Here is a 71,127-nt window from a genome sequence, read left to right as displayed (position 1 = left end):
CCAAGCTTTAATAAATAGTACAAATAAAAGCCATCAATCGAAAATTAACAAGAAAGCGTGAAACGAATGGAGGGTATGGAGGTAAGCTACTGATTGCACTTATTACGGTTAGGGGAATCACGTTCCAAGTCTTATCTTCGGAACTTGAACTGAACAGCTGTTCCTGGAATAATGCAAGCATCATCTATTTGCAAGTCACATTATCGACTGCTACTAATTGGCTAGAAACTACACAACGTGGGTCCCGTAAAGTCGCAGAGGTACATACATAATGATTATTGATCGATCCAGTGAACTTTAATTGCAAGGATAGAAAGCACCCAGACCTAAAAGTGTAATCAATTCCTCCATTAAGAGCCTATGCACAGCATACATACGTATACATATGTATTCTTTATTTATTTATTGGTTTTGTCCGTTATCCTAGTCCTACAAAATAGACTTCTTTTTAAGGCACTAGTCACAAAAGTTTAATATGAATTTGTATTTATAGTAGTAGATCCTTTGTACTCTCTTTACCTACGCTCCCGTGCGGACAGCACTATTTTGGAGGAGAGCTTGCCCATCCCGAGACAGCATTCATTGCAACAGCCATACATACATACATACATACATACATACATATGTACATGCATGAGTTAACATAACATAACCCTTGACCGTGAATATTTGTTATAAAAATGATTGCGCCTGTATTAAACACACAACCAAATGCTTCCCCACCGAAGTTTCCACTGTCACATAATGGAAACGTGTGCATCCGCAAGAGATTCCATCAGGTATGCCAAGTGCTATAGCACGTGGTAAAAACGTACATACATATGGTTTTCGGTGGATCATAAGAGGATTATGGGACAATAGCACCCCTCTACCACCGCGGGGCTCCACCAATGATTGACCTGTTTTCTCTCATCGCCGTTAACCCAATCCGAATGTCTCCGCCCACCGCCCACCGCCGACCTACACCGCGCACACAATGCAACAACGTGCGTTTTATCCAATGCTATTTCCTTCTGCCAAGGATTTGGCATCAAGTCGCTGAATATTTTGCATGTGGCCCAGCTTCAAGTTACGCCACCATACACATTTCTGCCCCTCCACCCATCATTTCCATCATTCCATTCCACCCAAGTTTACTCACACACACACGCGCACGCAAAGAACACATGCACGCACGCAGACATGTGCGCATGCAGAGAATTTGCCGTACACTCTCTATTCCTCCGCATGCTTTCGTTTTATTTGGCTTTTTATTATTATTCGGAGATGGTTTTGTTGCTGTTTTTGGCTTTTAGCTTTATTTATGTATTTCGACTTGGCTGACACGTTGGTTTCGTGTGTCGATGTATTCCCTCGCACACACTCTCGACAGAGGGGCACTCATCAGTCGAGTCGTAGTCAAGCAATGCGGCAGCCCACACACGGTCTGTCATACATGTCTCACCGTCTCACCATTTCTTCTCTTCTGGATTCCCTTCTCCTAGGCCAAGCATTTCTCCCCTGTCACACTCGTCTCACCGACCCACCATCTCCACTGTCCTGTGTGTCGTACCGTCACCCTTGTCATGCACGGCACACAATCTCATTGTCACCACTGTCATGCACGACCCACCGTCTCACCTTTTATTTCTGTCTGTACGTCTCACCATCTCCTCTGGACAGACATATATATATGTGTGTATGTATGTGCATACATACATATGTCAAGCCATCTACCCTGTCATGCACATCTTGGCGACTCCACTCCACTCCCCTTTCCATTGTCAAGCAAGTCTCACCATCTCTTCTACTATCTGTCTCTTTTGCGCTTATGTATGCATATATGTATGTACATTCATATGTATGTATGTAGTTTCGTCTGCTGTGTGGAAGTTGAATGTGCCGGTTCTGTTCTTGTTGTTGCTGTTGCTGTTGACGTTGGTCGTGTCATGTTGATTTGTGTGGCTCACTCGTCGTCTCACCCGGCCGACCAAACGACAGACAGAGCGACGGTCGGTCTGCCCCGCTGCCATCAACGATAGTTATTCGGGTCTCCACTTCTACTTCTATACACTCACACACACACACATACTCTTCCACTTCTGCTTCATCTCACTTCCAGCTCTTCTTCTTCGCTGGCATGCAAACACAAAACACACACACACACACTCTCCTTCACTTGCTTTTGCTTCTTCTACTCTTCTACTTCTTCTCGCATACACACTTCTGCTTCGTCTTCTCTCATACACACACATACACTTCCTTTTCTTCTTCTTCTCACACACAGTCGCAAACGTACAGACACACGCAAACAACATTCAAGACAATGCGCAGTAGATAACAGCCCCAGACCCGGCCCCGCCTCTCCCGACTCAGGCTCTCTCGCTCGATCTTTGTCTGACTCTCCCTCTATCGCACTGGCAGATATACTTATATGTACATACATATGTATGCATATGTGTGTGCTTATGCTGACAGCTGCTTTGTGTGTCAAATTGTAGCGAAAAAAAAAATAAATTGTGCACAGCGTGTGTGTGTGTCGGAAAAAGAAGGAGTAAGCTGAACAGAAGCACATAGCACAGTTGCGAATTTGTCAACACGTTACGCTCACGTTTTCCGCAGAAAAATAAAAAACAAGTTGTAAACATTTGAAGTGAATACAAATCCCAATTGAGCGATTTCATTACTTTTCTACTGTTCTTTTGTATATACAATTTCTATGGACACAGTAATAAAATCTGAAATATTTCTTGATACTTTGCGAAATTTCTTCGTCGCATATGCATGGACGCACCAAATTCGCCATTGGGTTTGCCTCTGCGCCAATCTCCGCTCAGTCGTCGCGCTGTTGCTGTGCAGCGCTGCGCTGCGCAAAAACTACGCGCTGCGCTCTCTGGCCGGCCGTCGCTCTCACCCGACGACCGACAGCCGACAGTCACTCTCACCGAGTGACGGACTGACGTTCTTACTGACGCAGTGTTTGTTTTTGTGTCTGCCGGCGTCGTCGCCTCGCCTGGCTCGTTACGTTTCGCTGCCGACTGCGCGGTTTCCATTAGCAGAGGCAACGTTGCCAATTTTCACACAAAGTGAACTGAACTGCTTTTCTGCCTCTGCCTCTGCCTCAGCCACCGACACTGCTATGGCTGTTCGTAGCGAGTGTGTGCTCGTGTGCGTGTGCTTTATTTCAGAAATTTCCATTTAATTTTTTTATTTAGGTTTCTTTTTTCGTCTTCTTTTTGTTTCTGTTGGTTTGTTTTTTTTTTTTTGCAAAGTTTCAAATACCCTTACAGAGAGAGGATCTGATAATTAAAACCAATGATTTCAACTTAAGAGGGAATCGAATTCTTTGACCAACATTAAAACGTGCTTGCATATACAGATAGATAGGATTGTAGATCGATCCCTTACGTGTTTTCATACCTTACTTCTTTTGGTCTTTTCTTCTTGTTAGGAACAAATGATTGCCAAGGGTATCAAATGCTTCGCCTCTCGTATCTTCGACCTCTTCTTTCGTGTTTTTATGACTCTGGCTCTGTTTGTGTGTATGTATGCGCAGTATTTATGTACACACATCTGTACGTATGTATGTATGTAAATATGAATGTGTGTATGTTTATGGGTATATAATTTTCGTGTGTATTTTAGTTACACTTTCAGCTGCCGCTGTTGTTGTTGGTTTTTGGTTTTCCTTTTGCTTTGCTCGTACATACGTCACATCCCGGGGGGTTTGAGTGGGTGAGCGAGATAGAAAGAGCCGCCCCCACTTCCCGTGTAGGTTTGATTCCTACCCCACCTCTCGTGCCTGACCAGAGGTATGCTTTCGACGACCCGACCCGACCGCTCGCCGCATAGGCCTGCAAAAATTGGCAGCAGAGCAGATCCCTCTCTCTCTCTCTCTCTGTCTCTCTCTCTTTCACATTCCCATTCGTATATCCACAGGTGTCGTCGTCGCCGCTGCAGCGACGTCGGCTTCGGCCTCCACTGTGGCTGTGGCGCTGGCTTTGACGCCAGCCAGAGCCCCCATCCGTCAAGTTCAGATCTCGAAAAACTTCACACCTTTGTGCAAATGATTTCGGGCCGCGCTCTTAGGACTGCCGTCGCCGTCGCCCGACGCCCGTCGCCCGTCGCCCGTTGCCGTTACCGTTGCCCCCGCGAATGCGACAAAAAGCTAACCTCAAAATGGTGAAGCCGCACGTTGGGGCGCAACGGCCGCCTGTTGAACGTGACTCAGACACGCGGACGCGACAGCAGCAGCGAGGGTCTGGGTCTCGTCTCTCGCAATTTTTGTTTCAACTTTACGCAAGTGCAGGAGGCAACCCCTGGCACCCTCTCCCCTCCCCCTCGATTTGGCCCCACAAGCCGCGCTTAATGACAAAGTTATACGAAGAGCTTTGCTTTCGTTTTTATTTATATCCATAGCAATAGCCATGCTCATGAAAGGAAAAGCGGAAGGAACCGTTACGAATGGAAGGGCTTGCAGAAATTACAACTAATCTAATCCGCGTATCTGTCACTCTGAAACCCCTATGAAAAAAATACTTTCAAGTATTCCAAGAATGAAATGAGAATCTACTAGAAAGAGCAGCAACATTTGAGATTATGAATCTTCGAATCCTTCAAGTATCCTACACTTTAAGATATTAATTCTCATATTCGCCCATTAATTCAATGACTGAAAACCCTGAAATGAGAGCCTGCACGCCAAGGACTATAATAGTTCATGAACTCAAGTCTCTGAAATGCGAACCCATTGGTTTATCCCTTTGATTTCAGATCACTTGAAGACTTTTATAAATTGCGACCCAATAGAAATAGAAACTATAGCATAGGATACTATTTTTTCCGTTTAAAGATCTACAAAATGCTATTTGTACGCCATAAATTTATTGAAAATCTAATGTACACAACTCGTATGTAATATTTAAGATATGTTCGTATGTTTCCAGAACGCAGAATGCTTGGGGAGTTGGAAACACCCTCTGGAGAGACGACACACACACACAACCGTGCACTCAAACAAATTTTGCTCCCTACACTTGACCTTGTTTTGCCATTTCGTACTCACAGCCACACAGGAACAGGCACAGGCACACACACAGTGGGATTGGAATGGATTATTGTGGTTTTGGCAGGGGGTTCCGTTCCACATGGGTTTTGGGTAAGAATTAGACTGCTCTAGGGGCTGCACCAGGCGGGGTGTAACTTTTTGTGGCATGTCAAAAGCAGAACTAAGACTCTGTCCAGTCCCGTCCCCCCATTCCCAGTGACAGCAAGCACAAAAAACAGATGCATACATATGTACATATGTATTATATGTAGATACATACATGTATATAGGATTGAGAAAGAGTGATGGAAGGCCCTACAACAGGCCTGTAAATTGACTAAACATTTTGCTTGTTTGTCGTCTCCAACTAGAAATAACATCTATAAGAATGAAAATCTAATCTCTGGGACACACCCAAAGCCTAGATACCCTTCTCAGATCGATCAAATCTTTATCTATAGTCTACAGTTTTAGAGTTTTAATTTTTAGTAGTTTTTTCATACCAAAAAAGTGTGTTTTACGTGGAATCATAACTGTATCGATGGTTTAATTATGGACAAAAATGATGGGAAGTGAACTGCAGCCGGGTTCGGTTGTCATGCGGCAGCGCCTCTCGGTCGCTTCGTTTTTCCCTAGAAAAAGCTTCGGTTCGATAGGTATCGCTTGCGCCGCTTGATAGATATGGACATTATACTTGATGTCTTGGAAATAATATAGATTTCGGGCTCTTAAAGTTTTCTTTTGTGTGATATAGGAGTCCGATAATGGACATTTTATTTTTGAACTTTGCATAAGGACCCTTGCGGGAGCAATTTCAAACAAAAAGAAAAGAGCAACAAAAAAGACAACCGAACGGCTATGAAATGAGTGAGAAGCAACGAGCGATAAAGATGTGGAATGACAAGGCAAAGGAAAGGGAAAAGATCCAAAGGCCACCAGCAGTAAAAATTCAGAGCAAGGCAAAAATAATGCTGGAAGGACAGGGACAGGGACAGGAACGCGGGGGATAACGGAGGGACGGAGGATAGGGGATAGGCGACCTCCCCCCACACTATGGGGCAACAATGTTATTAATGACCTGCTGCTGGATGGAAGGGGGTGGAGTGGAGTGGAGCTGCAGCATCGCCAACAGTAAAACTTAACAGAGAAGTGACGGAGGATGAGGATGAAAATTAAAGACCATGACAGCAGAAAGAGCAGAACAGAACAGAACAGAAACAACAACAGATCAGGAGAGTGAGTGTGCGAGTGCCACATGTGGCAGGCAAAACAGATTGGCAGAAATAAAAGCGAAAACAAAGAATCCCAAATGCAAGAAACTGTAATCCTAGGGGAATGTGCGGCCGCACCTCTTCCAAATAACTTCTCAAATTCGTTGGAGTACAGTGAAATGTCGCTGGATGGGACTTTGTTTTTTCGAAGCTTTTTTTATATTCAATCTAGAGACATGTATGTATGTATGATCGCTCTTTCTACTGTCGGAACTACAGATGGTGTGTTTCATAATTTTGTGCACTTTTCCCCCCCCATACAAATTCCTGTAATATCAGCTTAAAGCAGAACAGAGACAAAAACAAAGGTGTAGCGGCCAAACGAATCCAACGAACCATTCCATTCTGATCAAGTTCCACAAACTGAAATATACCCGTATTTCGGGCTGACTCAGACTCAGATCTGTCTCCCCTAAGACACACACCCCACCCCTTTCCGTTCACCCACCTTGCGCGCTGATACCCAAAACGAATAACGAAAAAGCACACGAAAAACAAAGAAGCAAAAGCAAAAGAAACACGACCTAACCAAACCAAACCAAGACCCCAGCGATAATAGAGCAATGTAAAGGGTTCGTCTTTGTGCGGGGCACGGGGTCGGGTCTCGTCGCTGCTGCCAGCATAACGGACCCCGAAACGGCAATGGCAATGCCAACAAATTAAAGTTACTAAAGCAAAGGGAAAACAGAACAAAACAACAACAACAACAAACCAGATGAGGATGCCAGCTCCTTGAGGGGTCGTCGACGCTTGATATACCCTTGGATATCAGTGTTCCCGTATATCATCCGACTGTTATCAAATTCGCCTCGGCACTGGCTTGTAAAATTATATGTATTTTCTCTTAAATATCTTGTGAAATACAAAAGCCCTCAAAGCTGTTCTCTTCAGGTTATGTTTTTAAATTTTAATATAGCACACTGAAAATGAGCATACTCTCATCTGCTAAAGAGTATCAAGCGAGAAGAGAATTTCTGGCACAGCGAGGAAACGCGAATCTGCAGTCAAAGGGGGGAGAAAGAGACACAAAACCGGGCTCAGCAAGCAGTGTGCTCTGCTCTGCCTTTGCCTCTGCCGCTGACTGTGCCAACTGGCGACGACGCGACAGCAGCAAAAACAGAAAAAACGGCAAAGAAAGCAAACGCAAGGAAAAAGAATCGCAGTCGTCGGCAGCAGAATAGACAGGGAGCGGGAGAGCCCAAGGAGGAACCGCTCACTCAAATTGAAAATGAATAAAAACCGGTTCTGGTTATACAGTTCTTTTGCAGTTCACTTCTCTTTCGCCCGTCGCCGTTGCCGTTGCCGTCTCCATTGCCCTTGTCTATGTCTATGTCTCGCCCTCTCACTCGCTCCCTTTCGCGACTTTGCTTTGCCGTTTCCAGTTTGGCTGAACCTTTTGGTTTCCCTGCCGCCAGAAGAGAATGGCAGGCGACAAAAACGTCGCTTGCGCACAGTCAAGGTGGGCGCGGATTTGATACATTTCTTTACGTCAGCAGGTAGTCGGATAATGTCATTTGGATAATGCATAATTTATTATCTGTATGTATACATATGTTACAACTATTTATCAAAGCCAGATTGTTAGCGCCACTTTTGTCGGTTCTTCTTCCTGGCACTCTCTTTGTCATCTTATGCTGCCGCTGCCACACCTCTAATTGGCAGCACTGCCTCCTCCACCGGCCACGAGTGACCGACACCACCTGTCTTAGGGCGATGCAGCACCGTCCTTGACATTGGGCACAAATCGTGCCCGCATTGAGAGTTGATTCATTCGCCCGTAGACGAGGACCTCGCTGATGATCCGCTCGGCGAAGAGCCGCTGGTCCGGACGCATGTTCCGGAAGTGGGCCGCCATCCGCTTCCCGATCAGCACGCATTCGCTCTCCGCATGATCGTAGCTGCTCTCCACGCGGCGCTGCTTCGCGCTGCTCGGCTCTCCGTCCACGAACTGAAAGTACTCGTCATCGTGGCTCGTGCTGCTGCGTCGACGCACGGGGCGCCCAGCCCGCTCCAGCATCCCTCCGGCCGGCAGTGGGTGTCTCCCGGAACCAGAACCAGCTCCATGTCGGTGCTTTGGCGGACAGGAGGAGTATAATCCATTTGCATTCGATGTCATCGATTGCGGTGACAGGGTCTGGTAGTCACGGCTATGGCTTTGGCTATGCTCCTCTGTTTTGAGGGTCGACGGTACCCGCATGATGGGCGTCTGGTCGGCGGCTATCATTTCTTGCCCTTGGTCTGGTTCCGGTTCGAGGTCGCCCAAGGCATCCGTTTCGGTGTCAAAGGCCTCGGCAAACATGTCTTCATCCTGCAAGCGAGATCCAAAAGAGAAAAGGGAAACAGAATACTTTAATTTTAGTACAGTTGCCGCCACAGAGGTATAAAACTGGACTACAGAACTACAGAATTACAGAACCCATCTTCACCTTTTCCTCCGTGACATAGCGATAGTGTTCAATTTCCGACTCATCGATGAAATCGGCTTGCATTTCTTGCATTGACAAGGATATGATATCCTCCAGGTCAGGCTCTGGTGCTAGTCCTTGTTCCGTCTCCAGCGACTTGAGTTGCGGTAAATCGCCATCCAGCCCCATCTCCAACTGCAGCTCCCCCGTCTCAAACTCGCACAGAAAGTCGAGCTCCTTGAAGTACCACAGTGTGGGCACATAATTGTTATCCGAGGAGTACACCTTGCGCAGCTCACGCCGGTACGAGGTGCGAAAGTTGTTGATCTTCCGCTTGAGCGTGTGTATGTTGGCGGTGGGATCGATGCTGCGCATGCAATCGAGCAGCCGCTGATAGGACTGCTCCCTCAGCAAGCGATTCCGATAGCCCTTGCTCTTCGTCATCCATAGCTGGGGCATGCCACGGTAGAGCCGGAAGAACTTTTGCCAATGCTCCATGTCCAATATCGTGCTTCTGCTGCTGTTGTGCTGCATGTCGGCGTCGTCGTCCGCTTCCTCTTGCTGTCGTACGACTGTCGTACAACGAAGCCGCGTTGCTGTCAAACTTGTGTGAGAAGCACCGTCATCGCCCATAACCCCTCCCCATACCCATTCCACTTCACTACCGTCCTCAGTAGCGCTACTCACATTTATGCTCGTTTCGTCGAGGCTATCGTCCATGTGGTGGCCGTCGTTGTTGTTGGCCCGCGGCGGCGAGCCAATATTTAGTACGGGCTTCAGGAATTCCATTTGATTGAACCACCAGAGCCGTGGGCGATAGTTGTATTTGGAGGACTGCACCTTTTTGAGCTCCCTGCGATAGCAGCAGCGCAGCGAATTGATCTTCCGCTTGACATCCTGCACAGTGCAGTCCCCGTTGATGCGACGCAGTATCTTGAGCAGCTCCTTGTAGCCGGGCTCCTTTTTCGTCTTGGACAAGTAGTCGCTGCTGCTGCTGTCCCACAGGGCCGCAAAGTGGCGATAGCAGCTGATGAACTCCTCCATTACCTCCTTCTCATCGTACAAAATGCCCGTAGACGCTGAGGTATTGTTTATCATTTCGCTGCTGCTGGCCCCCGGACTGAGCATTGCTGCGACGGTTTCGGTTTCGTTGCTCGCCGACAACTGATGCGGCATGACTGCGAATGAGAAGGAATGGTGTCATGCACTGTGTATTCGCCGCCATTTGCCGATTTGCTCTGCTGTTCTGTCATCCTGCTGCTGTAGCGCCCTTGGTCCCCGGCTGTAACTGTAACTCAATTCTGTCTATTCTTTGGCTAACATTTGCTTGCTCTTAATTCCATTTTTCGTTTTAAATTTTGTCATTTCTGAACAAGAATAAACCACGGAGGCAAACGGAACGAATGGTGTGCCCTGTTGCCAAACTTCAGTGCCAGCGGCGTCAGTTGGCTTCGAACATGTGCGATGGCTGTCTCTCTCTCTCTCCCTCTCGCCTACTCTTGTTTCGTTTTTGGGTATTTTTTGCACTGAAGTTTGGCAACGTTGCAGCGAGCACGAACACGTTTAGAAATGGTTGCAAGCGAAGCGGCAAAAAGCAATGAGGCCATTCGTCTCTGCCGGCCGGCCCATAGTTTTGTATGATGTACGGCATGTGGTGTGGTGTGGCATTATGGTGGAAGAGGGGGGCAAGGGAAGACAATATTAATAGACATGAAACATTAGCGCATTTTCGCACAGCACAGAATAAAGCGGGCCAGCAATATGTTTGAGCCAACAAGTTCGCTGCAAACATCCAACATGCAACTGATTTGAGATCAAACCCAAGCCCAGGCGCAGGCCTCTGCCGTGCCGTGCCGTGCCGTGCCGTTGTCTCCCCCACCAACCTCTTCGCAACATGTGTTTCACTTTCACTGCAAAAAATACAAATTAGCAAAGGCCAGCCGCAATATTGTGGGAGGGGACTGTAAATGATTGAGAAGTGATAAAACCCCATCCCTAAGCTTTAGCTATCATCCCCTTCACCGTTTATTAATTTCTTCTATTACATTCTTTCATACTATAATATTAAAAGACGCCAGTGTGTAGTGTCCAACATCGAACAACCATCCGTACCGTTAGAGCCACACAGCCACGTTGGGTTGTCTTCGAACTCAGACGAAATAGAAAACGATAGAAACCGATAGACTAGCGATACACTAGAACTTTTATGATGAATCATCTTCCCTATAGGAGATAATAATAGAGGAAAACATGCCCCGATTTAGTCGATGTACAGGGTTTCACATCAAAGTTAAAAACATTTTTTGTCAGTTGGTTAAATTATTTAACCTTTAGCAAATTTAGAAAATAGACTTACATATATAGACCCGTTTTTGTTATTGACTTTTGGCGCTAACTATCGATTCGATTTGTATTTAAAGAGAGTCGCAGAAAATTTAAAAGATTGCATTGGTCGTAAAAAAGTCTCTCAAATTGAACGACACCTCTCTTAAAATTTGTGGCTGGGTTCGAAGACACCATCGAACCTTTAGGTGCCTAAGCCTTCCGGCAACATTTTAGGTGCCTTAAGAACATGAGTCGGATGTTCAGCAACATGACTGCGGCCGGCCGGCCACATCTCTTGCGGTTTGATCAAACCGGCTGAACGAGCTCGAACATCCAAATGTGTTATGTGTGGTGGACAGGTATGGACAGCGAGGGTAAAACCCAGCAACATTTTCAGGATAACATAAAAGGCATGGTATGTTAAGGATAAGAGGTGAGCCGAGCTTGCATGCGTTGTATTTCTCTGTGCCGTTTTAACTGTTGTCCATACCTCTTTTGACATTCCCGGCAGTACGTTTGCTAGCAACATGTGAACGGTTTACAGCAACATTCAAGCAGAAGTGGGCAACAGCTATTGAGGCAGCAGCGCCAGCGCCGCTCTCTCTCTCTCTCACCCTGTTTCTCTGTGTGTGGAAATTAATAATAATACTTCAAATAATAAATATAAAATTTAAGGTTTTTTTTATTCAAAGCAAAAGAGAAAAACCAAATCAGCGAAAAGCCGCCGCAAACGGCTTAGAGGCGATCTTTTTTGTGTAAGCCCCCGCCCCCTTTAAGAACCAATGTTCGCACGCAGCAGCAGCAGCGCTAGCGTCGCCGCCGCTGTCGCTGCCGCTGCCGTCGCTGTCGACGTCGTTGACTGTGTCCCGTTCGCCGCTGCCGTGTCGCGTCGCGTCGCGCTCTGTGTTTGAAAGGCCTAAAAAAAACTCGGGTGTGTTCGTTCGGCGGCGCAGAGCAATGTGAAAGAAAATTTTTGTACAACGTTCATTTGTGCTCCAAAAAAAGATAAGAGTCAAAATAAAAGAAGAAAAAAAACGTTGCAAATATACGAAAATTTATCAAGAATCTAAAGATAAGAAGCAACAACAAAAAAAGAGGTAAAAGTGCAGCTCAGAAAAATAAGAAGAAAAAGCGTGCTGCTGCAGCAAAAGCAAAACGCAAAACGGATGAAAAAAAAACCTAGTTAAAGTTTGCTCTGCTCTGCAGCCATCCACCCCCCACCCACCCACACTTTATACCCCTCGCGCACTCGTGCATGTGTGTGTGTGTGTGTGTGTATGTGTGTTTCGTTTGTGTTTGTGTGTGCGTTTGCAAATACAAAAAGCAAGAAAACGAAAAATTCAAAGAAAAAAATTGCGTCGCGCAAAATAATTTTTTTTAGTTTTTTTTTTTTGCCAAAATGCAATCTAATGCTCGCTCGCTCGTTCCCCCTCTCTCGCTCTCTCTTGCAATCTGAAAACCAAAAGATGTTGAAATTTCTATATATCCCCCGCTCGCCGCGCCCTGCCTCGCCTATCTGGTTCTCTCTCTCTCTCTTTCTCTGTCTAACACTGCAACTGTGTGCGTGTATGTGTCTGCGTTCCAATTCTTAAATTTTTTCGTTGATTTTTGATTTTTCGTTGAAATAAAATTGAAAGGAAAGCGCAGCAGACAGTGCAAAGGGGTTTTGGGGGGTAACACAACAAAAGTATATAATTTCTTTTATTTTCTTTTGGGTCCGGACACGCCCCAGAAACAGAGACCGATCCCACGCCCCATCGGAAGGGATTTTAAATCCACACAAACAAAAAAAAGGTGTATCTAATTTTTTTCAAGTATTTTTTTTCTGTTTTTCCCCAACGAAAAAAAAACAAAATTTAATGCAAATTTCGTGCCAAAAATTCGTGAAAATATTGCGAAAATCGTAACAAAAAAAACAATTGAAAGGATTTTTCAATCGTGTGGATTTTTGTCAACGACGCCCAGGGACACACTCGCGCACTGCTTCCTTCAGGACACTCCTCCAGTAACCGTTCCTTTTTTTCTCTTGGTAAGTAAAGAAAACGTTTAAAGAAAACGAAAAAATCCCCAAATTGCACATTTTTGAGGGCTATTGGACCTGGAATTTCTTGGGTACTTTGAGATTTAGAACGACTCATTTCATTCATTTATTGATCTTTTGTATCGCTTAGATCTTTGAAAAATAAAGTTTATCCAAGCTAATGTTGGAAAATAAATTTGTCAGAGCATAATGAATGAAATTTTCTAGGAGAGATGGATTGTAAATTCAGATACATCCGTTGAAACATTCGCCTTTGCAGTTCATGGGGAGATGGGATTGTTTCTCAAGGATATTCTTCATATAATTCCATAAACTGTTATGGAAATTCGATGAAAATCGTGAGGAATATATACAGCTGTAAGGTTCTCTTCCTCGATCCTGAAGGATGAAAGTTGGAATTCTTCAATTGTACTCCACAAACCCCTTTGGGCCCACTCACTCGAAATTTTGTGATTTCAAATCTGATTGCAGATCTTCAGGAATACTCTCCGTATCGTATCTGCAGTTGATTTAAGAGTAAGAGGCTTTCGAGTTCTGTTTTTAGACATCATCCATCCATCCATCCTTCTTGTGGCGGTTTGTCCTTTAAAAAGCGTACGGTATATATTTCTCCTTTGACGTCTAATGCCAGACACTCACACGCACACACACACACGCACACGCACGCGTTGCAAGTGCATATTTCCTTAATCCTTAAGTCGTTAATGGGATTATGAGCCGCGTCGTGTGTTTTTTATGCAACATTAATATGCAAAGCCCCCCCCCACACACATTCTTTGCTTGGGATTTTGATGCAGAATTTTCTATATGTGTGTGTGTGTGGCATTGGAGCATCATCGTATAGTAGGGGGAAGGCAGGGGATCAGGTCATAGGCGGATAGAAGGTTGCCAGGAGGAGGGTAAAGGATATCGTTCCGCTCCTGTGTTCCCGTTGCGGGAGCGTGGAGAAAGGAGCTTCTAGATGGGTGGATGGGTGGTGCAATCATCGGCTCACGCAGGTACCAGTGGTGGGTGGTTCGTGCAATCATCGGCTCACGAAATGTGATAGATGTCATTCGTGGATTCGTGGATGGATAGGGATTCAACGGAGGCGGCCTCAATCGAGGAGCACTTTCCATTGCATTTTCAGTTCGAAAGTGAACTTCAAAGTGTTTGGACGTGGAAAAGTGGAAAAGTTGAAAATCTCTCAATTAACAATAAATTAAAATCACATCCGCATTTGAAAGGACGACCAACAACTGAAAGAAGGACACTTCAACAAGTGCTAAAACATTTTTATGGGTAAAACATAAGATCCCAATTTAAAGCCAAAACGAAGGCCTATACAGATTCCCAACAAATCGATGAAATCGTTTCATTTAGTTAATCCCGTGAGTGTGGGATCCTATTTTGTATCCAAGTTTATCCAAGTGATCCTTTGAATTATATGCAATTCCAAAGTATTTTCGAATAGTTCGAATCATATGTGGTTTCCCATAGGATCTCACAGTAAATCCTGTTTTTCGGATGGGATTCTAAGGATTCCTTGGACTCTTTTCGACTAGATTATTTCGCGATGTTCTTCTGTTATCTTTGAGGATATTTTTAGGGATATTATACGACTAAATCCTCAATCATTGAAATGAATTTAACATCAATTTTGGAATGAAATAGGATACCCTGTGAAATACCCTTGAGATTGGGCGATGGGAGGCCTTCTACATAAATGGGGAACTCTTTCCCCTTTTTCCCCCTGGGATTCTTTAGATTCTCGCTCTTCGAAAGTTCTATTACATTCCATTCCACATTCCATTCCCTACAGAGGAGATGGATCCCAATCTAATTTCCATTTCGCTTTATTTTTTTTTCTGAACTGAACTCGTGCCCCCATCGTGGCGCCAAAAATATCTAGTCCCCCCCTCTCCTCTCCTCTCCTCTGATCTGCTGTGATATTTCAAGTTCTCTTTCGTCTCTCTCTCTCTCTATACAGCATATATTTCCATACATTTTTTGTGCGTTTTTGTTTTTTTTTGAATATTTTTATTTGTATTTATTTAGACCTTCTTTTGGCCCTGCTTTTATCCGTTTCCCGCCGCTAATTAGCATTTAAATTATGCAAATATTACTTTTTCTTCTCTCTCTCTCTCTGACGTTCGTAGTGCCGTTTATTCCCCCCATTTCTTTGTCTCGTATCTTTTTCTATTTGAAAGAAAATATATATTTATATATACGGGTTTACGTGGCCTTTACTTTGGAATAGATCGTATATATCGTAGGGTTTTAATAGAATTATAGTGGAATTATTTTAATTTGATTTCAAAAAGAGTTCTACCGATCCCATACATAATATAATAATATAAAAAATATGATGTAATGAAATTATATTTTGAAATTTCAAATGAGGAAATCAGGGGGTTTTTTGTGGATGTAATGCTCCTGTTGGATCCTGCTTTCAAGCGGATCGGAATCCATGTTCTATACCTGACAAATGGAAGAAGGAAAGTCCGGTCGGGGGAACCCACAGTTTTCCAAAAATCATCGGAATATGTATCTCAATATTTGATAATCTATGGCTCATACGGGCCTATAAATTTTACGGATTACATATAAAATATAATATTTTGAATAGAGTTTTGGTTCCGAAAATACTTTATCCTTATTTAACATCAATTTTCATTGATGTTTCATTCCACTTTTGATTGGGTTTTTCCTAAATGTTTTAAAAATATCCCCGCCCGTTCATTCAGAAATTTTTGATCTTTTAGAAGTAATTTCTGCTGATTATTTTACGGGGTAACCACTAGTCGATAGCCCTTTTGATAAACCTTCTTTTGCCTTTTTACTGGTTTTTTTTTTTCGTTTTTTGTTCTTCTGTTTTTGTGTTTCTTCTTCTTTTGGGCCGCACGTAGAATTTCTTGTTGGACCGGTTCTTTGGCTGGCGGCAGAGGCAGCGGCAGCGGCAGACACACACACATAAGTCGCTCCACTCCACTCCCCTCCCCTCGGCCCCCTCCCCCTCCTCCATCAGCAACGACTGTGTGCTGTGCCCCTGGCCATGGTTTTTTTCTGTTTTTTTCTTTATATTTTATTTATTTGTCTGTTATTTGCCTTTTATTTTGTTGCTTCTGCTGCCGCTGTTGCTGTCTTTCTTTCTTTCTTTCTTTCTGTTGTTGTCGTTGTTTTTTCATTTAAATGCAATCGCAGGCCGCATATTGATTTTTACTTTTCCAGAATAAGGAAAAGGCATAAGAAAACAAGCGTAAAACGTGAACCAAAAAGGCAAAACCAAAATAAGAAATACGCAAAAAAAAAACCCCTCACACACACATTTTACATTTCAGTGAAGTTTGGCAACGTTGCTTCCCGCGCGGCACACAGGAACTGATATTGATTGAAAGAAGGGGCTGTGCAGGATATGGGGACAGGGATAGGGTTAGGGATAGGGATAGGGATGCTGGCGAGGAGAACCTAGCCGAAAACCTTGGAAATTCGAAATTTATAGATAACCAGAAGATTCACCAAAGAACTTGGAAAATGGGAATATTTCATTCCATTTTCGTCAGATCAGAAATGTCCGGACATATGCAGAATATTTCCCCCCAGAAATATTCATGCCAGACTTCTTAAATAATACCTAAATAATAATGGGCCTTCAAGAATTATCACGGAAGATGCTACAGCTATACGGGAAAAATATTCAATGAAAATATGAATATGGATTGAAAACTTCCATTTTTATATTCAATTCTATTTATTGTTAATTTTAATTTGAAATAAATAGATTTAATAAAAATCATTAAAAAACAGACAAAGAGAATTTTAATATTTTTTATTTAACACTTTCATAATATTTGTATATGACAAAAGCTATAAACCTGAAGATCCCTTGCTGGAAAAATGGCAACAATTTTCAATCAAACAAAAAATCTCTCCGTTTCTCTTTGATCTTAAGATAAAATAATGATCTAATAGATACATATGTAGAAATATGGTTGGTTCTCTAAAAAGTATTTCTACAACATTTTATCTCTAAACTGAAGATAAAATAACAAAAAGAAAAGCCCAAACTCAAACCCTACCGCCTTCCTGGGAGCCTTTGTGAGGGGATGGGGAGGGGGTGAGAGGAGTAGCCTTCCTTCCTGCCTTCCAATTAGATTTCCCGAGACAACCACTCCCACTTCTCTAATTGGCTTAAATACCAGCTTCTGTTGCTGCATTTTGTGGCAGTGTCATTTTTGTGCAACAGAAATTGAAAGCATTTCATATTTTGCTGCCACTGTCGGTCCACAAATTGGGTTTTGATTCCTCAATTTTGGAAATGGAATGCAAATTCCAGAGACACCAAAAAGAAAAGAAAGCCCAGAATATCCCTACAGATGATGGGCAGGGGGAGGGAAGGGGTAGAAGGAGGAGCCTAGGCTGTGGCTGTGCCATGGAGCTGTGTGTGTGTGTGGGGGGCAGAAAGGGGAATGGAATGGCATGGAATGGGAATGCCTGAAACTGTCACTTGACATTTTAATGGAATTTTTATGTTTTTGCAAAAGCTGCAGCAGCAGCAGCCGTACGGGGCAGCCGTACGGGGCAGCCGCACGGGGCAGCAGAAACAATGAAAGGAATCCCCGCAGCAGAAAATCAAGTATCAAGTGGGGTCACGACTATGGAGATGCCTCTCATAAATGGATCTTCCTCTTTTTTGTTACCCGATTTTGGATTGTGTTTTATCAGGAAAACTAAGGGATATTCCGTTCCGTCTCGTCTTTTTGGGGATCCTTGAACTTCCACAAAATCTGTTATACATGTTATACCCCCCTGGTACGGTTAATGGGTAACAGAGAGAATGCCACTGAACACGGATGCAGAGAGGGGTGAGGCACAGAAGAGAGAATGAGAGCAAAAGTCACGGTTCGATATTCCATAATAATAATTTCTGTTTATTTTATTTCTTATATAAATAACTTTTTGTAGTCACCGCCGCACCGTCTGAATGTAGATCATTCCTCTCGTCTCTGTTCTTCCCTGACATTCCATTCCGCGCGTTCCCCTGCTCAAAAGCACTTTCTGATGGAGGGAGGTAGAGAGGTAGGGAAGGGGGGAACATGTGAAAGTAATTTCAAAAGCAAATTCTTTGACTTTTTCGGGTCTTATCTGTTGAAAGTTTCTTATCGCCTCGCCCCCTGATACCCTTCTCTCACTATCTCTCTCTCTCTCTCTCTCTCTCTCTCGCTTCCTTCTTCGTATCCGTTGCCGCATACGGAAAGTTCTTGAACCTGAAAACGTTTCTCTACTGAATATATACTCCATACAATACTTTTCCAAGAACTTCAACTTTAATCTGTACAGGAATACATGTATCTTCGATCTATCAGATTCGAATCGAGTGGAAGAACCCTTTGTTTATACATATGTAGTCTGTTTTTTTTTTCCACAATTATTTCTTGGAGTCGAGTCGTAAACAAAATGCGTTTCCAGAGAAATTCCACAGAAACGAAGGGAAAGGAAATTCAATCTCCAGAAGCAGCTCCAGACTGGAATTATTTTTCGATCGAATCAAATATCATCAAACATATTTATTTATTATTTAAACGAAAGACCAGAGAGAGAGACAGCGGCATGTGGCTGTGGCATGTGGCAAGTGCATTCGCAATGGAAATGCAATACTTTTGCAGGGGTTTTAGTTTTCTTCTTTGTTAACGTTTAATTGGTTATACAATACAAATATATAGCCCCCTCTCCGCCCCCCCACTCAATGGGTGGACAGAATGCGGTTTTGTGGTGGAGGGGCTGTAGGGATTGAAGGATTGAACCCAGGCACAAGAGACACACGAGAAGATACATTTTCAGAGTAAAAGCCTCTTCTTTAAGGGTTCCCGGACAGAGAGAGAGAGAGGGAGATGGAACTAGAGATAGAGTATTCATCCCCAAAAAGATTTTCCGTTGCCAAATCTCCCTGAAAACCTCCTTTTTATTCTAGATTCTAGATTTACTAGCGAAATCCTCTGTCGAGAATTTGGAACCCCGCAAAAATCTTCCAAGATTTACGGTACATCTTGGCTTCCACCGAAACGACTTTTGCTTTTACGTACTCGATGTTCGTGTGTGTGTGTGTGTGTGTGTGTTTGCACTACAGTGGAATGCAATTAGTGCAAACCCGCACCCGCCCACCACCCCTTACTTCCAAGGGGCCGGTGGAGGGGCGAGGAGGGATGTAGTGTGGTCTTAGAACCACATGTGCTGCGGTATGTTGTTGCAGAAGCACCAGGCCCAGGCACTGTTGCATATTTTGATGGATGCCTGACCGACCGACCGAAAGGCCAGATGTTGCTTTAGACAGAGAGCGAGAGAGGGAGAGGGCGATGCTGAATGGGGGAGTGCAAGCAAAAACCAAAAACCTACGATACATTTGTTTTTTTTTTTTGTTGTTTTCATCTGGAAAACATGTTTTTCCCGTGCAGTGAAAAGGCAACAAAAACTACAGTAAATAGCCGATAAAGCACACGCACTGGCACACACACACACATCCAGATACTGCATGGGATGGGGGCAGCACTAAATTAAAGCTCAAACGAAAAATCAATACTTTACACAAAAAAAAAGCCAAAAAGCCAACAAAGAATAAGAGCAGCAGAGGCAGGCAGAGCAGAGGCAGAGCAGCAGCACCAGCAGCTGTGAAGCAGAATCAGAATCAGGCCTAACCGACAGCCGCAGTGGCAGAGGCGTAGAAGCTGCAGCAGCGGCTGGGCAGAATCTCAGCAGAGCAACAAAGTCCTCGTCCCGGCGCAGTCGAGAGCCGGTCTTAGCGGGCTCGTGGCAGAGGCTCAGCAGATCAGAGGGAGCGATGCTTTGTGGCGCGGCGCGGCGCTTATCTCAAATAAATTGCTTTCGGCCTACTCGTGATTTTTTTTCTTCCACATTTTTCTCATTTCGTTTTCTTCGTCGCTATGGCTCTTTGTCTCTGTGTGTGTATGTGCGTGTGTATGAACAGTACACATTTCTGGCTCCCACAACGCACCACAGCAGACCCCCCTCCGCCCGCACAGCTGTGTGAACCGCTCCTGACGCCCACACGCACACATGCATACATGTACATGTGTGTGTGTGTATAAAAATCATGCGCCTGCCGCTGCTATTTATACGTTCACGTATGGATATGTGTGTGTTTTATGCTCCACAATTATTATTATTATTATTATTATATCTGTGCCTCTCTCTCACTCGCGTGCATTACGTGTCGGCTCTTCCTCCCTTTTTATCTATAGGTCTCCCACTCTGCATTACCATAACCTCTCTGCTCCTGTACGCTGTACCAGTGCGCTCTCCTCCCTCCCATTCACCCAGCTCTACTTCTCAACGCTCCCACAATGTTGCTGCTGCTTCTTTTGCACCCATACTCCTCCAACCCCAGCCCACAGCACCCCACCCCACCCCACCACACATCCATCCCTTCGTGTGCTGCTGTTCTCCTTTTTCTTCTACCTTTTAAATTTTTTGGGTTTTTTTCTTGTTGTTGTTGTACGTGTTTCACCTTGCGCGCCGTGTTTTATTGCTTTTGCTGCTGCTGCTGCTGCTGCGTTTTACTCGTTCGACTCGTTTCTGCTTTACTCTCGCACACACACACACACACTGGCGCATGAATGACCCTATCTATCTCGCTCTCGCCTGGCTGGGGAATTTTTGTGTGCACGTCACTATGCGCGTTGGTTCGACCGAACGTCAGTCTGTCGTGTCAGACACGATTTGCGTCGTACGGTCGTACGGTCGGTCGGTTGTTCAGTCGCTCGTTTTAGACACGTTGTATGTCGTTCGGTCGCTCTGTCATTCCTTCTGTCGCTTTGTTGTTGTTCGTTTCGTTTTATGACGTTGCCAGTTTTGTGTCTGCGTCCAACCATACATGTATGGCCAGTGTGCGTGTGTGTGTGTGTGTGTATGGTATTCAGTTGCCAACGGCGCTGCCTCTGCTGCCTTCTTGCACTTGCTGTTGCGTCACCCGCACACACTACACACACAAACACAAACACGAACACGAAGCAGAGACCAAACATGAAACGATGTCTGCCCGTTGCCTCCCCACTGCCTGGCCTGGCCTTTGTACATTCATTCATACATATGTATAATAAATGGTGTGTGTATATACATATGTAATGCATGTGTGTGTGGTAGTTCCCGCTTTTGTTGTTTTCTCTCTGCTTCTGGCTGAACCTTAGCAGCGAGTCCCGTCCCAAACCCCCCCCAAACCCCACCAGCCATGCCATGCCAATGCTTGTCCTCTGTCTCACTCTCTCGATGGCACTCCATTACTGCTTTTGCCGTCTTTCTCGCTCGATCTCCCACTGGTGCGCAGCCATCTCCCTCTCTCATTCAGGCTTCGTGGGCATTGCTTTTGTCTTCTGCTTCTTCTTGTTTTGTTGCTGCTTCGAGAGTTGGTTGTTGTTTTGGATACCCTTCCGGTGCGATAGCGAAAGGGTATGACTATTTTGTGGTGGAGTTTGCCAAGGCAGGCAGTTGTAAGATTCTATATTCCATTCTATTTGATGCAGCAAATAATCAGATCACAAAACTTGGAACAAAAACATCACGAAACATCGGAACAATGGTTTCAAGGGTATCAAAGCATCGTGGTGACGTAGCTCTAGTTTTCTTTCCCGTTTTTTTTATGGCATTATTATTATAATGCTGTGGACGCCGGCAGCGCTGCCCCTGTGCTTTGCTTGTTTCTTGTTTCGTGTTTCTTTTTTAGTTTTTTTTGTAAGCCTCTTTTGGTCGTCTGCTGTCGCTGCTGCCTTTTATTGTTGTGTTCGTGTGTGTGTGTGTGTTGTTATTTTTATTAATTTGTTTTGCGCTGCCTTTTGCTCTATGTGAAGTTCGGCAACATCGCCTCTGCTTATTTTTGCTGCTGCTTTAATCTTACGCGTGCTTAAGTTTTTTCCCCTCCCCCTCCGCTTCTCCTTTTTCTTTGCTTTTGCTTGCCAGCTTTATTGCTCACGCTCTCCCTCTCTCTCTCTCTCGTCTTTGTATTGAAAATGGGCAACGTTGCTCTGTGCTGTCTGCTGCTGCTGCCCGCAGCCGCCGCCGCTGCTTCTGTGTATTTTTATTGCCTCCTCTCTCTGCCAACGTCGCTGCCATGCTTGGCTGACTTTTTTCCACTCCATCTCGTTCTTCCCTCCCTCGCCTTCTCTCTCGCTCTTCCACACACCACGTTTCGGTAACGTTTCCTCTGCTGCTATCTCTTCTTCTTTGCTTTTGCTGATTCTTCTACTTTTAGCTTTTATTTTTTTGCTTTTTGCTTGTTTGTGGAATTTCGTGCTTAATTTTCGGTTCGGCTCGTTCTCTCTCTTTCTTTTGTGGGTCTCTATCTCTCTCTCTCGCTCTCTCTCTCTCTCTCTATATGTATTTGTATGTGTGTTTCATGTGTGTGTTTTCGCTTAAATTTAATTCAATTTCTGTTTAATTTTCATAGTGAGAATTTAATTTACTATTTGCTGTTGCCTTTTGTGTTGCTACTTTTGTTGCGTGTTTTTCTCCTCTCTCTCTCTCTCTCTCTCTCTGTCCTCTTCTCTCTTTGTTTTATTTATTTGCGGCTCTGCAGTTTAATTGCTTTCATTAAAAACAAAATACAGTTGCAAAAATGTTGCAGCACTGAAAAACATGTGGTCTATGGCCCATGCGCTGTTGCCGCTTTTCGTGCTCTGCTGCTTCGGCTCCATTTGTGAGTGGTGTGCGGCGTGGTGTCGCGCCGTTGCCAATCTTCATTGCCCGGTACGTTGCCGCTGCCCGTCCATTGAATGCGCGATGCGCAGTTGCCGCTTTTCACTTGCCTATTGAATTGCATGTGTGTGTTTGTGTGTGTGTGTTTGTATTAGTGCCTTAGAAATGCCATCTTCATCGAAATTGATAGATGGATGGATGAGTGGGTGAAAATTATTGATGGCCAAGAGAAGAGAATGCGTCTCTTTCTCTTCTCTGAGGGGTGGGGAGGAGAGCCAATACAGTGGTCGTTCGGTAGCTCGAAAAGAAATGCCAGAAATAGGCAAGATAGCAACCGTTCAAAGCCTGCAAAGAATCTCTAAGAATAAACATCGAAAATCCCTTCTACAGTGAAATATCCGCAGACAGAGCCACTCGAATGTTCTGGTGCCTTAACTTGTATTGAAAATGGAACCGAATTTCACTGTATTCAAAACGAAAGACGACCTTTCAGGGTTAAGGGCTAACATTGTTTATGGGGTGTGGTTAATCCTTATATAATGGTAACATATAGTGCTGATTCGTTCTTAGAGCGGGTAGCAGTAGTTCCAGAGATCACCTTCGGGTCTTATACCCCTTCCACGGGGGGTACAGGTGCATATTTAAATTCTAACCAATTTTGTTACGTACATATGATGGAATGGTTCGAGTGCCGCGACCGCAGTATCTAACCTTCCTGGGACCCTCAAAAAGCCTTCAGAAGCCTTCCTGCACCCCCTTCGAGAGTCCTCCAAACCCCACCACCCTCCTCGGACCCCCCAAAAAACCCAATCAATGACTACAAGATAATGCCCCGACTGCACTTGAGACCAGTCTACAGCAGTCTGGGGGCGACGACATTATCTATTCGATTATTTATGGCCCTTATCGATTTTCTAATCAACATTCTATCGATTGAATGTGTGTTTATTTTTGCATCGAACTAATCTCTCTCTCTATCTCTTTCTATCTGCAGGTCTCTAAAGCGTGGGACAAAGAGGTGGAGCAGGCGGAGGAGGAGGAGGAGCCGTTAACTTGTTTTGTTTTAGTGTTTTGTGTGTGTGTGTGCGCGCGCTGTGTTTGGTTTGGTTTTTTTTTGTTTTGTTTCTTTTTTTGCTCTGTCGATAAGTGTGCGATAACGATTAAAAGAGAAAAGGACAGCAGACAGCAGCGACAGCGACGGCGACGGCAAATACGTAAATGCGTAATGAAAAAGTGTGCAAAAGTTGTTAATTAATGGAAAAATACACATACATACGTGCATGTGTACAAATATAGGGTTTTTAAATCGCAAATACGCAATTTCGTGGCCCGTTCGTGTGGAGGAGATCGTGTGGCGGTATTTCGCGTCGTGTGGAGGATTTATTTACCGTTTTGTGACACGATCGAACACGCATAGTACACACCAACACACACACACACACACACGCACACAAGCGAGAGCATGCATGCATGTCACTCTGCATCACTTTTTTTAAAGCTTGATTATTTGTTAATTTTCCCCCGAATCGAAAAAAGTGTTAAAAATTGGGCCAATAACTGAAATTTCGGACTGTTTGTTTTTCTTTTTTCAAGTGAGAAAACAAAAACGTGTATAAAAGAGCGAAAGAGAGAGAGATAGATAGAGAGAGAGAGAGAGAGATAGGGAAGGAGTAAGAGCGACGTTGCCGCTTTTCACTAATCCCCGTTTTTCATTCCCGTTCCATTGCAGCAGTGTGTGTGTGTAAATAGATAAAAAGCTAAAGCTGAAAAAAGTTCTATAAGAAAGATCTATAAAAATTAAACGGAAATATATTACAAGAATATCCATAAAATAACGAGGAAATCCCTTATTCAAACAAAAGTGTTGGAAAAAGCATAAAACAACAACAAATTGCAACAACAACGGGCGCAAGATGCCTGTGCAATAGCCATGTGCCTAGGCAGATGTTGTTGCCTGTTGCAACAACAAAACAAAAAACAACGACAGCACCAACAACAACAACAACAACAACAAAAGCAACAAAAGAAGCAGCAGCATCAGCAAGACCCGCGATAACACAAACTTCAACAACCACTCCAGTGTTGAAAAACGACAGAGAAAAGAGAAGCAAATCAACACACGCAAAAACCTAACCTCGAAAGTGAAGTTTTTCCAAAAATATATATATTTTTTTGAGAGTGCATTTCTCTGTCTCTGTGTGTGTGAGTGCGTGTGTGCGAGTGGGTTTTGTGTGTGTGTTTGTGTGTGCGGTGCGTCTGTTGGGAGTGTTAGAATGTGGCAATGCAATGCTGTTGAGCAGCTCACAAATAATTACAACACGAAAATCAACAGCAGCAACATCATCAACAACATCAACAACAGCAAGAATACGTTCAACAACACCAAGAAAAGGTTCAACAACACGAAGAAATCGTTCAGCAACTTCAAAAACACCAAGAGTACGTTCAACAACAGCAAGAAGAGCTTGAAAAACACCAATCCCATTTAAGCAGCACAACAACAAGAGTGTTTGAAGCCAAAAAAAAGAGTTCGGCATGAAATGGAAGCAGCTATACGCTCCTCTTCAGTGCAGGTCGGTGCTCCGCCGCCCACAAATAACACCACAAACGGTGCACAGCAGCAGCAGCAGCATCAACAGCAGCAGCAGCAGCAGCAACAACACCAACAGCAACAACAACAACAACACCAGCAACACCAACAACACCAACATCAGCTTCAACAACAGCATCAACAACACCAACAGCAACAGCAGCAGCAACACCAACAACACCAACAGCAGCAGCAACAGCAACACCACCAGCACCAGCAACAGCTTCATCATCATCATCAGCAGCAGCAACAGCAGCAGCAACAACGTGTTGCAAGCAGTAGCCTGCAACACCAGCAACAGCAACATGATAATGGACCAACGTCCCATCATTTGCATCAATCATCAGCCTCCAATCAGCAGCAGCAGCAGCAGCAACAGCAACAAAGTAAAGCAGTGCAACAGCAGCAGCAGCAGCAACACCAACAACACCAAAAGCAGCAACACCAACAGCAACAACAGCAGGCTGCCAATATGTCCGCGTATCAGCAGCGTCTGCCAGCCGGTGCATCACCGATACACAGGTGAGAAGAGAAACTATCATGCAACAATCATGCTGCCCCATTCACCCATGCCCCCCTGCCCCTCCCCATGCATATTCATTCCGTATTTCCGCAGCCAAAGCTCATTTCCTGTTTGCATTGTCGCTGGCTGGCTGGTGGGCCCAGGCCTCGGCCTCTCTCTGGGAGCAGCTTTTGCGATAAGTTGACATTCAGGTGATAAGCCACCCCTAACATTCTCTGTTGCCTGCCTCGAAAATCAGCTGTAGATAAAATAAATTGAAGAAAAAAGAAGAAATGATCTCGAAAGATCTCTAAAAAAGGGATATATATAAGGGAAATATATCAAAAAAATAAAAAGGGGAAAACAAGATAATGAAATGTATCTGGGATATCTTTATGGACTTTATAACCAAAGGAAAAGTAAGAAAGGCACATCCTTTGCCTATGATCTATGAAGAATCTATCGATGAAGATCTGTCGATCTGCAGAGAGTGTTTGTTGTTTCTTTTCAATGATTTTCATGTGATTTGTATTCAACACCAGCCCAGCAGATGGCGCTGTTGTCCAGTGGAGCAGTGGGTGAGTCATTCCATTCCCTGGAAAGAGTGAGAAGAGACCTATAGATAGAGAGATAGATGGATGGATGGCAAAAGATTTGCCATGCGGAAAACGAAGCACAAGCAAAAACAACAACAACAACAAAATGATGGAGGAAGAAGATAAAGAGGAAAGATAATGATGATGAGGCTCATGTTTTTTGGTGTTGTTTGTTTTGCGGTTAGAGTCGAACGGAAAGACGGAAAGAGAGAGTGAGAGAGAGAGAGAGAGAGGGGTGCCATAACACTTGAGAAGACAATCAAAAGACAGAGAGAGAGATGGAGAACATAAAGAGAGACGTACATATGGACGTTCTCTCAAGTGAAAAACACTCGTAATTACACCGTAATTTGACACTATTGACCTGCCACAACGATAACCGTAAGGAATAGGCTGCTGCTGGTGCTGCTGCAACCCCCTTCACAGCGCACGAGAACCATCTTTCGAGCCAGTGCCTCTCCCTCTCTCTAGAGTCTCTCTCCCGTCTTGAATGACAGCAATTAGAGACAGCAAAATGTCCGAGGGGCAACAACAACAGCAACAGCAGATGACCGCAAAACAAGTATCAACAGAAGGAGTGGGACAGAGAGTAAGAAGAAGGGAGAGCGAGGATATGAGTGGTATCCATTACCCATTACACGGCCAAAGGGTATATCCCATTTATTCCTCTATCTGATCAAATATGTTTGTACGTCTCCAAGATCTATCCAAGATCCAATCCAGTACTGTGTGTGTGGAGGAGGTCCTTCATAATATTTCAGTGGAATTCAGAAAAATGGGAACTATTCCTTGTTCAGAGATAGTTTTCAAGCGATATATCGCTCTATAGCTGGACTATAAATATAGTCTAGAAACCTGCTAGATGAAGGTATTTTTTGTATCGTTCTCCAAGTACAGTTTTTTTTTTCTGTTGCAACAATCTCCCTCTCAATCGGAGGTGGATATCCTCATCCTCGTCCCGTCGTTGCTGTTACTCTCCGCCCATCGGTTTCCCCATTCACTTCCTTCCTGTGATTGCTTCATTTTCTGATTTTCTGTTGTCTGTTGTGTGTTTCTTTTCCCTCTCCCCTTCCCCTTCGTATTCGATGACTGGAAAAACAGAGAGAGCTTATCGGAAATGGAGGAAGAGATTTTTTTAGGAAATACCAAGCGAATAAATTCCCCGCAGCTCCTCGATTAATCGATTCATTATCAGATATCTCAATTGATATGGTATTTATCTCTTTCCACTTGTATCCATCCCGTATCCAGATATACAGGGTGCTTCTTTTTCCATACATAAATGCCGCTCCATTGTCCCCATTTCAATTAAGAATTGATTCGAATCGTTCGAATCATTTGCGAAGAGCACAGAATGTTGGAGAGGGAATTCCTTAGACTAATTGAACTTTGATTGCACTCTCTGTGGCTCTCTGTGGCGCTATTCCATTTGGTTTGGTTTGGTTTTGGTATTTTTCATGCCATTGATCGACAGAAATGCGAGTTCCCAGCCCCATATCGTACAGATGTGCATATATTGAGAGCAATTAAAGGTTATTGTTGTAGAAAATGTGAGGAGGCGTCCATCCCATTCCATCTGTTGTTGGGGGCATTGAAAAATGTTTAAAAATAATAAAAAAAATATATATAAATTATTTGTTATTGTTGTTCTTTACGGTTCGTTCCGGTTTGATGAGGGGTTTTCTGGTTTCGGTTTTATTGCAATAAATAGGAACAAAATGGGGGAAGGGAAAGGGAAACTTCAGGAATTCTTGGTGAATATTACAGAAAATATTTTGTTGTAATATTCCGTGACCTATGCCTGCCTGCCCAGAGCTATCGGTGTCGGTCGAATCTGTAATCGGTATCCCCTCAGCCTTACTCTTTTTATTCCCACTCTCTCCATTCTCCACTCTCCAGTCCATACACACTCACTCACTCACTCACTCATATACTCGGTGACTGCAGAGATGCATCCACATTTTTAATCGCTTTCGAACGGTCAAGGTTGCAAAATATTTAATGAGTCGAATGCGACAGCGAGACAGCGTGACAGCGAGAGCGACAGCGACGCTCGCTATCAGCTGTGGCTGCTAGTGCAGAGCGGAGAGGAGAAAGAGCAAAGCATAGAGCGGGGGGGCGGAGCAGAGAAGAGAGTGCAGTGCAGTGCCGAGGAGATGGAAGCAAATCAGTGCTGTCAGCGTCGACAGCGGCGCTGCTGCTGGCGCTGCTTCTGCTGGCGCTGCCTCTGCTGCCTCTGCTGCCTCCGTCATTTATTGTTTATCGACCCCCGGCATTTTCTATATGAACAGTTATTTTATGCCAGCCTGCCAGGGGACTCTCGCGCTCTGGTGACTCTGTCCATGTGTGTGTGTGTGTCACTGTCACATTGATATGCGGGGTATATCCCTCTCCCTCCCACCTCCCACCACCCACTACCACTGTAACTGTAACTGTAACTGTAATTGCACGCCTATCTGGGGTTTTTGTTTCGCCACTGCTCACGCGACAAATGAAAATTAAAACACAGAGCCCCTCCCTCTACTTTGTTTGAACCCCTCAAAAGAGAGGCATCTATAGGAAGCTTTCTAGAGATACATACAAGGGGGGATCGTCGGCAAACTTCCCATAAGCGAACGGACACAGCGGTGATGTGATGGCGAACAGCCCTCTGATTTGAGGAATAAGCTATATATCCTTTTCATAAGCCATATCGGATATACTCTGAATTCTGATGCACTTGGAGGCCCTACTCTTAAATGTCCTGGGTCCCTTTTATAAAATATATGTTTCGATTCTCTTGAGGGGGAAATTAAGGGGGTGGGTTTCCACAGTTGCCCTTGAACCGAGGCAAAGGTCTTTCCGTACTCGTATTTAATGTTGAAATAATTAGAGCCAGACCCAGAGGTTACCAGAATGACAGCGGGACAGGACTTCAGGACTTCAAGTTTTCCCCAAACTTTGACAAAAAAAAAAAAACTCTAAGCAATTATTTGTTTCCTTGAATATCGAAATATGAATAAACTAAACACATGGGAAATTCGACCCTCAAACGGAACAGAACAGAACCGAATACCTCCCCCCCTTTCTACCCCCCCTTTGGCGCTCTCGAATTCGTTCCAAGATAAGTTTTTCCCAATTTTTGGTGTTGCTGCGAAAACTATTTTGTAGTTTTGTAGTTTTGGGGAAACTTTTGCCGAAAGTTCTTGAATTTCTATTTTGAATATTTGAAGGGAACTTTTTATTTTATTTTACTTTTCTTTAATTTTTTTTTGGCCTGAAAACTTTTTGGGAATTGAGAGGAAAATTGATGGAGGAGGGGGCGTAATAAAAATGAAACTTCATTTGAAGATTGTACGAGAGTTTTTAGGGAAGGCTTTGGCTTCGGTTTTCTCGTGGTAGTGGGAGGCGTGGTTGGGGGAGGGGTGGGGTGTCCAATACTCCTCTATTCTTTTCCCTCTTTTTTTTTCTGTGTGTCGCTCTTTCTTCGAACAGGTCGTTCTTCTATGGTCCGAAGACCAACAAACCCGAACCGAATCCAAACCGATCTCGTGATTCGGAGGGAGGGGGATTGGTGCTGCCTCTGCCGCCCCGCGACCTATCCCAACGGTAAAGCGCATTGGGCAAGTGCAGCTATCGACCGCCGCCGCCGCCACTAGGGGGCGCCTGCCGTGGGGAAACAGAAAGCAGAAAAAAAACGCCAATAAAATGCACATACGTAATGAAATATAATTAAAGAAAACGAAAATAACAGAAAAGCGAACCAAACGTGGATGAGCGGCGGGGGTGCGGGCGGGGGAGAGCGAAGAAAAAAAGAGAAAAGCCGCCGTTGCCAGGTCTAATTAACAAACGACGTTGACGCCGGCAGCGGCAGCGGCAGCAGCAGCAGCGTCAACGCCAGCCTCTGCATCGACGTCGCGACGTCCGACGTAGACAATGTCTATTTTTGCAACAATACAATACAAAAAGTGCAGCGGCCCCAAAGGAGAATGCAAAAAGCAATAACAAAAGAGACAGGCAGAGAGATCGAGAGAGGCAGAGGCATGGGCAGTGGGAGAGGGAGAGTGTAAGAGCGGGGCGACGCTCTCGCGAGCCGAGCCGAGCCGGGCCGAGCCGCCTCATTATGAAATCACCTTCAACTGTAGTTTTCTTTTGCACTGCGACGACCCGACAGCTCTATTGCTCTCTTGAGCACTGGCTAAACGAGAGAGAGAGGGAGAGGGAGATCCTCTGAGTGAATGATGAATCGATGGCCCCTGCCCCGTTTAGACAGTGCTTAAGGCCTTTAGAAATCTCAAGCGAGACTTTCACAGGCCGGCCACTAAGAAGGACTACGTGGAACAGTCACGCCCGTCCCTCGAGCCCAAACGGAATACGCATGCAAAGCATGTGGCCGGGGCATGCCGCATTTGTTCATATTCTCACAGCGATTAACGTCCGAGCATCGATTATCCCCGCCCCCCCTGATTATTCACCATTTTCAATGGTGAATAATTAATGCAAAATCCAAGGGAATCCAGCCAGGAACCGATCGAAGCTAATTTCCGTGTATTTTTGGCTCTTCAAAAATATCTATCCCCCCTCCGGTTCTCTCTATGTCGCCCACTTTGGCTCCATTTAGGGCTCCCCTGCGCCTGCTTTCTGTCCCGCTGTCCCTCTGTCCCGCTGTCCCGCTTCTCTTCCGCATTGAGTGGATGTCAAGTCTATTGATTGATAACGCGCGCTCTTCTCTCTCTCTGTGTGTGTGCGTGTTTGACCAATGTCACGTTTCGTTCACACACACACACACACACACACACACACACACACACTCGTTATCAGACACACATGCACAGAGAAGGACAGAAGAGACGGCCTAGATAGCGATAAGTGCTTTTTTTCTGTTTCCTTTTGGTGTTGTATACCCTTCCATCGGGCATATACACGATTTCGATCAGCTGAAAAAAACTTATAGACTTATAGACCACCATTAGATTGTTCCCTCCGCAAATTCGTAGAATTTCCAGAGTAGGAAAATAAGGAATCAACAACCAATTTTGGTTGGATGTTTGAACACCTGGCTCACGCACATCTGAGGGAATAATTTTACGTTTCCGATAGTTTTCTTCAACAGTTCGGAGAACCCAAGACGACCATTCTATTCGCTTTCAAAAAGGTTATTTAAATCTTTGGCATTCGGTTTTCTGTTTCGGTTTCGGTTTCTGTTTCAGTTTCTGTTTCCCTCTCTGTTCTCTGTTCTACTTTCCTTTCGTTTCGTTTCGTTTTATTTTTTATTGCCATGTACATACTATTATTAGTGTTAGTATTTGTTTTAGTTGTAGCTCTTTTCGATTTGTAATTGCCGTTGTTTCTGTGTGTTTTTTGCTTCTTCTTCTTCTGATTAGATTAGCGGCAAACAACAGATTAATTCATGGCACCGTTTTGGCGCGTATGTGGAACGATAGATACGGGGATTGATAGTGGGTGGGGGGAACGTAAGGGAAGAGAGGGTAGTGGTGTGGTGTGGGGTGGGGTGTGACTGTCGTTTGGGGGGTGTTATCATTTATATATACATATATATACGTGGACATGTATATTTTATTTATATATTTTACAACTTTGATTAGATAAGGCTCCTCTACCCCCCGTTCCGTTTCGTTCCGTTCCGTTCCCACTCATTCAGGCATAAACTCATTTATTTTTATGAGTAAATAGACATTCCCCAGTGGGTGGAACGGGGGCTGCGGGGCTGGGGGCTGCGGGGCTGGGGCTCTTTCAATTGTTTATGATGAAACAATTTACATGGGAACCCGAAATGGAATGAAGAGAGTGCCATAAATCGCACCTAATCCAACAACCCAAGCAGGCAAATATCCCCTCAGTTCCCATCGGCCCCCCCACCCGCTCTTTCGGCGGAGGAGGCGGCCGTGTGTGGGGATGAGGCAAAAGTTCAATGCACAGAAAGTTCTGCAGTGGGTCAGAGAGAGGGAGAGAGATCGCCTCCCGCTCTCTGCACACCCAAGCGCTCTCTTGCTCTCTCTTGCTCTCTCTTGCTCGCTCTTCCCCTCTCGTACTCGTACTCGATCGTTCTTATGTCCCCCTCCTCTTGTCTAGGATTCCATTTCGCGATCTTTGCTCATTCCTTTCTCTTCTTTCTCTTCGCCCCACTGTCCTTGCATGGAAAACAGGGCCAGCGGCAGAGGCATCGGCAGAGTGATTTACGGTTAGTGGAGTGTGGAGCCAAGCAGTGGAGTGGCGGCAAAAAACAAACCACTTTCGGCCGTGTCGCATTTCACGTGGCAATCGTCGGAAAATTGCAAACAACATTAAAATTACTGCTCCTCCCCCCGACACCCTGCTACCCCCACCCCTCTCTATTTGGGGGCTCTTCTCTTTCATTATCCCCCACCTCACCCTCGGCTCTAGTCTGCTGTTTTTACAGCTGTTTGTTCTATAACGGTAGTCAGCAATTTGCTTTGTTCTCGTTTTTGGTTTTACATTTCACATTTGCACTCTTAAAAATGTGTGATAATGATGGGGACCGGGGGGGAGGAGGAGAATAGAAAATTACAATAAAAATTTACTCCAATTACAGCCGAGAGAGAGAGAGCGAGAGGGATCGAGAGAGCGTCAGAGTGGGAGAGCCGCCGCAGAGAGCCATTTGTCAGGGTGTATTTTTTATATTTTCTCTCCCTCTCTCTCTCTGTGATCCGCTAGCCAAAGATTGGATGGTGGATGAGAGGCGTCCCCCCCCTTATAAGATGCTAATTTTTACATGGAACTGCGAAAGCACTCGCTGGAGAGAGAGAGGGAGACGGGACGGGGGATAGATGGCGGACCAACGCACACAAAAAGCGATGTGGAAGCGATCCAGTGATGAAGAGTGACAGAAGAGAAAGAGAAGGCCGTACATATTGCACGAGAATGTGAAAGCAGAGAGGGGAAAGAAGGGATAGATGGGGATAGTCCTCCAGGAATATACGATCTATTTGGGTTGCAGTTGGTAGAGGTAGAGGCTTTTGATTGCTTATCGTTTAAAAGCTGGATCCTTAATAATCACAATCAATCTTCCATTAGTAGTAGTAGTCCTTCGAGATTCCTTGAATGCCTTGCCGCTTGTTAAAGCCTTTCCTTGCATTATTCACAGTCTTTTTTTTTAATTGCTTTTGAAAAGTAATTAAAGACGGGAAAAACACTCGCTCGCTATTCTGGTATGTAAATTGCCTTTCAAACACAGTTGTTGTCGAACGAATAGGGCCGAAAGAGCGAACAACTAGGAACTCGAAGAAAAAAGAGAAAGCATTCACGGAGGACAGTCTTCTGTTTGGGACAAGTCCATGTATCCTTTCGCTTATGGGAACTGGCACCTGTACAGGAGACAAGTCGTTGTCCCGAGTCTCCATTTCCGGGCGGAGGAGCGTCCATGGTGCTATTCACTTGCCCTCCACTGTACTGTGAACTGTGTGCATACCCGCCCATCGTCATTATAATAATTTTAGTCATAGTCATAGTCGAAGTCTGGCCCGCTGCTGCTGTTTTGTTGCTGTTTTGTTGTCGATGAATCATTTGATGTTGTTGTTTTGTTATTAAGGTGTTCGGATTGTTGTTTCCCCCCTGCAATGAGTACTTTATTTATAGGCGGTACCCAATAAGTACTCAAAGAAGGGGGTATATTGGATCCGTGTAGGTGTATGCAACAGCCAGATATATTCTCGATCAGCTTCAGAAGCCGAGTCGATAAAGCCATGTCTGATGATCTCAGAAACTGTAAGAGCTAAAACCACTAAAACGGATCTGAAAGGCCTAATTACGAAAAAGAAACTCCTGCCACGCGCTAACACCCTTTCTCGTCCAGTGTGCGTGCGCCCTCTGGCGGAGTGAGCGAGATATACAACGGCCAGATGGCTCTTCGCTAGTGGAAAGAGAAGGGAACATTGTGGAATGTGGATAGTCGAAGTACCTTCGCTGTAGAACATAGCTTGATCCGATCACCGGGTCTTAGTAGAGTACAGGGTATCACAGTGGTCTTTGTTTTGTTCTGTTATTTTTGTTGCTGCTATAATTTAGTATAATTTACTATCGCCTATCGGTGGGAATGTGCTGGACAAACACTCGAATGGGGGAATGGGGAATTGCAAATGCAAATGAGTGTGAGTGTGTGCGGAATGCAATTTTTACCTCATTAATATTCGAGTGGAAGTCCAAACAAATGGACATGGACACACGAACATTTCACAACATCCATTGATTGCAACTGATTTTTAATTTGATTTGATTTGGCCTCCAAAAATACACTTCCAGCAAAGCCCCCCCACCCACCTTGAGTGTCCAGTGTCCAGTGGCAGTGTGGCCTTGCAGGGGAAATCAAGGTCCCTTATAAAGAGCAGCACTTGAAATGCATTCCCTCTTCATTTTCCGTACAGGAAATACCCGATAGATATCTCTTGTTGGACAAGGGGACCCCCCATCGAAAAACGCAACAACAAAAATAACAAAAATTATTATGTCACCAAGGTTTTTCTATTTTTGTCACGATTTTTAGCTGTTTGCGTGTAATTAATTTTTACGCTAATTATTTGGAGACGGAACTTGTTTGTTGCGGGGAAGTTTTCCCCCCAGAAATCTCCATAATTTTGGGATGGATAACTTTTGGTTTGGAACCGTTTTAAAGGGAATCCTTGAGGCTTTTAATATGAATTATCTAGAAGAAGGCTTTTAAGTCTCTTATGAGTGTTTCTTTCTACTCGTTCTTTCTTCTCGTTGGATCTCCTTATGGGCGATAGATCTGTGCTCTAATGGTTTCGCTTTGCCAGAGAACAGCCCTCTTTAAGAGGGTGGCAAGCAATTCAATGAGAGACATCTTCCTTTAATACTTTAACTGTTCTCAAGGGAATAGGGGGGGGCTGGACTTTTTGTGAATTATTCAACAAATTTACGATTCTAACCTTGATTTATCCGAAACGAAACGAAATGAAACGAACCGTACTGAAACCCATTCCATCCCCTGCGAAAGTTTTGAAGTACAGCATTTTCGAGTGGCCTGAAATTGAAAACTCTCAAGAGCTCTCTCTCGCTCTCTCTCTCTCTCGTTGCCTTTTGCCTGAGAAAAAGTTTTACGCGTCGCGAAAACAGCTGATCCACGGGACAAGTGTTTGCTATTCTCTATCCCCTATCCCCTATCCCCTCTCCCTTTTTCTCTATCCTTCTATATTGTATGTCTCTATTTCTCTGTATCTATCTCTCTCCGTTTGTGTCTATCTTTGTGTCCTGCTCCCACAGGAAGCACAAATTAAATTTCCACCGACGCGGGGACATTGCAAATTTAATGGCACACAGACACATCCAGACTGAACGAGAAGGAGAGACAGGGAGACAGAGAGAGAGAGAGAGACATAGAGAAATGGCAAAAGTTTGTTTTTAAACTTCCCTCCCTGTCCCTCTCTATCGCTATCGCTATCGCTATCTCTATCTCTTTCAATGTCCTCGTCATCCGTTGTCCTGGTAAAAAGTTTGTGCGCCTTTTAGGCTGGCTTACAAAATGGAGCGTAGAGTGAAAGATGAAGCGCAAGAGAACGGGAATGTGGAAAGGAACGGAACGGAATGTGTGTGTGTGTGTGCAGAGAATGGGGAAATGAAAGAGCGAGCAGGAAGAGGGGAGTAGCGGAAGGAAATAGGGAATAGGGAACCGAGAGACGACGACGGCATACTAAATGCGGCTGTCTCGGTCTCCCTCCCCCACCTGTCATCCCTTTTCGGCTATAACAAGGCTGTTGCCCCCCTCCCCCCTTCCCTGTCAAGGCCCTTAAGGCAGCGCCCTGCAAAAAGGCCAAAACACACACAACGAAAATCGATAGCAAAAAAAGTTGTGCTTTTTTTCTGCATTGCTGCATTTGAAGAGCGGAGGAGGAAGAGGAAGAAGAGGAAGACGAAGAAGGTGGCAGATAGTGGAGAAAAACATGGAAAGTGTGGGTGTGCGAGGGGGAGGGGGAGGAAGGTGTGACCTGCAGGCAGAGAGACAGAGAGATAAAGATGGAGTAATGTAGAGTGGGGTGCCATGGGAGACTCGACTCGACTCGACTCTTTTTCTCCTTCTTCTTCTTCTGCTGTTTCTGTTCTCTTGCCTCTTCTACTACTTCGTCCTCTGCTGTGCTCTCCTCGTTCTTCTTTCGCTGCTGCAGCTTATTGCTTCTTCTCTTATTCTCTTCTCCTGTTCTCCTGTTCTCCTTCTAATGCTAAAGATTTTCCTTGTATTTCTTCTGCGTCTTCTCTTACACCTCTTTCTGTTTTCTGTTCCTTTCCTTTCATTTCTTTCTTTGTTTTTTGTTGTTATTGTGAGTTCTCTTCTTTCCTCTGCTCCGCTGCTGCTTTTTGTCTGTTTGGTTTTCCTTTTATTTCTTCTATGTCTTTATGTATGCCACACGAACAGACGTGGCAGACACAAGGCGTGGCTGCTATGGGGCATGGGGGCGGGCAGAGAGGCGGACAGAGTGGAGCATGGAACAGAATAGGGAATGGAATGGAATGGAATAGGATGATGCTGAACAAACACACATGTGCTGCCAAATACTTGCATACATATATGTAAAGCGCGTGTGTGTGTGTGTGCTGCTGGGCACATAACGGTACATATGGAGGGAGCCAGCCCCGGCCATTGCTTGCTCGAGTGCTCTCGTGCTCGTTCTTCCTTGTTTGCTCTTCTATTCTCCCTCGCCTACCCTTCTCTTTGGATAACCTTTAAGACAGGACTCCTCTCTCTCTCACTCTCTCTCTCTCTCTTCATCTGCTAAATGTTTTAAACTTGCTTAAACACACACACCCACAGTTACAGTAACTTCAAAAGTATTCTTCAAGTTTTAATTATTTGCGAGCTTAAAGTTCTCGCAGAAGAGTGAGAGAGAGAGAGAGAGACAGAGACAAAGCCGGTGGGAAAGAGGACGAAGAAGAGTAGAATGGATGTTTTCAAGATGTTTATGAAACTCCAAAAGAGTTTCTTTTTATAGCTACAGTAGTCACTCGTTATGGTATTCCTTTGGGATGGGATTATAATCGCACTTTGGCAAGATTTATTCCCCTCTTTCAATGTCCATCCTTATATTACTCTATCCATTGGTATTCTCCCTTCATTTTATTGAGAAATTTAAACTTTTTTTTTTTGCTAATTTGCTAATTTCTTTCTCTCTCTCGTTCCAGGTAAAACATCTACACGAACACTAAGAAGAAGGAGAAGGAAAAAATGATAAAGGGCATATGGGGAAAAGAAGTGATAAGCAAAAGAGAGCTTTAAGAAGCAGTGTGGAGCAAGCAGTAGAATAAGCAGCGTGAAAAGCAGTGGAAGAAGCAGAAGCAGAAGCGGCTTGGGAAATCATTCAAGATGTTTTTGGAACTCCAAAAGCGTTTCTTTTTATAGATACAGTAGTCACTCCTTATGGTATTCCTTTGGGATGGCAACATTTATTCCCTCTTTCAATGTCCATCCTCATATTCCTCTATCCATTGGTATCCTATCCTTTAATTTTATTGAGAAATTTAAACTCTTTTTTTTTGTGCTAATTTATCTCTCTCTCTCTCTCTCTCTCTCGTTCCAGGTAAAACATCTACACGAACACGAAGAAGAAGGCAGAGAAGGAGGAGGAAAAGGAAGAAGCGTTGAAGAAGGCTTTCCCATATGATAAATGGGGAAAAGAAGTGATAAACAAAAGAGAGCTTTAAGAAGCAGTGCGGAGCAAGCAGTAGAATAAGCAGCGCAAGAAGCAGAATGGAAGCAGAAGGAGCAGAAGAGCAAAAGCAAAACCAAAACCAAAAGAAGACTTTTGGAAGAATGTTTTTTGGCCAACTCATTATCCATGACTCAAACGCCGGCTAATGCTTCTGGCCCTGGGCCTGAAGTTGCTTGGTCATTCATGATTGATGATTGGCTCATTTCTATTTTTTGTATCTTCTCTCTGTCTTTCTCGCCGTTTTCGGTGGTTAACCCTAGAAGGTGCTCGGACACCACCTTCTGGCATTTCTAAATGCCACGCATTTGATTTTCAATGCCCACTGCTTGAATGGTATCCCACCAGCGGATTATCCTTTCAGCTGTCCTTCAATGAACGGCTCTAAGCTGTTCAACTCAAATAAAAAATCGATTAACAATTTTGGTTCAGAACTTGATTTTTAGATGCAATTTTGGTGACTGAGATATTTTTGTGACTTCGTTAAAGCACAGATGCGATTGATCAGAGGTGTATTCCTAGTAGTTTTGTCCCTTAATTGTCTCCTGTTTTCGGGGAATCCTGAAATGCTTGTGGACATGAAATCACAGATAATGCAATTGGCATTGAAGTTTGGCAACGTTTTTGCCTTCATAGGGTTAGGGAGAGTCCTCTGTTCCCACCGGGCAAATGGGTGCTCTGCTAGTGAAGTTGGGCAACGTTGCGCGGTCCCCAGTAAACCCACATTTCAACTTAGAGTATATTTCTTGGGCTTATGAATGGTAAGTTGAAAAGTTAAATTTTCAATGAAAACTAATTACAGAGCCATTCGAGGGTTAAAGCACACGCTGGCGGAGTGACAGGGAGAGGGATAGAGGCAAAGCAGGTAACAAAATATGTTTCTAGTGAAGTTTGGCAACATGTTTCGGCCACACCAAGGACACACAGACATTCAAGGGTTAATGGACACACTGACAAGAGCCCCGAAAGAGGGAGACAGAGTCGTAATGTGCCTAGTGTCGTTTCTAAGCTGAGAAGTTTGGCAACGTTGCTGAAGACTGAAGTAATCCTCCCACAGCACACAGCGCACAGCACACCGCACGCACCACACAACCCCCCGCAGTACCCTGCACACAGCGGGTATCTTTAATATTTGATGAATTAATAAGTGAGAGCGAGAACGGCTGACGACTGTCTGTGTGCGTGCGTGTATAATGCGTACATGACGTCGCACTCTGCAAACGGCGACGGCGATGCCGACGCCGACGCTGACGCATGCTGCATGAGGTCGAGACGCTGCGGCGACGACGACGACGGTGTACGGGTCAAACCCGTCGCACGTTAATCACGCTCTCGCTTCAAACGCGTCGTTGCAACGGGCTTCCCCCTCCCAGGGACTGGCTTTAAAACAAAACAAACAGCAACAATGCAAGGCAAAAATTTAAATAATGACGAAAATTGACTGGGAACAACGAACGCTGCTGCCTGCGTCGCTGCCGACGCGCGCAGCGCTCGAACATGCTCGACTGCCAGCATGTGTGCGCCGCAGCATGTCGGAGCAGCCAGCTAGCGGCTCGAAGCAGACATGTTCGAAGCACGAAAACGACAGGGACAGGGACAGCAATGACGCACCTCTCGCTCGCACACAGCTGCAGCGTGTGTGACGCCGGCCGGGGTTTGTGTCCCCAATAAGTGCCGTTCCATTAACGCGCGCGCTAATGCGGCGCTTCACTCAATTTAACCGTTGGATCTGAGAGCGGGCCGTGTTTTCCAAGGGGAAGCGAAGATGCATGCTTAATTCCATAATACGATCATCCTATTATCTTAGATTGCCCCCAGAAACGGGGTCAAGCCTTAGTTTAGGTTATATTTCGCTTGGTATCTCTGCTTCTGAGATCAGAATTTGCTTGCGATCGGGATCGGGTTGGATTGGAGGCTTAGTGGGCTTCTGCTTGACCAGTGTTGCCACTAGGACATCATCACCGCCATGTTACTACGTTCACACGTGATCTGCAATTTGCCATTCCCTGGAAAGGAAAACACAGCTGACTTTCAGTGTTAAAGCACCTGCTTTCAATGGCAATGAACTTTTAATTCGTTGTATTTTGTTGATAAAGTGCATATGGGATACTCGTACAGCGAATCAGCGTCATTCGCTTGAATCTTTGAGACTGTAAGAGCTATCGCGGGCGGAAGCTAGTTCCTGCATTGTCCTAAGAAAACGGAACGCTTTTCGTGGCCAAATGCGGTGGTTTCTTTTTGGCATATCCTTTTGGGTTTTGTCCATATGGGTGATCGGCCTTTCTTGGCGCAGAACCCACTGCTTTGACTGCTGTTTGGTCTCTGGTGTGTTGGGATCCGCAGATCCCATTGATATGCCTATGGCTTCCACAATCTCGGCAGCAGAGACCTTTTTTTTACCTTAGAAATGGATGGTGGAGATGGTTTTTCCGAGAGGATCCCTCCCTTTGTGGGTGAAATGTGTGCAAGCATAAATTTAATAATCTGTTGTTTTTTTCCTCTTCTTTCGCCCCCACTGGTCGTACAGGACCTTGGAGCAGTCGCAGCAGTATGCCAAGAGTCTGGGACACCTGCAGCAACAGTCGCACCACGCCTCCCAGCAGCAACAGCAGCAGCAGCCACCCACATCCCAGCAGCAGCAGCAGATGCACCACCATCAGCAGCAGCAGCAGCAGCAGCAGCAACAACAGCAGCAGCAGCAGCATCACCACCAGCAGCAGCAGCAGTCCTCGCGTACCGCGGCCAGTCCACTGTCGCCGCCCCGTTCGGGTCCGCCCAGTGGGAACAGCAGTGCGGCAGCGGCGGCCGTCAACAATTACACGAAATTTGGCGAGGCGCCGCCCCCGCCCCAGCATCGGTTCATCCCGCAGCCGGCGTTCAGCATCGCCCCGGCGCCCACCTACCGCGAGAATCCCTACACATGCCTCACCCAAATGCAGCAGGCCGCCATGCCGCAGTACCAGCGGCCGGCACGGACGGCGGTGGCGGCAGTGGCTTCCGGCGCTGGGTGCAAGCCGGGTCAGGGTCCAGGTCCAGGACAGGGCTCGAGCAGCGGCTCTAATCCCGGCGGCGGTGGCGGTGGCGGAGTGGTCCAGGTGCCGTCCGGCGGGGTGCTGGTCATGGAGGCCATGTCCCACTATCCCAATCAGCCAGGATCCTCCGTTGGCAGCCAACAGCAGCAACAGCAGCAGCAAGGAGGCAGCGGAGCGGGCGCAGGCGGGGCTGGGAGCGGCGGAGGCAGCATAATGCTGGGAAATCTAGGGCGCATCCTCCTGCCCCACTCTGTGCAGTACACCACCGAATACCTAACCAATGCCACAGCAGCGGCCGGGGCAGCGGTACAGGTGAACCAGCGTCAGCAGCACCAGCAGCAGCAGCAGCCGGAACCCTTTGGGGCAGGAGGCGGAGTTGGCAGCCAACAGCCGTACAAGAAGCAGCGACTGAGCGATGGCAATCCCAGTGGGCTGAACCACCTGCCACCACATCAGCAGCAGCATCAACAGCAGCACCACCAGCAGCAGCAACACCACCAGGCGCAGCAGCAGCACCACCACCAGCAGCAGCAGCAACAACAGCAACAGCAACAGCACCACCACCAGCAACAGCAGCACCAGCAACAGCGTTCCTCGCCAGCGCAGATGCAGGCGCAGATGAACAGCAGCCAGCGGCAGAGCAACCACGAGCTCCACCGTCAAATGGCAGCAGGAGCAGGAGGCAGCGCAGGTGGAGCAGCAGGCGCCGTGATGTCCGGGGGGCCGATGGGCATGCAGCTTAAGGTGGAGACGATACCGCCGCAGATGTCCTCGGCGGCGCCGCACACGCCACGTGTACCGCCCTCGTCCAGCACCACCACGATGGCCACGGGAATGCAGGGCATGGGCATGAGCACGGTGACGGTCTCCACAGCAATGCCGAGCAGCAGCATCAGCAGCAGCATCAGCACCAGCATCAGCAGTGGCAGCAGTAGCCATGCCACAGCAGGAGCCGCAGGACCGTCCACCTCTGCAGCGGCAGCAGCAGCAGCCGCTGCCAGCAGTACTGAGGCCTACCATCCACAGGTGAGTGCGAGAGAGAAAGAGAGAGATTCCCCTCCAGGATACTCAGGATTTATTCCCTTTCTTCCAGGTGGAGGCCATTTCCCCCACGCTGCCCAGCGACAATGCCATCGACGAACGTGGCCGGATCACCGCCAAGGAGGACCTCCTCATGCAGATCCAGAAGGTGGACAACGAGATCAAGTCCGCGGAGACCGGCATGGAGGCGCTGCGGAAGAAGGAGAAGACCCTCATGGAGTGGGCGGCCCATTCCAAGCAGAAGAAGGCGCGATCGTCGCCGCCGCCTGCCGATGCGGCCAGCACTAGTGCTGCTGCTGGAGAAACCACAGCTGCCAACAACAACAACAACAACAGCAGCAACAAGGACAACAACAACAAGGACAAGGACGATGGGGGCGTTGTGGAGGTGGAGGTGGTGGATCTGTCGATGCGCAGCCAAATGCTGGCCGAGAAGATCTATGCGGCGAACCGAGCGATGGCCCAAGATCGACATTCCATGGTGCAGCGGGCCGCCGGATTCTCTTTCGCTCTCGATGCAAGAGAGGCGGCTGCGGAGAGCGGGGAGCAGCAACAGCACAGGCAGCAGCAGCAGCAGCACCAGCCGTATATGCCGCTCTACAATCAACCGCTGGACGTGGAGGCGCTGGCGCTGCTGATAAAGCAGCACCACAGCCACGTGAAGGGGCCCCTCCTGCAGCACATACGAAAGCTAAAGGCCGAGCGATGCCAGCACCAGCAGACGCTGGTCGATAAGTACGCCAAGGATCAGGCGGACTGGCAGCGGCGGTGCGAGCGGGCGGAGGCGAGTGCCAAGCGGAAGGCGCGCGAGGCCAAGAACCGCGAGTTCTTCGAGAAGGTGTTCACGGAGCTGCGGAAGCAGCGGGAGGACAAGGAGCGCTTCAACCGCGTCGGGTCGCGCATCAAGTCGGAGGCGGATCTCGAGGAGATCATGGACGGGCTGCAGGAGCAGGCCCTCGAGGACAAGAAGATGCGCTCCTACGCGGTCATCCCGCCCCTCATGCATGACGCCCGCCAGCGCCACTGCGCGTACCACAACGAGAACGGCCTCATCGAGGACATGTCCACCGTCTACAAGCAGCACAATGCCGTCAATCTGTGGACCGCCGGCGAAAAGGAAACCTTCAAGGAGAAGTATCTGCAGCACCCCAAGAACTTCGGGGTGATCGCCGCCAGCCTCGACCGCAAGTCCCCGCAGGACTGCGTCCGCTACTACTACCTCAGCAAGAAGCAGGAGAACTACAAGCAGCTCCTCCGCAAGTCCCGCCAGCGCACGCGCAGCTCCCGCAACCCGGCCAAGGCCCAGGCCGCCCAGCCCCAGTGCATCATCGACTCGCTGACGACGGGCGTCACCACACGCCTGCAGCGCGAGCAGCAGCAGAAGTCCGGCGGCCGTTCCTCGGCCATTGCGGAGCGCGAGCGCGCCGAACGGGCCGCCGAGCGGGAGCGGGTCGCCGAGAAGGCTGCCGCCGATGCCGCCAAGGCGGCCGAAAGTGCCGCTGAGAAGGCCAGCGCCGTCACCAAGGCGGTCGAGGCCATTGTCGTCAGCGAGAAGGTGGCCAAGGCAGCCGCTGCTGCTGCCGCCGCCGCCGCTGCTGCCGTAACGGCGATGCCTTCAACATCAGCGGCAGCAGCAGCAGCATTGGCAGCCGCCGAAAAGGCGGACTTGGCGGCGAAGGCCACCAGCACCAGCAGCGATAAGAATGCCGCCAAAGCAGCAGCAGCAGCCACCGCATCAGAGATCTCATCGGGCAGCAGCACCACCACCAGCACGAGCACGGGCACGAGCAGCAGCAACAGCAACAGCACCAGCAACAGCAGCAGCAGTGAGGCCAAAGCCAAAGCAGCCACAGAGGGTGCCCCAGCGTCAACAGCAGCAGCAACAGCAGCAGCAGCTGCAGAAGCAGCATCTACATCTTCAGCCACCTCCTCCGCATCATTATCTTCATCAGCGTCAGCCGCAGTCGCAGGCGCAGCCTCAGCGAAGACAGCAAAAGGAGCCACGTCAGGGGCCACTCCTGGAGCTATGGAAACAGTCCCTGCGACCACGTCCACAAGCACAGCCAAGGGCAAGGCGGAGACAGCAGCAGCGTCGGTGGCAGCCGCCTCGTCCAAGGCGAAGGCGGAGGCGGGCACTGGCGCTGGCGCTGGAGGAGCCGCCTCTGATCTGCAGGCCAAGGGAAGCCAGAAGGCGGCCAAGACCGAGGTCTACAATGGTGGGTATTATAGATTATCGATTGATCGATTGTCACAGCCCTATCGAAGAAATATAATAATGAGTATAATGGATTTTAACGGATACTGAAAGATCTTATAATCGATAGATTCATTTTCAATCCGAAACACTGAAATAATTACATGTAAAAGCTCTTTATTATGAAGATTCGTATGGCTAGTCCATCGTTCTAAATCGATATATCGTTGAATGTAATCGATCATTAATCGCTTTCCTTTTCCATTCCATGGAATCATCAGCAACCGGAGAACGCGCCAACAATCCAGCAACAGCAGCCACAGCAGGAGCCACAGGAGCCACAACAGCTGCTGCTGCACCGCCAGTGGGCGTGACATTGAATGGCTTTAAGCCCGGCTACCAGAGCGTAGTGATGGCCAACGTGAAGGCCTCCTCCGCCGGCGGCAGCAGCAGCAGCGAAGAAGCGGCAGCTGGAGGAGGATCCGGAACTGGATCTGGCGCCGGTGTTCCTGGCGTCGCTGGCGTAGCGGCGACGAATGCAACGGGCGGCGATAAAATCGGCGTCAAGCAAACGCCAGCATCGACTGCGGCCAGCGGAAGTTTTGCCCTGCCCCCCAGCTCGACGGCCTCGACGGAGCAGCACACGGGAGTGGGAGTGGGAGCGGGCGTGGGAGTGGGAGTGCCCACATTGACGACGGCCACCACGGCGGGCAACTATCTTGGCCAGAAGCTGAAGGCAGCTCAGGTGGAGGGCCTGGGTGCCGGCAACGATCTGCTCTCCGATGTCAGGTGAGTCGAACGAAGCGAGTGTAGAGTGTAGTTAGGAAACTGAAGCCTAATCCCAATGCATTTTTAGTGATTCCAAGAGAAAGCGCTACAGCGAGATGACAGCCAACGAAGTCCATCATCACCACAGCAACAGCAACAGCAATAGCAACAGCAATAGCAACAGCATTAAGGCCAATGCCAATGCCAATGCGAATGCCAAGGACATCAACAAGATCCCATCCTCATCATCCGCGGCGGCTGGATCGGCGGCAGCAACTGCTGGATCCATGGTCAATTCATCAACGGCCACCTCGACTGCCGGCCTGCTGATCTCCGCCGTCGACTGCATTATGTCCACTTCAGCGTCGAGCGGTGCCCTTACCACGTCGGCCACATCGTCCACATCCGCAACCACATCGATGGCCATGCAGATGGCATCCGCCGACGGCAGTGGCAGTGGGATCGCATCCAACAACTTGGATGGCCTAGCACTGGACGGCAAAGGTAAGTGCGAAAGCGAAATATCTGTGGCCTCGAATGGCCTTCATGGTTTGAGATACCAGGATTCCAATTGGACCTTGAGCCCGCGTTCTTCTTAATATTTTCAAAAGAGATCCTCGGAACGAAGTGTAGTTGAGCCTTCGAGGCTATTCTTAAACCTTCCAACGTCTGACCCCCAGTGTACCTCTCGATATTCTGTCTGTTTGAAGGAGTTTTTTGATCCCCTCGCCCAGGGATGCGCTCTAGTACAGAGATGAGGGGGTTTTCTGTCAGTGCACAGCTTTGAGCTTTCAAAACCATGAAAACGGTGAACATTTCAAGCTTTAAGGATTCTTATAGCAGTTTATTTCTTTTGAGAATTTACAAAGTTCGATGGTCCGATGGCTCTGAGCTTTGAAAGGAAGCGGTGTGAAGCTTTTCGGAAGTTCTGTGAGCTTTAAAGCTCTCTTTAAATATTCTGCCCTGTCCTTGATCCCTGTTTCAACCCTCAACATGGCAGAGCGCTTTCATGGAGAAAGCTGGGCAAAGCTTCGTATTTCTCCCATTTGAGTGGAGCTTTCATCCCTCTCGCGCGTGTTCGAAGCGAGTGTCCGTTATGGGCCGTGGTCCTTGGTTTGCTCTTGCATCAAAAATGCATTTTCTGTCATTGACAACTGCAATGCGTCGTATCCTTTTGTCCTGTTTAATCAAAAGCCTCCCTCCCACCTCCTCCCTCGGCCCATCAGCGCGCTCTCTGCTTCGACCCAATCAAATTTGTCGTGTCTCTCCGTGTCTCAGTTTCAGTCTCAGTCCTGTCTCTGTCTCCATTTCTGTTTGCGTTGTCGATAAATATTTTATCAAAAAGCAAAAAAAAAAGAAAAAAGAGAACCTTGGCTCGGAATTGCCTCAAGTTCCAGGTCCAGGGGCAGGTCCAGGTCCTGGTCCAAAGAGTTAACACAGAAGCAGAAGCAGGAGTAGCAGGAGGGATGAAAAACGAGGATGAGATGGTTGTCTCTCACATTTTTGGTCGCTAGCGGTTTTGTTTGCACCACCCACCGGGCCACCCACTGTGCCACCATCTTCATTATCATCTTTGCGGCCTTGTTGGCTGTCGTCATCTCCCTGGCGAGTTAATTAAACTCAATTAAATTATATTTTTTTCCCGTAAACGTCTTTTTTATTATGCAAGTGATTTAATTTAATTATTAAATTGCGGCAAGGATTGTTTGCTCAGCCCATCTGCCACCCACCGACCCCACTGCCAATCCCCCCCTCCACAGCTACCACACATTTTCCATTCGTGGAGAGAGAGGGCTCTGTCTGCGGAGGGGGGTGAGGGGCTAAGTGGATCACAGGGGTGGCCAAAACTGTGGAAATATGGCTATCGAATGCGATAATCCCTATATATCTAAACGATATCCCCAATCATAACCCAATCATCAATCAACAGTCGATAGCGACTACTAATCACAATATCAACCTTCAAGTCGATAAAACGATTACCGATTATACAATGTATATATACAACAATCGTTTTGGATTAAGTATCACGCTTCTGATCTTTGCTGATCAATCGATTATACAGAAGCTCGACTTCAACGTACGTACATATTTACTATAGCTCTTCGCTAACCTCTTCTGCCACGCCATATCGCCATATCGATAACAATCGATTTTAATTAACGCTTTTTGATCTATATCATCTCCATACCGATTACAAATTGCAAGCGATATCATTCGATTTTGATTAATGTTGTAAGTTTTACACTCGGACTTTCTTCAATGATTGTCGGATCCCATCGTGGACAGATTGGTTTGTAGACAGCATGTACTCTTCTGACTCTGGGATATATCGATTGCTTTATGTGGAATCATCGATTGACGATTAATACCGCATATCTCTCTCTCGTAACTGCTGTTCTTCTCTGTTGTTCCTATGTTCGGATGATATTGGTAGTATTTTGCTTTTATTGAATTGAAATTCTAGAGCGACAAACAAAAAAAACATTCAGCGATTGTGTGTTTGTGTATCTGTGTACAGTTGTATGTGTATGTGTTTGTGTATGTCAGTGTTATAGGGTAGGTGTAGGTGTATTCGTAAATTCGTAGATTTCGTTGCTTTTGATTTTTTTTGGTTAGTTCCACAAGATTCGCTGCATGCCTTACGGCTTCTGCTGATCCTCTGAAGGTTCCTTCGCTGCTGCGACCGTCGTCTCTCTTTTAGAGAGACTGCCGGTGACAGTGGCAGTGCCTGCTCCTGCGGCGGCTCCACTTGAAGAGCTGCTAGTGTTGCTGGTGGCTGCCGCTGCCGCCGCCGCCTCGATCTCATCGGCATGGCACATCTTGCGATGCTTGTGGACAAAGTAGTAGCTGGGGAACTTGCTGCCGCATGTCTTGCAGGGATAGTACTGGACATTCATGTCCAAGGGACGCACCTCGCGCCGCATTAGAGCGCTTGTTGTGGCCGTGGATGTGGCAGCTGCTGCTCCTGCTGCTGTTGCCGTGGCTGCTGCCGTTGCTGTGGCCTCCTGCGACTGACTGTTGTCCTGCCCAGTGTTGCTGGATTCCATGGCCACCATTCCATGGTCTCCGCTGGCCACCAGCTTCTTCTCGGCACTGGCCAGGCTCAGAGGATTCAGGTGCCGCTTGGCGTGCTTTTGGTAGCAGTACTGCGACTTGAACGTGTGCTTGCAGTACACGCACACATACAGCTCCTGGCTGGGGGCTACAGCTCCTCCGATGCTGCTGCTGCTGCTGGCGGTCGTTGCAGAGGAGGAGGCTCCTGCATTCGCCTGCTTTCGGCTGTTGGCTGGTGCTGCTCCCGATCCTCCTGTGGCATCGCCACTGTTCTCGCTTTCCTCCTGGTGCTGCTGCTGGTGCTGCTGCTGCTGGTGGAACTGCTGTCGCTGCTGGCTGCTAATGGCTCTGGCCATCTGCTGGTGAAACGAGTAGCTGACGCTCTGCTGGGTCCGCTGCTGCTCGCATTGCTCCGATCCGGAGCCGTCCAGGGCCTCCGGCTTGTGGCCGTAGGCGGTGTTCAGGATGCGACGGAAACGCACGGGTCCGTCGCAGCTGGCAACGTCGATGATGAACTTGGAGGGCATCGCCGCCGTGGCCGTCTCCAATTGGGCGGCCGGCACCGGGGCCTTGGCCACCTGGAGTCCGCTCGCATTGGTTCTCCTCCCTGGCTTCCCAGAGCGTGTGGAGCGGGATCCCCTTTGCACGACTGCTGCTGGGGGCTCTTTCTTGGTCCTGGTCGGTGCCTGCGGCTTGGGGGTCGGTGTGAGTGTGAGTGTGGGTGTGGGTGTGGGCGGTTTTGCGTCCAGGCGCTCGATGTTAAGGCTGCCCGCACTGCTGCTGGCCAGTGAACTGACGACCGAGACATTGCAGTCCTCGGCCTCCATGTCTTCGATTTCGTTTTCGTTGTCGGTGACAGTGTTGCTGTCGATGAATACCTCGACGTCCTCCTCCTCGTCCTCATCCAAGGCCACGTCCAGTCCGGGATACTCCGGCTCTACTTGCAGCAGGGAAGCGGCACCCGCATAGGCGGGCAGGACGGGAGGAGGATGCGGCGGTGGCGCTGTTGGGGGCGGAGGAGGAGCCAGTGGCAGGGGCACTGGCATGAAGCCAAAGTTCGGGAGCGTGGCCTTGCTCGGAATGGGCCGGATGATCTTGGCGCTAACTGGCGCCGTCGGACATAGCTGTGGGGGGGGATTGCTGCCACTGCCATTCAGATAGCCCTCGGTCTGGGCCCGGGCCAGAAACGATCTACAAAAAAATAAAACAGAGTCCCAAATTGAGCCTAAGAAAAGGGGGAGTACGGTACGGAAGGGTAGAATGGTGGAAGGGAGGTGGCAACCCACCGACAGATCTCCAGAGCTCGGGGCATGTGCAGCACGTGCGTGGCCAGCAGCACAGCAAAGATGTTGTCCACATTCAAGTCTAGGTAGCCCGTGTACATGTACGTGAGGAGCGGGGCAAACTGCTCCGCCGTCACGTTGCCCAAGTAAAGCATTAGCTCTCCTCCCGCGGCTCCTTGGGCGCCTGTGGCTCCTGTGCTGCTGTTGGAGCCCGCTCCTGAGGCGGCGGCACTCTCATCCATGCGGATGGCCGAGCGAAGGTATCCACTGTGCATGCCCAGGACCAGAGCGTGGGCCACAAAGCGCACGTTGCTCGGCGCGGGGCCCACCTCCAGGATGACATCCGGCGGAGTGCTCATAATGCCCCCACCGCTGCCGATTCCGACGGACAGTGGTGCTGCGGCGGCAGCCAACGGTGGCGCAGTGAGGCCGATGCCCCGAGGCGCTGTGCCACTGCTTCCCGTTAACCAATTCGTAAACATGTTACGACAACAACAAAAAGCAACAAATGCACTCAACAAAAATAGATCCCAATTGCCCCAGAATATCCTCCCAGGCGAAGGATAGCAACGCAAGATGATGGGGCTTGTGGAAGAAGCAACAAGCAGCCGCAGCAGCCAGCGAGAGCATCAAAAGAGCGACAAACGACGACGACACCCGGCGACGACCCGTCAAGTGTGCAACCCGGTCAGGACTGATGTCGCCTCGCGGCATGTCTCGGTTATTTATAGCCAGGACATGCAGTCTCGGGGTCGGTCGGGGATGCTACAGCGATGCTTTCGGCTGCTTGGACTTCGGTTTCGGCTTTGCTTTGGTTTGGTTTGGACGTCGGCTTTGGCTTCGTTTTCTGCGGTTGCTAGCAGCGCAGCAGCCAGCAGCCAGCAGGCAGAGTTTTTCCCCCTGTTTGTTGTTGTTGGTCTGTTTAATTGGTTTGTGTTTGTGTGTGTGTGTGTGTGTGTGTGGGATTTTGATTCGGCTTTGTCTGTGTGTGGCAGTGTGGAATTTTTAGCAAATTAACAAATATTTAAGATTACTGCCGTCACCAGCCACCAGCCAACATCGCACCCCGCACTCCACACACACCCACAGCTCTTGGCAGCTTAGGACAGGCGAAAGTCAAAAAGTGTTGCCTGCATTTGGGGGCTGCCGAGGGAGTGGAAAGCCATTGCCTGCTTTTGTGCGGAAGCCACTCGGAAATACGTTGCCTACATTTAAGGGCACACTCCGTTGGCATTTTGCGCGCGGTTCTTTTGAACGGAAAGAGCGGAAAGAGTTTCTCCCCCCTTCTCCCTGTCGTGCATCGTCTTGCATGTGTCATTTGAGTGCTTAACAACTCTTTACATTTGTCCTTCACTCTCTCTTCCTCTGTCATTCTATTCCGCTGTGTGTGTGTTGTGCCGAAAATTTGTTGCCTCTCAATCGACTTAATTGATTTGTGGGCATAACCAATACATATTTACATGCGATGCATGTGCCTGCGCGCGTGTGTGTGTGTCTGTATGTTCTCTTGTTGATTTACCGCTTACTCGTGTTTGGCTGTTTGTGTGTGTGTTTGTGTACTTTGGGGCTACCTTATCTATGGTCTGTCTGTGTGTGTGTGTGCTGTTCTCCCATTCGTATTCTCAATCAGCTATTAGCGTTTACCCTGGACATACCCTGCAGAATGCAAGGGCATGATGACTGCGGGGTTTCCCTCAGTCCCTGGATCCCTCGATCGGAGCTCCTTCCTTTGCAGGGTAGCACTGGCTTCGTGGCCCGCGCACCGTGGCGCCTCTACACTATTTCTCTAAGATTTCAATCAGCATACAAATTCGATACAACTTTTCTTCCTTTTTTCCGTGTCTATGTGTGTGCTTGTGGCTTATTTGGCCATTTGGTTGGCTTTTAATTACCGCTACAGCGAATCGGTTTATTTGTACAACCTCAGCCCCCAAATCAAGGGGGCGGTGGGATAGGGAGAGGGAGAGGTAGAAGCAAAGAAGTGACATTTGTCCCACAGATTCTGGGGGCCCGATATGGATGGATGGATGGCTGTTGTGGCATGGAAATTGGTCAGTTTGTTGGCTTTTGACGAGTATTATGCCCCTTATTGATAGGCTAATTTAATTAAGTTGGCTTTTGTGGAGGCCCAAGGACTGGGGACTGCGGACTGGGGACCGACGACCTCTCGGTATCCGTCTGTCCGTCTCTGTGTCGTATGTCGTCTGTCTTGTCCAATTCGATTTAACTTCAATCAAGCGTTAACAATTTTAATTAAATTATTTCCAAATGTAATTATAAATGTGCGTCATGCATAAATTGTGTTATTAATTTATTTAGCATGCATGCCCCATGCCTCAAGTCCCACCTGCCACCTGCCACCTCCCTGTGCAGCACATGCCACATGCCACACACTGACAACAATTGCAATTACAACCGGAGTCCGGGGTCCGGGGTCTGGGGTCCGGGATCCTGGACCAGACGCTGGGTCGAGGCCAACTTTTTGAATAAATAATCACAACGTAGGCAAAAAATAAATTTCATAAATTGGCAGCCAGCAGCAGCAAAAAAAAAAAAAAAAAACACAACAACGGGACACAGTGAGGGAGAGAGAGAGAGAGAGATAGAGAGAGTGAAAGAGAGACAGATTGACGTCGTCAATCTGGCAACGTTTTAAACGTTGCATTAATCCCCTGTCCAGCATCCTGTTCGAGCCAGGACACGAGAACTGTCTGTCTGCCTGCCTGCCTGACAGTGTGTGTGCGTGTGTGTATTCTTTGTTGGATGTTGTTCTGGTTTCTCGCTCTTTTATAATTGTTGCAACGAGTTGTTGGTGCTCCCATTATGACTGGCCATCATTAGCGATTCTTTCGCGATAACCATAATCGATGCAAGATGTATCGACATATTTGTAGCCTGTTCAATGAATAATCGATATATATCTGTAATCGGTAGTAATTTTAAGGGGGGCAATCTTCTTTCGATCGAGATTCTTATCGATAACCAATTGGCATTTGTATGATATTCGTTTCGTGTCATCGATAACACGTTGCATAACACCTCTGCCTCTCTGCCTTCTGCAGGACAGTGCGACATGGAATTCAATTTGATTAATGAAAGGTTGAACAAAAAAAGGAGTCTACTGCGGAGAGCAGTTGAGTTTACCCTTCCTTCCTCTCCCTCACTCATTCTCTCTTGCTCTTTCACTCTCTCTCTCTGTGTATGTGTGTGTGTGCGTTGGTACACTTTGTGCTGATCTTTGCAGTATAAGTTGATGTGCAAATTGCCTGACAACTGTAAAACCAAACCAAATCGAAGCGGAAACCAGAGGAGGATACCAGACGAACACACACACACACACACACACTCAACTGTCAAGTGAAAGGAAGGAAGTGGAAGTGGCTTTGCACAACCATGCACACGGACATCCACAGACGACACATGCACAGGATTTACAGTTGCTGGTTGGGGAGGTGGGGGGCATGCTTTTGGCCATGATGACAAGCAACTTCTGTTCTGTTGTGCTCCTTTGCTCCTTTTATCCCCCGCCCCCCCCTGCAATTGTGTCGAGCTAAAGCTTATCCCCACTGTGGATTTATTGTGTGCATACGTGTCTCTCCCTCCCCGCCTGTTTCCACGCCTCATCTCTCTTCATGTGTGGAGAGGGAGAGAGAGAGAGAAAGAAAGAGTCAAAAGGGACAAACCTTTTATGACAATTAAAACATAATTGACGGTCAACATTAATAAAACAAACGCACACCGAAAACAACAACAGGAAAAAAGCAAAGAACAGAAACAGCCACAGATGCAGATACACAGATACAGATATACAGATGCAGATACACACAGATACATTTACTGGGCAACGGCAACAGAGAACAAAAGTCATATTAAGGAGACAGACACGAAAGGCTAAAGGGGAATCAACACTGCCAGAAAATGAGCAAGCAGCGCTCGACTTATCCGTTTTCCTATGTACATATATCCAATGTACATTCCTATGTTTAATGTTGAGACTTAATTATCCGTTTTGATTCCGCCTCTAAGAATGCCTTGGAGGGCTCATCTTTGGTTAAGTTTTAGATAATACTCGTACTATGGTCTACTAATCAAATGAAATTCATTGCAATAGAGTTTGGAAATTTTTAAACATAATTCGGGGATTAATTCGCTGCGATCCATATAGATCAAGCATAAAAGTCTTTTTAATACGGCGCATATTTAATCTGCATTGGAAAAACTTTTAAATAAATATAAACGAAGCGTTTTCTGCCTTTTCTATCATCTCGTGCCTCTTGTGATTGAGATTCACGCCACTGCGACATGCTCACACACACAATTTCGTTACAATTTGTTACAATTAATTTAAATATGAAATTCACTCTCGGTGCAATTATAACAGCATAAATATTTGAAGCGAAGCGTTACGGTTGTGGTGTATTCTTTTCTCAGAGATTTTTTCTCTGGGTGTATGCTTCCGAATACATTTTACAAACATGAAAGGTAGTAATCAATCCTCTAGATTAGTGCAGAGTATCTGGTAGTCCTCTATGTGCAGTGGCATTTAATGAGTGTTATCTGAGATACACGTGTACACATATCGTCGTTGTACTCAAGGGACAAGTGCCTTCAGATTCCAATTGAACTTTTCGGAAGGGAAAGGGTACGCCGCACTAATCCGACTCTTCCCTTCAGCATTCAGCATTCAGCAGGTGTGTGTGTGTGTGTGTGTGTTTGTGCGACGGAGAGAGGGAGACTGGGGAACATGGAGGCCTTTTTCCCGTTCGTTAAAAATTCTTTTTGTGTTTTTGTGCCGCAAAAAAAAAACAAAAGCAAAACCAAAACCAAAACAAACAAAATCACTGAAAAACGTGTAACGGTAAACGGAAAGTGCACCCAAAAAAATAACTAAGAGAGAGAGAGAGAGAGAGAAGTGAGCGCCAAAAACTAAATTTGAAAGCTTCATCGGAAGCTGAAGAGTGGGATAGAAAGAGCAGGGGGTACACGTACACGTACCTTGCCCTCTCTCTCCCTCTCTTACTCACTCCGGACTTGAGGCAATTAAATGGGTTGACACTCTCCATACGAGTGTGTGCAGGTGCCTGTGTGTGTGTGGGTTGCTGTTTTTGTTGTTTATTAATTTGTTTATTGGATTTTAAGTGATGGCAGAATAACGTAATAGCATCGTAAGCCTCTCACCTGCTCCCTGCTCCTGGTCCCCCTTCCTCCGCTCTTTAGCGGTCTCCTGTCCTGCCTGTTCCCAGACGTGCTCTCCACCTCCGCTTCCAGCTCCCCATTACCTGTACCTCCTGCTACACCCCTAACACACACACACACACACACACACACACACACACACACATGCCCTCTTCCCCCCTTTTCGCTGCATTATGCTGATGGAAAGTAAACGAAATAAGAAGCAGAACAGCAGAGAAAGAGACAGAGAGAAAGAGAGAGAGAGAGCGTAAATTTGATGGTTTTCCTTTTTTCGGAGGCTGCTGTCAAAAAGCGCACCAAAGTATGCAACGGCGGTGCAAGAGGCTTAACTGTCCGCAGTGCACCAAAGGCTCTGCTCTGCCCCTGCCTCTGCTCTCTGTGCGGCTAGAGGTGGTCCGGGGGAGGGGCAAGGGGTGCTGATGTCACTGTGGTGCTTGTGTTTGGTGGAGGGGAAAAGCTCCCCCACCCCCTTCCGTTTGCTGTTTATGAAATTTTGAACAAAATTGAAATTACGCTAATTGTTTGGACTGTACTCGCGCTTACCCCTTACCTCTAGCGTATCCCCCTCCATTCCCCCTCCCCCTCGGCCCCTGACGAAGCCAAATTGTGGCAAGTGGGAGAGTGTGTGTGTGTGTGTGTGTGTGCGTGGGGGGGCAGCTGCAGGTGCAAAAGCAAAAGCAGAAACAAAAACAATTAGCGAATTTGATGAGCAAATCCCCGTTACACGAACAAGCGCGGCGGCATGGCGGGTGGGAGTGGGGGGGTTGCAGTGCAGCTGCCCCACTCCCTCCGCTTGTTGGTGCAGCTAATTAATAGACTTTTGTCCAGTGTCCAGTGTCCAGTGTCCATGGGTCTCAGGCTCTCCTACGGCGCTCCGTGTAGTCCGTAGTCCGTGCATTCGTTGTTTGTCCATCGCATTAGTCCGCCAATTCGCTGTACCCGTATCCGCCTGCGCCTATGCAATCGTATACCCGTATCCGTATCCCCCCAGTGTCCGGTGTGTGTGTGTGTGTGTGCTTGTCCGTCCGGGTGTCTGTTTGCTAATTAGTAAATCATAATTACTCACTCGCATTTCACGATTTGTAAGCTTTTCGACCAGTCCGAATGCGGACACGGACGTAGGACGCAGGACGCAGGTTCTCCTCCCCTTCGCGAGAGCAGAGCCACGCGCAAACCAGTAACCAACCATTTCCAATCCAATCCATCAGTCCATCCCAAAAAGGGGGCGCCCCATACCCATTGCCAATCGCCCCAGGAGGGGCCTGGGTTCCGCTCAAAAGAGGGCGTAGGAAAGTACAAGTGGGCGAGGCGCCGACAAACTAATTACAAACTTAAACTGCCGAAAACGACTGCGGCCCCACCGAAGCAGAAGGACTGGGAACGGGGGAAACGCAACAAAAAAAGGACCCTAAAAAGCAGCAAAGCAGAAGCCAAAGAGTCAACACACACACACACACACGTGCACTCACGCCCACACAAAGAGAGAGAGCGAGAGAGAGCGAGAGAGAGCGAGTGAAGTGGCATTTGCTTGCTTGCTAATTATGTGTGTGCCTTCCGGCCCTCGCTTTCACTCTCCGCTCCGCTTCGCTCCGACTTGGCTCGCTCTCTTTCTGGCATCTCTCTCTCTCTCTCCGTCCCCCTCTCTGCTGCTGTGCTGCTCTGCTCCTTTGCCGAGGCTTGGCTTTTGCTTACATATGTAATTAAATTGCTCAATTAAAATTGCACACCCTTTTGATTATCGCTGGCGTACAGTTTGTATTCCTTCTGCTGTCTCTATGTATGTGTGTTCCTCTTTCTCTCTCTATCTCTCTGGCTGTCTGCGTGTGTGCGTGTGTGTGTTTGTGTGTAACTTTTATTAATCAGGGAAAATCGTTTCCCAAAAAAAGAAAGAGTTTGCAGGGGCGCACATATCTCACACTCCAATAAGGACTCTGGAATACTCTTTACGTGATTTTGGGTTTAGGTAAAGTTGCTTTCACATCATTCGAATTGCGCTGAGGGATCTCCTAGTTCACAGATCCACATAGATCGCAAGGCTTTTGGGTAGAGTACTCGTAGCTGTGCTCTCCGGTAGCTCTATCCTTCTAGTCGTTCCGCTTATCCCTCGCTGAACACGGAGCACACGTCCCAGGAGCTTAACGGAGGACTTCCACAATCGAGTGAAAGATGAAACCCAAAAAGCCAGTGAAATGACGGCCGCAATTGCCCGAAATATACGGTTTTTTTTTGTTCCTTCAATTTCCTTTTGTGTTGCGCTCCCACGCTGGACCCGCTTGTGGTCCGCTCTCCGGTCTACCCCCTGGAGTCCTGCCGCCGCCGCCGCTGCCTTTGCCGTTAAATCAACACCATTTCGTAAATTAAAAGTGCCAAAGCAAAGCGTTTTCCGCTGTCGCTGCTGCTCGGCAGTCGGCTGTTGGCTGTTGGCTGTCGGCTGTCGGTGCCGTTCATATTAACTGTATTTACAATTATATGGCGCTCACCAGCTTCTTCCTCTCTTTCCCATTCGCCCTCTCTGTCTCTTTGTTGGGCTTGCATCGTATGCGTATGTGTGTGTCTCACTTCTCTCGCCCTCGTCGTCATGGCTGGCATATTTATGCATACTCGTACCATAATTCCCAGCCATTGCTTTCCATCCATCCATCCATCCATCCATCCATCCATCCATCCATCCTGTTCTGTCCTGTTCTGTCCTGTCCGCCCTCTCAATCACATGCTGCTTGCTGCTTGCTGCCATCTCCTTCTGAATTCGCCTGCTCTTTGATGTTTGCACAAGTTGGCAGCATCTTCTGTTGGTTGCTGCCGGTGCCACTGCCACTGCCACTGCTAGCGGGCACTGCTTTCGCTTACGCGCAAGTTCTTCTCTTCTCTGCCAACAACAAATTCCCCATGGTGCTAATTAGCGGTTGTCCTCCGCCCTCCGCCCTCCGTCCTTAGTCCTTCGTCCAGTGCTGCTGCTGCGTCGTACTTTTGTGTGTACGTACAGTCTCGCGTATATTTTTTAATTGGCCGCACGCCAATCGTTCTGTTCCTATTGCTCTCGCTTCTCGCTTCTCGCTTCTCGCTTCTCGCTTCTCGCCTCTCGCTCTGAGTATCAGCTCTCTCTCTCTCTCTCTCTCGCTCTCCTCTTTTTGTAGCCCGTTATCTCTAAATTGATTGTTGTTTTATGGCAGATTTGATTGAATTTCCGCTTTTCGTTTTCCTTTTTAGCGGCTTGTTGTGTGTTGGCTCTTGTTGCCAATGGAATCGAGTGGGAAATCCATGGCGGTAGGTGCTTGTGGCATGTGCCAGCGAATCATAGAGTGCCACAGAGTGCATCCATTTTCCGTATTCCCTTCGTAAAACAACTAGTTCCAATGCAAACGTGTTCTAGTTTAGGTTGTTGCAGCAATCAAAATAATTGGGGGATCGATTAGTGAATTGTTTCTAGTTTCGGCATAGCTCTGTGATCCAGCAACAAAAGCTATCCTTGCAGCTACTTTTATGATATAGCAATTCCATTCGAAGACTTGGAGATATGAGCGATCCTTCCTTTAGGGTTATATAAGGGTTCCAATCATTTGAACCTGCAATGAACCAGTTCCAGATGGAACGAGAGAACTAGCAACCTGTTTCCCTTTGGCCACAATCTTCCTCAACCTTCAACCCTCTTCCTGCTGCTTCTGCTGCTGCTGCTCCTGTTGTTGCTGTTGTTTTCAATTGTCTAATTGAAAGTTAAATAAATTTTTGGTAACTTGTGCAGAAATTTTGTGCTGCTGCAGCAGAGTGCTGCAAGAGGGTCCTGTGGGAATGCGAAGGGGTGGAAGATGCCACAGCAGAGTGAAGGGTGAACAGGAGAGGAGAGGAGAGGAGGGGAGGGGAGGGGCAGAGTCTAGGTTAATTTCTGTCTGTTGATGTTTGTCGGGTGCCAAAACTATTTACCAAATGGTCCGAAATTTAATTGCACAATTACGAGTATTGCATTCTCAGGCTGGGATTATTTCCCAACAAATGCAAATGAGACGAAGGATGAGATGGATGCGATTGATGGGGTGGTTTGAGGTGGGACTTTCGGTCAATTATAATTGGAGTATTACTTATTGGGTCAGAAAGGAACAGTAGAACAGCCTACCACACATTCACATACGTATACATATTCTCTTTCCACCACTCCTATACCCATACCCATTTCCACTCCCACTCCATTTCCTTTTCCCACTCCCCTGGTATCTCCTCCCTTCTCCGTTTCCAGCCCACATCCACATCCCACGCATAGACCGCCTCAATATTTACTCTTTGTACTTGCAAAAGAAATTGTACTAATGGAATTATTTCATTTTGGGGGTGGAGTGCAGGAGGAGCACGCAGAGAGGGCGAGAGTCCAGAAGGAGCAGGCAGTGGGTGGAGGGTAGAGGAAGTGCAGAGAGAGTGGATGGTGGAGGGGGCGGGATCTGAGGGGGGTATGCGTCGCATCGCATCGCATCGCATCGCATCGCGTCTCGTTTTGTTTTGTTTGTCGTTTTGATTTACTTTTGGTTTTTGATTTTTTTCCTTTCTCCTTTTTACGAGTATACCTCGCACTCGCTGGGATGTTCCGTATTCGTATTCGTATTCGTATTCGTATTCGTATTCGTATCCGGACCTCGGAGATTGTAATAGTTAGAGGGCTTATGTTCGGTAGAGACTGATGTCCGATCCGAATATTACAAATATTACAGCATTCACACTTTAAAAGAGGTTTAAAAGGTTCATATATTTGGAAGATGATATTATCTTCTTATATGTACATTTATCAAAAATCATTTCGATCTTAGATCTCCGTATCACTTTTCTCGTTCCATCGATACGATGGAATTCGTAATTTTTACTCTTTTGTATCTGAAAATTTCGGTTGTTTTCTCGCTCACTCTCCATTTGATTGACTGTTCCAAACAATGGGCATCCAATAGTCGAAATGTCATCCAGTCAGTTCGACTTCTTCTTGTGATTTTTCTTTGCATTTGCTGTGCAAATAGCGCAGTGTTCCACCACGTTCCATGTTCCATGTTCCACGTTCGCCTTTCGACGACTTTTCCCCGGTTGCGTTTCATCTTTTCCCCTGTCCCCTTACACCGCACAAATCAAAGCAGAAATGAAGGAAAAAAACAGAGAAAGATGCTGTGGGAAACCCCATAAACCCCACTCTCCCCCGCCGATACCAGCGGAAACCCAAGACCAAGAGCATTCCCTGCTCTGCCACTGCCACTGTCCCTGCCCCAGTCTGTCGCAGCTTCTGTCAGCATCGCCAGCTGAGGAAAACTTTTTTGTTTTCCTTTGGGGCGTTTCAAATAATTTTTTGACTGATTGAATTATTAATAAAATTGATCGAAATGCAAAGAGATTCGAATCGAATCGAGTCGAGCCGCTGACGATGACGATGCTGGTCAACAAAAAGCGGAAAAGCGGAAATTTATATCAAAATTTTAGCTTGTTTCTTTTTTGGTTATTATTTGATTGAATTGCCTTTAAATGGCTGGTTGGGGGCACCACCCAAATAGGTAGGGAATGGAGGCAAGGGCAGTGGAATGGTGCTCCGAAGGAGTGTCCTGCTGTCGTTGTGGTGTTGTAGTTGTGACTATTGTAGGTCACATTTAATTAACACGAATTCTCATTAATATACGTATGCATTAATTACAATTAATTTCCCTCCCCCAAACAGGACTCCCCCTCTCTTTCTCTGGTCAATTGACATCAATTTTATCTGACATTTGACCAGGCGACAAGTGCCTTACACAGTCCCCTTTCACACTCGTTCTGCGAGCTCTGCGGGATTGATTGTAGTCTTTAACTGACTTACTCACAGATAAAAGGAAGCTCTAAATATAACGAAAAAAAACCCCCCAACGATAACACAGTCCTGGAATTAGTTGCAACTGTTTCATCTCAGGCATTAAATGGTGGGAGTTTTCAGCTAACAACTGCTAAAATTGTACCTCGACAAGAAGCAGGGATCGTAAGGACTATAATTTTTATATAAAATAAAAATGAATAGTTCCCCCCAGAAAAAATTCCTAATTAATATATTATAAAATGGACAAAAGAAGAAATCTAAGGTATTACTTGCTTTATCCCGACTGGTGCTGGTGGTAGGGCCAACAGATTGTATTTCGATCCCGAAACAGACCCCAACAGAGGCCCTGGACGCACGGCGGTCAGTCCTGGTATGTCCTGTCCCCATCGTTTCGTGTCCTGTTTCGATTTTTTTCTCTGCTCGGCCATCTCCAAAGTGCATGAAATATTTACAGAATATTTTAAAATCAAAATTAAATAATAAAAAACGAGCTCTGCTGCTCTCCGGCCGAGCCGAACCGAAACGAACCGGATCGCCAAACCCCAAACCGGAACACCCTTCCCCCAGCCCCCTACCAACCCAATCATGCGACCAATAGCCATAGCCTTTTTATTATTAATTAATTTATTTGGTGTTTCTCTTGTTGGTCTTGTTGCATGCCCCACATGCCGCCGATATATGCTGATGTCCTGGCAATTCAATTCAATTTTATTACGAATATTATTTTAATTTTTGGACACCCTGCCGCACAATATCTGTAGTGCATGGGGTATGCACGTGCATCGGTCTCCTCTGTGTTGGGCGTATCCCCTGGGTGAACCATCTACATATACACCCAAACATACCATCTCCATTTGGAGATCCTTTGCGAGGGTATCTTCCAGTCCATGCCAGTCCAGTGGCCAGTCCCCAGCCCAGTCAATCGTAATCGTGTAGTCTTTTTACCCAATTGATTGCTTACATTCCGTTTTTGTTGCTCTCATTTCGATTTACTGCAAAACACTCTTTTTGTTGATCTCTTTTCGGTTCGGTTGGGTTGTGTTACTGTTATTAATATTAAATATTTATTTTGTGATTTTTATTTAATTTGCAATCTATGCTCGACTCGCAGACTCTTAATTGCAATTGGATTGAGGCTCCCGCTACCGCTACCGCTCCAGCTCCTCCTCCTCCTCCTCCTCTCAGTAAAAGTGCAAAAAAAGTGTTGCCTACTTGTTGTTCTCCGTCTTCTCGCTCTCTCCTCAGCCTGCCAGTGTTGCCAACTTTTCTGTAGTTTGGGTTCTTTTCGTTTTTTTTTCTTCGCTAAAATGGAATCGTTTTTCGTGTGGTTTTTCCCCTTTTTGGCCCCTTTTGGCCCCTGCTCTCACCGCTCCGCGCAACAATCAAAATTAAAATGGGTGGCTTATTAAAATTTTAACGCTCAAAAAGCATTTTTACTTGCGTTTATTTTTCGCTTTCTGCTTGGTCAACGAGTGGGGTAGAAGGTGGGGGGTGGAAGGTAGAGAGAAAGAGAGGTCCAGGCCCACTGGGCGGGGAAGGGGGATTGGGGGCTGGCTACTTTGATGTATTTTCATATTCCGCTGAGATTCGCGAGCCACGCAATGAGTGGGAGTGGAGGAGTGGTTCTGGAAAATGGCAGGGAGTGGCAGTGGCAGTGGCAGTGACAGTGGCAGAAGAGCTCTCTCTCTCTCTCCCCCTCTCGCTCCCGCTCCCACTGTTCGTCTGTTTGGTCAGCATTCAGCATTCATCGTTGTATGTCTGACATTTCGAAACGCTGATTGATTTTACTTACAGCCAGAGTCAGAGTCAGAGCCAGTCTTCCATTCCATTCCATTCCTCCCCCAAAGTCCCCTTTTAATTACATTGATTTTCCTTAAATGCCGCAATTGTTCTCATCCTCATCCTCTCGCTCTCTCTCTCTCTCCCTCCCTCTCTCTCTCTCGCTTTATTTGCACATCATTAAAATTGTAAAATTATTACAAGTAAAATGGCAAAACAAAAACTAAGACAAACACAAATCTGCCCGGCACTCAGTCAAGATTGGAGATTTCCTCCACTGATGGCCAGAGATTGTGCCCGTCCTCGCACTCGAAACGAAATGAAACGATAATCAAATTTCGGTGAATCTCACATTAACGAATACCGAATGAAATTGGAGGGAATACGAGCAGCTAGCTAGTACGAGTAATTAGCTCGGTACATCGGTCGGGCAATATCGGAGCTATGGATCTCCATGTTCTATATTCTATAGATAGCTCTGCAGCCTGATAAGTCATATTTGGGATGATATCTTAAGCATTTCCTTTCACATTTCCAAATTGATTGATTCCTTGTAACTTCAGAATGTTGATCGCTTGGATGAATTTTGGATAGTTTTCTTTTCAGCTGAAAATTCTTTCCATTCCAAAGAAGTTGAAATTGTTCCGTTTCATGGTCGTTCCATGGGTCTGCTTCCCACTTGTTTCACTCTTTACATTGCTATGTTTCCCACGTCTTTCACTCATCCCATGGTTGTGTTTCCCTCGTTCCATGGTTCTATTTCCCACTTGTTTCCTTTCCATATGTTCCTCTTTGGAAACACTGCTCGTAGATACGAGTATAATGAAATCTGATTGCTCCGCTCAACACCAGTCTGCGGTGTCTGCAATCCACTCTAGATTTCGCTCCATCCATTCATCCCCATGTGAATCTGTTCATCCTCATCCCTCCTCCATCCCCTGTCCGTTTTCCCCCACTTCGGGCGGGCGTTTTAAAATATTCAATTGGCTGCTGCTGCTGCTCATTATTTGTTAAGTGGCTTAATGAAAGCGTCTCCCACAGCCACTCCCCCAGTGGCACTCCACCCATCGCCCTCTTCTGACCATTTGCCTTTAATTAAATCGTATTTTTTAATGTGTTTGCATAACTTTTGCTTACCCTCCTGCTCCGCTCAGCTCCGCTCACCCACCCACTCACTCACCCACTCTCTCTATCTCTTTTGTTGCAGACAAGCTGGCCAACTGCTTCGTGTGCAAGGCGGAGGCATGTCCAAGGACGCGGCCCCTGAAGAAGGGCCGTGGGCAGCAGTATGGCATACCGGACGAGTCGATACCGGCAGGGGCGCGGGTGTGCAACAGCTGCCAGTGCAAATCGGTGCGGAACCGCTACCCGAGCTGTCCCCTTTCGACGTGCCCTAACCCCAAGGAACGGGCACAGCGGCTGCACAACATACCGACGCGACTGTTCGAGCTGGCGCCCGAGGTGCGCGATCCCGTGATGGCGGAGCTCCAGATACCGCCGCACGCGACGCGCTGCTGCTCCGCCTGCCTCATGCGCATCCGGCGCAAGCTCGACCCTCAGCTGAATCTCACGGACGCTGCCGGCGGCGGGGGCAGCGGCGGCGACGAGACGGACGTCAGCACCTCGTCCTGCGACGAGCGAGAGCCTGGCGGCTCCGACACAGCCTCCGTGGAGAGTCCCGAGAATCTGCAGCGCCACAAGCCCCTGACCCTGACCAAGCAGCAGCAACAGCACCAGCTGGGGATCCAGTTGCCCCAGCCGCCTCCGCCAGTCCCCCAGCAGCATCCGCACCAGCAGCAGCAGCAGCAGCAGCAACACCTGCACCAGCAGAAGCCCTCGCCTGTGGGCGTGGGACTGCGCGGAATTCCCGAGCTGCCGCTAATCATCACCCCCACGCGGATGAGCTCCAAGGCATCGTCGGCGGCGGACAACGAGCGTCTGCTGCCCCCGGCCGCCGGACAGGCGCCCAAGAAGCAGAAGACCAGCGAGGAGTACGACTCTTCGGCCACGGAGACGGCCGACGAGGAGAACGAGAACTCTCCGGCCAACCGCCAGAGCCCCAAGGTGCTCTTCAACGCTGTCCACGCCCACGGTCACGGCCATGTCCACGGACACGTGCACGGACCTGGACACGGCCATCCGCATGCCCACGGGCACGGCCATGGACACGGACACGGACATGGACACGGACACGGTCATGGCAGCAACAATGTAGGCGGACTGCAGCCACCAAACGCCGCAGGAGTGGGAGTGGTGATGGGAGGAGCCGGAATGGGAGGAGTGCCGCCCGGAATGAGTCCCGGAATGGGAGTCGGACAGCAGGGGCAGCAGCAGCAGCAGCAGCAACAGCAGCAACCACAGTCGCAACCGATGAACGGTCCCATCAGCATGCGCCGTGAGGCGGTCAACAATGTGCAGGACTGCGTCTTCTCCGTGATCGAGCGGTCGCTGAAGCACAAGGGACCGGAGCGCAAACAGTCCACGCAGCAGTCCTCCTCTGCCGGAGGAATGCCCCCCAGCCAGGCCGCCTCCCAGCAGCAGCAACAGCAACAGCAGCAACAGCAGCAGCAGCAGCCGCCTCCCTCCCAGCATCCGAACAATCTGGAGCGCAAGGAGCTCACTATTGTCCGGGAGTATCGGCAGGACGGGAATACGGCTATCCTCAAGCAACAGCAGCAGCAGCAGGTGGTGGGTGGACCGCCCAGCGGCCTGCCGCACGGCACCTCCGTGCAGAAGCTGCCGTCGCGTCCAGCGGCCGTGCCACCGCCGTCATCCTCCAGCAGCGGCAACGGAACCAGCAGCAGTAGCGACGGCAACCTGGCCACCCTCTCCGTCGTCAACTCCCATCTGGGGGGAGTCGGTGTGGGCGTGGGTCCGCTAACACATCCCGGACTTATAGGCCATCCCGCCGCCACGTCCGTGGGAGTGGGTGCCAGTGTTGGGGACAAGGCCACCATTACGCCCGTTGTGAAGACCGGAATAGGTGCGGGCTCCTCCAAGGGCGGGCTCCCGTCCAGCCACTCAGCACCGCCGCCACTCGGCACCGAGACGATCATCTACAATGTCCCCACGAGTCACGGACCGCCACCCACCCATCCGCAGCGGGGAGTGCCGCCACCAAGCCAACAGGGGTCGGACTCGGAGCCGCAGACCCTCGACTTGAGCATCAAGAAGCCGCCGAGGGACAGGGATGGCCACTCGCCCCACACGGGACCTGGCGGATCGGGTGGATCTGGTCCCGGGGGATCCGAGCGGCACCATGTGCCACCGCCCTCAATGTCCAGCGCCATGAAGCACATCGTCCGCTCCACGGCCATGTATCGCGGAGAGGCGGTCTCCGTGCCGACGCTGGCGACGGCCGGCTCCTACATGTACCAGCAGCCGCACGGCCCGCTCAAGGTGACGGGCGGACCCGAAGTGGGACCCCTGGCCGGAGCCGGGCCCGGGCCGGGTGGCTCGATCTACGTCCAGCCAGTACCAGTACCTGTACCCATCTCCATTGGCCAGGGCCAGATGCCGCCGCGCTCCAGCCAGCCGCCCCCGGCCCAGCCCCAGCACCAGCCACCGCCCCCGTCGGGCGGACGAGTGTCCTCCAAGGTGCAGCCGAAGCTCAGTCCCCAGCAGGCGCACCATCTGCATCCGGCCCACGCCCAGCACGGCCCCCACCCGTCGCACCATCCGTCACACCCATCGCATCCGTCGCACCCGTCACATCCCTCGCAGCACGCCTCGCCCTCCCAGCAGCAGCAGCAGCAACAGCAGCAGCAGCTGCTGGTGAAGAGCGGCTCCATCACACACGGAACCCCGGCGAATAGCGCCCAGCAGCAGATCATCGTGCACGCGGCCACCTCCTCGTCGATGCTCAGCCCCAAGTTCGAGAGCATGGTGCGCCAGACACCACCCGGAGTCGTGTGTCCGCCGGACAGCGGCAAGCATGGCTCCATCACGCAGGGCACGCCCCTCCATCTGCCGCAGCACCATCTGGAGAGCAAGCGGGCGTACGAATTCTACAAGAGCTCGCAGCGCCACAGTCCCGCCCAGGCGGGACCCGGCTCCGGACCAGGTGGGCCCGTGCCCGGCCAGCTGCCGCCACCACCGCAACAATCCTCGCCCCAGGCACCGCCCCCGCAGGGATATGGCGTCGGGGTGGGTGTCGGCGTGGGCTCTCCCTACGGCCGCTCCCCCTTCGTTGGGGAGCAGGCCCCGGTGCTGAGCACGCGGCAGATCGTGATGCACGACTACATAACCTCGCAGCAGATGCAGGGCCAGCAGCAGCAGCGCAACGTCTCGCGCGGCAGCGCCAGCGACAAGGACAAGGAGTCGCCCTCTCCGCGCAACAGCGTCGGCAGCAGCAGCGGCGGCTTCGCTTACGACAAGGAACCGACGCCACGTGGCCGGCCCGAGTACTCGAGCCGTGCCTCCCCAGCGGACCATGCCAACAGGTGAGTGTCGCAAGCGCCAGTCCAGTCCCAGGAACCGGAATGTGTAACTTATCTCCACCACAATCTCTCCACAGCACACCCAGTCCACATCGTACGCCTCCGCCGCAACGTCAGGGTGTGATACAACGCCACAACACAGGTTCCAAGCCACCCTCGCCCGCTGCTCCGCCGCCGAGCCGCATGCACATCGTGACGCCCTACCAGTATCCACCAGGTGAGATATCGACGCCCTCCGCTCCACAGACCTCACCACCCACGTCCTGGAGCCACAGACTAATCTTTAATCCACTCAACTCCGCAGCTGGCCACGATGCATTGGCCTCGTTTGTAGACGTGGCCGTCCAGCAGCCACAGCTGCCGGTACCGTCGCAGAAGGGCGACAAGTCGCCGGGCGCAGGAGGACCACCAGGTCCAGGGGGTCCCCATGCCGGACCACAGGCCCCGCCGCCGCATGCCGTGGCAGTGTCCCAGGTGCCGCCGGCAGCCCATCATGACATGCGGTACCGCGATATGGCCATACACCAGCAAATGGTGCACCAGCAGCAGCTCGTCCAGCAGCAGCTCGTCCAGCAGCAGCAGCAGTACCGCCAGCACCTGCAGCGCCAGCAGCTGCAGCACAATCATGCCATCGAGCGCGACCGCGAGCTCCTCCAGAACCAGGAGCGCATGCAGCGCGAAAGGGACCGCGAGCGTGAGCGCGAACGGGAGCGGGAACGAGAGCGCGAGCGGGAGAGGGAGCGCGAAAGGGAACGGGACCGTGAGCGGGACCGTGAACGGGAGCGAGAACGAGAGCGTCGCGAGCAGGACAGAGAGCGTCGCGTGGTGGCCGAAGAGCGGGAGCGCCGCATGGAGCGGGACCGCATTTTCGCCGGCGGCGTGGTCACTGCAGCCGGACCCGGTGGCCCCCCACCGCCAGGACACTACATACGCGCCCCAGTCCCCGAGACGGGACCACCGCGCTCCATTCCCGATCGCGAGCGAGAGTAAGTACAGCATCATTATAGAATATCGTCTTTTGAATGATACTAGAGGACAGAGTGGACAGAGTGGGGACCGCAGAGCAGTCCCGTATGCAGGATGTCGGGAGAAGAGCTCTAGCACTGAATTCCCCTGAATTTGCAGACCTTCAAGTATCCATGGAAAGGTCCACCCGGAACAACGAAAACTAAATGTTCATTGCCTCAGGTTTTGTAGCGTGCGCATGCGCCTCTAAATGAACCTAAGCAGCAATCTATCCAATAATAGGGCTAATTAAGAACTGTACTCAAGTTAAGCCTCTTGTCAGAATACAAATCCGTTTTCCCTTGGTTGATGCCCCACATATATATGTATGAGTGAAAATATATGTATACGAATACCATCCGCTCTCCCACTCACTGATGCTGAATGCACTGATGTCTCCAAGTATTCATCTCATTAGATCCTGCCTGAAATATACACGTGCGATAGCTATTGGCATACACAATTCTATATCCCTAGAAGTCGTTTTTTGATGATATGTGCACCAGGAATATGGATAGTTCTTTCTTGTCTAAAAGGGGGGGACTCCGATGTTAGCCTTTTAGTTGAAACCATTTGAAACCTTTTAGACTTTTAAAATAATCGCCACCTGATCATCCTTAGATACTATCGGCCCCCACATGCCAGCCAGCCCACTGAGGATGTCCCTGGCCAGTTGAGCGCCCAGAACCTGATCGATGCCATCATCAAGCACCAGATAAGTCGCTCCAACGACGCCACCGGAGCCACCGGGCGCGAGTACACGCGAGCCCCATTCGTAAGTCATCTAGAGCTGAAACCACCCAACGTGGAGGCATCCCGAACTAACAAATTCTCCCTCCCACGCCTTTTTCGCCCTCCAGCAATACCATCGACAGCCGCTGGAGCTAGCGCCGGAGAACAATGGCAAGGCCAACTCCCAGTCCCCGAACGTCATCAACATTGATCTGGACCAGGAGCGCCTCTCCGCCGCAGCCGCCGCGGCGACGGCTGCCATCCAGCAGCAGCAGCAACAGCAACAGCAACAGCAACAACAGCAACAGGGTCCTCCGCCGCAGCAGCAGTCGAGCCAGTCGCGATCCGTTCACGGATCGATGCGCGGCCAGCCGCATACGCCCACATCCCAGGCGCAGGGTCCCGGACCAGCACCCAGTCCCCAGCAGATCCACACCAAGAGCATCACCTTCGGAGAGCTCACCGACTCGATCATCACCAACGACTACGTCTCGAATCCACACATGCGGCCCACGCCCCCATTCATGACCTACATGGAGGGGCCGCCGCAGACGATGCTTCCGCCAGACCGCTGGAAGCAGAACCGACGCATGCAGCACAAGGCCGAGGAGGCCAAGCACCAGGCGCAGCAGCAGCAACAGCAGCAGCAGCAGCAACACCACCACCAGCAGCACCAGCAACAGAAGCAGCACCACCAGCAGCAGCAGGGCATGCCCGGCAGCGGTGGTCCTGGCGGCGGACCCAGTGGGGGACCAGGATCCTCCGGAGGTCCGCCCGGCGTCAGGGCAAACACGCCCGAGGACGGACGCAACATCATCCGCATGCCCCAGCCGGTCAGTCCCCGCAACTACGCCCACGAGCTTATGCTCCACCAGGCTGTGGTGGCCGGCGGAGACCCCGGCCACTACTACCTGCCCGGCCCCGGCTCGGTTGTGGGTCGCGTGGGCGTTCCTCCGCCCCCCGACCAGCGTGTGCCGGGCGGAGGCGGTGCGGACGGATCCGTGACCACCATATACAAATACGTGAAGAACCGCATCGCGGAGGTGATGCGTGACGACGGGCCGGGCAGCTATGCCAAGAACCGCATTGTGGAAGTGCGATCGGATGACGATCCCGGCGACCTAGTGGCCCAGTCCAACGCAGTCGCAGCGCACACCGCCCACATGGTAGCCGCCTTTGAGCACCAGCAACAACAACAGCAGCAACAGCAGCAACAGCAGCACCGCAGCAAGGATCCCCAGCAGCCGCCGCCGTCGCACGAGATCAGCGTGTCCCGGAAGACGCCCAACCAGTACGAGGTGGTCGACGGCAGCGGTCGACGCTCGGGCGGCGCCGGCTCCAATAGCCACCACCCGTCGGCCTACCATCCGCCACCGCAGGCCTTCGCCGCCAGCACCTACACCTACCCGTTCAGCGCACTCACCGTGCCCAGCGCTGCGGGCGGGCTGCCGCCGCCGCCGCAGGCCATGCAGCTGGCGCACCAGCCAGCGCCGCCCAGCCACCTGAGCGCCAAGACCAAGGCGGCGCACGCCCTGAGCGATCTTGGGGGCGCGGGCGGGGGCGTTAGTCTAGTGGTGGGCGGCGGCGGAGCCGGCCTCGGACCCGGTGGCGTGGGTGGCCCCGGGGGTGGTGGCGGTGTCGGACAGGGGGGTGGCTCCCTGAGTTCCAGCAAATCGGCGGCCGCAGCCGCCGCGGCGGCAGCAGCAGCAGCGGCCAGCGAGCCAAAGCCTCTGCTGTCGTCCAAGTACGAGGCACTGAGCGACGAAGATTAGTTGTGACTGCAGGCGTCGTCGTCGGGTCTACGACATCTGACGGCAGCAGCGACGGCGCCTCCAGCAGCAGCTTCAGCATCAGCAGCAGCAGCGGCAGCAGCAGCGGTAGCAGCAGTCAACAACCCCCTCAGCCCGCTGAGCCTGGTCTACGGCTACGGCTATCGACGGCACCATCCGTCCGTGCAGCCAGCGCACTCTCATCCGCACACGCTACCGCTCCCGCTTCCGCTTACACACCAGCATACGCATCCACATGCCCAGCAGCTTCCGCTACCGCTGTCGCTAACGACGCATCAGCAGCCCTCGCCCCGGCACCCCTACCAGCCGACGGCGTTGCCTCCACCCCTGCAGTCGCAGCAGCAGCAGCAGCAGCATCATCATCACCAGCAACAGCAGGCGCATCAGCAGCAGGCGGCGCAGGAGGCGGCGCATCAGCAGGCGGCGCAGCGAGCGCACCAGCAAGCAGCGGCCCAGCAAGCGCATCTGGCGGCCCAGGAAGTGGCGCAGCAGCGGGCGGCACAGCAGCGGGCACTGTACTATGCGAGCGAGCATTACGCGGCCAGCGGCGGTGGCAGTGCTGCCGGCGGTAATCCGGGCTACTACTGACACCAGCAGGATCAGGATCGTATGTAAAGAGCGAAACGATGCACCAACAGCTATACGTATATATATACAGATACAGATACAGATATATCTAGGAACGAAGAGAGAGAGAAAATGTAAAAAGCTAAACACAGAAGAGAGAAACGCGTTGGCATAGGCCATGGGCGATAGGCGATAGGCTTTAAGAGTGCAACGGCAAAAGTAAACACAGCGAGGGCGAGGAAGAGTGAGTGGGTGAGCTGGAGAGATAGAGGGAGAAAGTTAACTGATGCCCAAATTCTTGGCACTCCTCCCTCCCACACACACACATG

The 71,127-nt window shown here is 48.8% G+C and overlaps 3 protein-coding genes across 4 annotated transcripts; 1 reads left to right on the top strand and 2 right to left on the bottom strand.

Annotated features, from left to right (window-relative positions):
• Positions 1 to 7,807: 7,807 nt before the first annotated feature.
• LOC6603227 lies at positions 7,808 to 11,072 on the bottom strand. 2 transcript variants are annotated; one of them, XM_026989549.1, is made up of 3 exons: positions 11,059 to 11,072; positions 9,390 to 9,880; positions 7,808 to 8,605 (listed from the first exon to the last, which is right to left on the bottom strand). In XM_026989549.1, exons 2-3 carry the CDS (start codon positions 9,876 to 9,878, stop codon positions 8,003 to 8,005), a joined length of 1,092 nt encoding a protein of 363 aa, XP_026845350.1. In that variant the 5' UTR covers positions 9,879 to 9,880; positions 11,059 to 11,072; the 3' UTR covers positions 7,808 to 8,002. The 2 variants fall into 2 exon arrangements, with proteins under 2 accessions (XP_026845350.1, XP_026845349.1); XM_026989548.1 differs by lacking the exons at positions 9,390 to 9,880; positions 11,059 to 11,072 and adding an exon at positions 8,724 to 9,360.
• A 14,139-nt stretch (positions 11,073 to 25,211) lies between these two features.
• LOC6603228 lies at positions 25,212 to 70,641 on the top strand. Its single transcript, XM_026989651.1, is given in 16 exon segments — positions 25,212 to 25,367; positions 25,369 to 25,459; positions 25,462 to 25,861; positions 40,637 to 41,633; positions 41,673 to 42,167; positions 42,235 to 42,437; positions 42,522 to 43,911; positions 43,990 to 44,398; positions 44,658 to 45,165; positions 45,233 to 45,648; positions 63,473 to 66,707; positions 66,782 to 66,921; positions 67,009 to 67,690; positions 68,331 to 68,525; positions 68,527 to 68,695; positions 68,729 to 70,641. Coding segments are annotated over 16 exon segments (10,893 nt in total). The 5' UTR covers positions 25,212 to 25,289; the 3' UTR covers positions 70,214 to 70,641.
• Positions 47,690 to 49,966, bottom strand: LOC6603230. Its single transcript, XM_002028170.2, has 2 exons — positions 49,488 to 49,966; positions 47,690 to 49,392 (listed from the first exon to the last, which is right to left on the bottom strand). The coding sequence occupies exons 1-2, from the start codon at positions 49,964 to 49,966 to the stop codon at positions 47,787 to 47,789; spliced, it is 2,085 nt and encodes a 694-aa protein (XP_002028206.2). The 3' UTR covers positions 47,690 to 47,786.
• Positions 70,642 to 71,127: the final 486 nt, after the last annotated feature.

Source organism: Drosophila persimilis, unplaced genomic scaffold (genome assembly GCF_003286085.1).
Source record: "Drosophila persimilis strain 14011-0111.01,24,50 unplaced genomic scaffold, DperRS2 tig00000431-arrow-pilon, whole genome shotgun sequence".
NCBI lineage: Eukaryota > Metazoa > Arthropoda > Insecta > Diptera > Drosophilidae > Drosophila > Drosophila persimilis.
This window is presented reverse-complemented; position numbering and strand designations above follow the sequence as displayed.

Coding starts and splice junctions, on each gene's coding strand:
- LOC6603230 (XM_002028170.2), bottom strand. CDS start 49,966: ATGTTTACGAATTGGTTAACGGGAAGCAGTGGCACAGCGCCTCGGGGC. Junction 49,393..49,487: donor CGAGCTCTGGAGATCTGTCG/GTGGGTTGCCAC, acceptor ATTTTTTTGTAG/ATCGTTTCTGGCCCGGGCCC.
- LOC6603227 (XM_026989548.1), bottom strand. CDS start 9,335: ATGGGCGATGACGGTGCTTCTCACACAAGTTTGACAGCAACGCGGCTT. Junction 8,606..8,723: donor GCTATGTCACGGAGGAAAAG/GTGAAGATGGGT, acceptor TCTCGCTTGCAG/GATGAAGACATGTTTGCCGA.